The sequence below is a fragment of the Schistocerca cancellata genome, chromosome 9 (genome assembly GCF_023864275.1).
Source record: "Schistocerca cancellata isolate TAMUIC-IGC-003103 chromosome 9, iqSchCanc2.1, whole genome shotgun sequence".
Classification (NCBI taxonomy): domain Eukaryota; kingdom Metazoa; phylum Arthropoda; class Insecta; order Orthoptera; family Acrididae; genus Schistocerca; species Schistocerca cancellata.
Genome location: NC_064634.1, coordinates 212584304 through 212656392, shown reverse-complemented (window position 1 = coordinate 212656392; position 72089 = coordinate 212584304). Strand labels below are relative to the sequence as shown.

Here is a 72089-nt window from a genome sequence, read left to right as displayed (position 1 = left end):
CATGCACCATATTTATACTGCTTTTCCTACAACATTTGGACAGCCACAGTTTTTCTAATGCTTCATTAATCGAAAAGCTGTGATACATTATGTCAGTTCCCTCTGTTTTCCGGTTATAGGAAACGCAGAGCGTAACAGCACAGCCTGTCATAGTGAAACGTAATTTTCACACTCACTTGCCCATTCTGCACTATTTCACAGGACAAACCGTAAACTATAAAGCTGGGGAACGCATTATTGATCTTGCTCTCTACTGTTCGCCAAATATTTTTAGTTGAGAGTCAAACCTCTGTGCAGTAACAGCAGAGGCCGTAACACTCCCGAATTCGTCAAAGTTTCCACAGTTGACTGTGTACTTCCGACGGAAGAACTCAGCCAAAGTAGAGATGGGTCAACTCGAGCTACCAAAACGAGTTAATTTGAGGTGAGGGGGTTTGAGTCTACCCGATTTTGATTGTTGCTAACTCGAGTTGTGATCACGCGGCGCCCGCCGGCCGCTCCTAGCGATGACGCTTTTGTGCGAGGTTGGAGTTTACCGCCGTCGCGCTGTATTTATACAGCCTGATATCACTCACTGTGCTGTTTAAAAATGCAGTATAGTATTGTGATTTGTTTGGTCGAAATTCGTGAAGCGTTTGCAAGTGTTATTTTCAAGGGGGTTAAGATCGTCCGATAGTCGTCCAATCTCATAGGAAATTCAAAGTAGCTCATGGGTGTGTTCAACTTTCATCCTCTAGTGTGGCATTCTTTAACCTAGCTTCAAAATACATACATAAAAAACCTTTATCCTCTATCTCACCACATTATGAGCGTTATTTCGAAGAATCCCTCTTAAACGACACCTACGGTATAAGATATATACCATTTCCAAATTTCAAGTACTTATCCTTAGCGGTATGGGCTGGTTGATGATGAGTTAGTGAACCAGTTTGGCCCTAGTCCAAGCCCTAAAGCTGGAAAGTCAAATACCAATTTTCGTAGCTTTACCCTTCAAAATATTTTATTAGCTTTTTAATAATGATCTGTTTTCAAAAAATCTTTCGCCAACTATTTTACCCCCATAGAGGCTATCTTAAAAATAAAAAATTACACAAATGCAGAAAAAACATAATTTTTTATTTCTGCCGAAATGCCAAATACCGATTTTTGGAGGGCCTAGCTTCAAAATTGCCTTAATAACGAAAAGTTTTTCAAAAACCTTCCAATCTATATCTCACGATGTTAGGGATGGAATTTCGAAAAGTGACTTGTTATACAACCCCCACAGTGGAAGATCAACATCTTCTGCAAATTTCAAGTTTATGACCTTAGTGGTTTTGGCTGGGCGATGATGAGTCAATGAATAAGTGAATCAGTCGGAACAACACCTTTTATATTCATTGTAGAAAGGTACATCACTATTAAGGCTTAAATTTTTGGATTTAGGCGCAGCAGCCATCTGTAGTTATGGCGGGGTATTTGGCTACGGAATCACCGACTATGAACTGCCGTGAAGAAAAAAAATGGTGATATGTTACATGATCTTGTAAAAAATGATGATCTTGTAAAAAATAAATTGCAGTAGATGCAACATACTGCTTTGACATCAGTTATTTGGATGTCAGTCAATAAAAAAGTGTTTTCAGTTTGATCGCCGAATTCATATAAGAAACAAAATTGCAAATAGAAAGGTATGCAAACTGCACAAACGCAGATGAAAGCTAGAAGATTTCTTTTTTTACCAACTCCGTTAGGTTACCGTATATTAAGAGAAGTTACAACCCGAGCAGACGAGAACGAGACAGACGACGTCGAACGTGGATTTTGCTGCCAACTTGGTTTATGAATCGGGCTCACTTGGGTTGGATTAGAATTCATCGCTTACGAATTGCGGTAAGCCAAAATTTTTTATTTCTTCTCCTTGAACTTTAATTCTCTTCCCCAAAGTCATCTCGGTTACCTGTATTGCTTGTTCAGTGTTCAAAATGAATAATGTTGTTGGTAGGTTACAGCCCCGTCTCTCTCCCTTCTCAACCACTGTTTCTCTTTCAGATCCTTTGAATTTTATAACTTCGTTCTCGTTTCCACACGAGCTTTAAACAACCTGTCGCCCTGCTCCCTCCAGAATTTCAAATAATCCATTTCAGTCAGAGAGTCAAAAGTTTGTTGAAAATCTAAAAATGTTACAGATTTGCCTTTCTGTAACCTATCTTTTAACCTAAGCCTTGTTGAGACCCCTAGTTTCAAATATCACAACAATTTTCCCACTTCTGGAAACGATGAAAAGACAACGGAATAGTCGGAGGCCATGTCAGGGATCGTGGCCTTGGAATTTCCGAGAATTCTCATGAGTTGCCACGGAGCGTCTCCTTACATACCGATAAGCAGTCCGAAGATCATGCTGGCCACGCGGGTATCTCTGCCTTCTGGACGGCTGCAGAATTTTCAAGTGAATCCACTGACCTCGGGAGCACCGCTCAAGGCTGCCGTAATAAACTGATTTACTACAAGACAGTCTGTAGTGATTTGGTTAAACGGTTTCTGTCTTTCCGTAGTTCATACCTAATTTGCTTCACATGCAAAGACGTATTTTACTGTTTCCTGTTAATCTTCGCTTGCTGTGTAAGAGCGATACTGATGAACATATGATATCACATGACTGACACAAGTGGTCATTATTTGTCTCTTCAGTTTGTTACTGAAAGTTTTTACAAGGACTATTGAGGTATGTGCAATACTTCACTAGGTTTTCCAAGTTAATTACAGCCGGGCGACAGACTCTGAATGAGATCATCAATGAATAGCTTGACTGACTGCCTTCAATTTCTGTTATCTACACTGTTGGTACTTCGTTAAATATAAAATGCTTAATTTTTTTTCTGTCGAGAGTATATCTCGTAACCATTACGTTTTACCTAGTGCCAACATTGATATCAAAATAAATGATTGAGAATGCTTGTCAGGCAGGTCTCACACATGTTCCCCAGAAATACTACAAAATGGGCTAATAATCATGAATCTAGGCCTTGTCTGTATAGTTAATAACTACTGAAACAGTAGCAAAAAGTTTTTCTTTTCCATGTAGTTTCGTTAGTTTTCTATCGCTACGTACGATGATTGAAAAATATACTGTTTCCTCTCAGAGGAAGTTTTTTTTTAGTCCATTTTCTCTTGAATCAGATTTCTATGTTCTACTTCTGCTTCAACGCACAGTTTTCCATTCTAAGTGTGTGGTTAACTAACATGCAATGTGTACTTAAAAATATGTCGTGATTTTTAAAGATATTTGCACAAACGTCTCTCTTTCAATGGATTTGATTCAGTAGTGCATATGTAACATAACCTAAACAAGCTACACTATTGATCTAGCAGCCGCTTCTAGTACTACAGTATCTATAGGAAATATACTTTCTCGATATCTTTCGTTTGAGTGCTATCAAAAGAGTTTTGTCGAGGGTCACCACACAATTTAAGGGAATACTATTTTTTTAAAAAATCCATTTTTTATTCTACATGTTTGAAAGTTTTACAGTTTGTAGATACACCCTTTAGGAACAATATTTTCATTTCTCCACATAATTTCCATCCCTCTGAACTGCCCTCCGCCATCTTGGAACCAACGCCTATATACACGCACGGTAAAATTCTAGACCAACCTGTTGGAGCCACTGTTTGGCAGGAGCACAAAGGAGTCATCATCTTCAAACCTTGTTCCACGAAGAGAGTCTTTCAGTTTCCCAAAGAGATGATAGTCACATGGAGCCAGGTCAGGACTGTAAGGCGGGTATTTCAGTGTTGTCCATCTGAGTTTTGTGATCGCGTCCATGATTTTTTGACTGACATGTGGCCGTGCATTGTCGTGCAGCAGTAAAACATCCTGCTTTTGCCGATGTGGTCGAAGACGACCCAGTCGAGCTTGAAATTTCTTCAGTGTCGTCACATATGCATCAGAATTTATGGTGGTTCCACTTGGCATGATGTCCACAAGCAAGGGTCCTTCGGAATCGGAAAACACAGTAGCCATATCTTTTCCAGTAGAAGGTATGGTTTTGAAATATTTTTTCTTGGGTGAATTTGCATGATGCCACTCCACTGATTGCCTCTTCGTCTCTGGTGAAAAATGATGGAGCTATGTTGCATCAACTGTCACAATTCTTCCAAGAAATTCATCTCCAACATTCTCGTACTGCTCCAAAAGTTCGCTGCATACCGTTATTCTTGTTTCTTTGTGAGCCACTGTCAACATCCTGGGAACCCACCTGGCATACACCGTTTCTAACATTAACACTTTCAGTATTCTGCAAATACTTCCTTCCCCTGTCCCAATGTAACGTGACAATTCGTTCACTGTGATGCGTCTGCCAGCAGTCACTCAATCGTTAACTCTCCGCACGTTGTCTGGAGTGTGTGCAGTACGAGGCCTGCCGCTGCGAGGACAATCCTCAATACTGCCGTGCCCGCTTTCATCACGTAACCTGCTTGCCCACCGACTAACTGTACTGCGATCGACAGCAGCATCTGCATACACCTTTTTCAATCTCTTGTGGATGTTTCCCACTGTCTCGTTTTCACAACACAGGAATTCTATGACAGCACGTTGCTTCTGACGAACGTCAAGTGTAGCAGCCGTCTTGAAGACATACTGTGACGCGTCACTCATGGGAATAGGTTGAACTAAGTTTGAAAACAAGCGGCAAGGATGTATCTACACACTGTAAAACTTTCAGAAATGCACAATGAAAACTGTATTTTTACAAAAATAGTGGGTGCATTTCTTTTGGGGTGGACCTCGTAGGAAGAGCTGTTGTATGGAATGAAGGTGGCGTAGTCCCGAACCTCATAACCCACTGTGCTAATTCTGGCTTCCCAGCTGTAGGCAGTGATGGTACGGTGGTTCCTGGGCCGTATCATCGACAATTTTCTCCGGACGATTTTTGGAAAGTAGGTCTCAATGAATGGTGTAATATTAATACGCGAACTGGTATGTGTCTCAGTCATATTTTTGATGCTTTAAAATGAATTTTATTTCTTTTATTTTATATCCCTCGCGTGGGGCTTGGCGGATGTGAAAGCACCAATCCTCATGTTCAGACCAAAAATCCTTCGCTGGACTCTTACGGCACCGAATCGACAGCCACCTGCCAGAGAAGACTACCGAAACAACTCGTTCGACCCTGCGTGAACAAAATGGCTCTGAGCACTATGGGACCTAACATCTGTGGTCATCAGTCCCCTAGAACTTAGAACTAGTTAAACCTAACTAACCTAAGGACATCACACACATCCATGCCCGAGGCAGGATTCGAACCTGCGACCGTAGCGGTCGCGCGGTTCCGGACTGAGTGCCTAGAACCGCTAGACCACCGCGGCCGGTCCTGCGTGAACAATCAAGACAAGAGCATAAATTCATTAAGAACTGTAAAATTCTGAAATCTGTTCAGTTCAACCTTAGCCACTGTTAGATAAAAATTACTAAGGAAATGCAGTAAGGCTTAACACGTGGCAATCTTGTCATTGTGTAAAAATGTCTGCGTAATAAATATTTTAGAAAGATTTGAAAAGTTATTAAAAAGATTTTATCAACTGCTTGAAAACTAATTCCCTTAATAATTGTGATTACGTTCTAAATGTTCAAATGTTTGTGAATTCCTAAGGGACCAAAATGCTGAGGTGATCGGACCCTAGACTTGCACACTCCTTAAACTAACTTATATTAAGAACAACACACACACCCATGCCCGAAGGAAGAGTCGAACATCCGGCGAGAGGGGCTGCGCAATCCTTGACATGGCGCCTCAAACTACACGACCACTCCGCGCGTCTGTGATTACGTGATGATTTGAGATGTATTGAACTTGGCTACTCGGAAATGAAGTTTGAAATATAACGCGAGAGAACTGAGTCATCAGCAAAGCATCTCTGAAATTAGGAAAAGTACGCTACGAAATTACGTGTGGCCCTTTTCCTCAAATTTTGATCAAAACGTTTATGGAGATTGTTTTCCACAATAGAAGTTGATTTTCTATGAATTTTGAAATAAAAGATGTTTCATTAGTCGTGGAAAAACTATTGAAGTAATAATTGTGATTTAAAAGAACAGAAATATTGTGTATAGAGCTGAGGTCAACAAGGCTATTAATTTAGCTGGTTCGTTCACATTACGGTGAATGTAATGTGAATGTAATTCATGCTGAATATGGTGGTGCGTTCGGAAAGACGTCAATAATACGCTAACTTGAAAGTATTTCATATAATTGACTGTACACGATAAAGAATACTTACAATTCGTAGATCGAATTTATTGACTTCTTTAACAAAAAAGAACAAAACTTAAGCCTTCCACGGCGGAACACGAAATTAATACCCTCTAAGTTAAAGGGAAATATCTTCAAAACGATATAGTGACAGGTACTTGATGTATGAGTTAATTATCAAAAAAGAAAAAACTCGTAAGCGTTGGTGTATCACATCCCAGAGTGGTGTATCAAAACCGTCGGGCCACCGTAAGATGTCATGCAACGTAGAAATCAACTTTTTCGTGCAGCGCACATTTATGCCCTCCGTTTTTTTGACCTGCACACCCATTCTTTTGCCAATCTTCCCGTCTAAGTAATTTCGTGTTGTAAGCGACCACTAGCATTACGAAGCCCACAGAAAGTAAGGACACAATTTCTTCGTCGGTGGCGATAATCAGTATCTGCGCAGTACAGTCTCTCGTTTTGACTCTGGCTCACAATACTGGATATACGCAACGGCGACTCGTGCAAAATTTTACCAATGGGGTGACATAGCCTTTCGACTTACAACATAAGTAATCGTATCTAAACTGAATACATAAATTTTACGTATGTAAATAGAACTATTCAAGTATATTTTAATTTTATGATTAATAGTTTAATACTACAAAGAATAAATTAAAATGAAAACTGGATGACAGCAGTGGGAACTGAAACTAGGTCAACGAGTTCTCAGCCAATGTGCCAAGCCATTTTTTCTTCTTCACGATGTGTGTCATACTTACACATTGTCCATGCCATGCTAATCTTCTCCGTATCGTTCAAATTTTAGTACATATACCACCAAAGTGAGCGCGACCGCAGCACTACTACATCAACTCTTCCTCAAAAAACCCTCATACTCTACGCATGCACTTAAAAAGAAAAATACCGACCGTAACGCAGCATTCGATAATGGTTTCTACTTATCGTGGAGATATTGCTACAAAACATATTTTAGTCTGTTTCATTTTCATACCAGCACGCTAAAAGAGAAGTGTGTGTGGGTTGTGGGATTGAAGGGACCAGACTGCTAGGGCCATCGGTCCAGAAATGTGTAATTTTAGTGCAATTTACGGCTCACATTAGAAGAGAAGATATAGTTTTAATGCGATATTTATATTGTGCTGTAGCACATTAGCGCATGATAACCGTCTGCCATTGGATACATGTTTCGTCGACTGTGGATATTGTGGCCACAGATGTACGCAAATACGCGGATATAATTGATTCTGTATTGTGCTGAAAAGCAGTGACAAGTTCCAGTTTGAAATACGTATCGTTATTGCAGAGATAATTACACAATCATTCAATTGTGGTTACGGGAACAAGCAAAGTAACACAATATTACAAACCTATGTATTTGTCATGGAATGTAGTCGAATTAAGCCGGGTGATGCTGAGGGAATTAGATTAGGAAATGAGACACTTAAAGTAGTAAAGGAGTTTTGCTATTTTGGGAGCAAAATAACTGATGATGGTCGAAGTAGAGAGGATATTAAATGTAGACTGGCAATGGCAAGGAAAGCGTTTCTGATGAAGAGAAATTTGTTAACATCGAGTATAGATTTAAGTGTCAGGAAGTCGTTTCTGAAAGTATTTGTATGGAGTGTAGCCATGTATGGAAGTGAAACATGGACGATAAATAGTTTGGACAAGAAGAGAATAGAAGCTTTTGAAATGTGGTGCTACAGAAGAATGCTGAAGATTAGATGGGTAGATCACATAACTAATAAGGAGGTACTGAATAGAATTGGGGAGAAGCGGAGTTTGTGGCACAACTTGACAAATAGAAGGGACCGGTTGGTAGGACATGTTTTGAGGCATCAAGGGATCATAAATTTAGCATTGGAGGGATGCTGGAGGGTAAAAATCGTAGAAGGAGACCAAGAGATGAATACACGAAGCAGATTCTGAAGAATGTAGGTTGCAGTAAGTACTGGGAGATGAAGAAGCTTGCACAGGATAGAGTAGCATGGAGAGCTGCATCAAACCAGTCTCAGGACTTAAGACTACAACAACAGCATGTATTTGTCCGTTATTATAAATAAATATTTAATGATATGTCGATAATTGTATCTTATTCTTATATTCACATTTAAGTAGCCTTACCAATGGGGTGACATTTAAGTGCAGCTTAAGGCTGAGATAAGATGTTCTTATCCTTGTTGTCGAGGGCAGGTGTTTCTTACTTGAAGAGATAAGTGTCTAACCCTGATCAAAATACTAAATCTTTCATCACTCTCTTACCGAAAAAAACGTATTTTTACAGTAATTCTTTCGTCGTAGGAATAATTTAAGTTTTTACAAAGCAATGGAAGTACGATGTTACACCACAGGAAAAAGTTTAGCTCATTGTTGTATTTCTTCAAGTAATTTAAACCACAGCCATGCAGCTATCAGCCCGTTATATCAAGGATAAATTAACTCAGTTCAGAATCCACTGCCAAAATTCTCATTATTCTACACCTACATTATTACATTGCTATTCACAGTAAAGTGCCTGGCAGAGGGTTCAATGAACCACTTTGAAGCTGTCCCTCTACCGTTCCACTCTCGAACGGCGAGCGGGAAAAACGAGCACTTAAATTTTTCTGTGCGAACCCTGATTTATCTTGTTTTATCGTGATGATATATTCTTCCTATGTAGGTGGGTGCCAACAGAATGTTTTCGCAATCGGAGGAGAAAAGTGGTGATTGAAATTTCATGAGAAGATCCCGTCGCAACGAAAAACACGTTTGTTTGAATGATTGCCACTCCAGTTCTCGTATTATGTCTGTGACACTGTCTACCCTATTTCGCGATAGTACAAAACGAGCCGCCCTACTTTGATTTTTTTCGATGTCATCCGTAAATCCCATTTGATGCGTATCTCACACCGCACAGCAATATTCCAGAACAGGGAGGACAAGCGTGGTGTAAGCCTCCTCTTTATTAGACCTGTTGCATGTTCTAAGTGTTCTGCCAATGAAACGCAATCTTTGGTTTGCTCTACCCACAACATTATTTATGTGATCGTTCCAATTTAGGTTATTTGTAAGTGTATTCCCTTAGTATTTAGTTGAATTTACAGCCTTCAGATTTGTGTGACTTATCGCCTAATCGACATTTAGCGGAATTCTTTTAGTACAAGTGAATATCTTTACACTTTTCTTTATTCAGGGTCAATTGCCACTTTTCGCACCATACAGATATCTTATATCTTATCTAAACCATTTTGCAACTTGTTTTGGTCATCTAATGACTTTACAAGAAGGTAAATGACGGTATCATTTGCACACAATCTAATAGGGCTATTAAGTTCGTCTCCTGTGTCGTTAATATAGATCAGGAACAATAGAGGGCTTATAACACTTCCCTGGAGAACGCCGGATACTACTTCTGTTTTACTCTATGACTTCCCGTCTATTACTACTAACTGTGACCTTTTTAACAGGAAATCACGATTCCCTTCGCACAACTGAGGCGATATCCGTAGGCACGCAGCTTGGTTAGAAGACGATTGTGAGTAACGGTGTCGAAAGCTTTCTGGAAATCTAAAACCATGGAATCAATTTGAGGTCCCCTGTCTATAGCACTCACTACTTCGTGAGTATAGAGAGCTAGTTGTGTTTCACAAGAACGATGTTTTCTGAATCCGTATTTACTATGTGTCAATAAATCGTTTTCTTCGAGATAATTCATAATGTTCGAACACAGTTTATGTTCCAAAAGCCTACTGCAAATCTACGTTAGTGATATGGGCCTGTAATTCAGCGGATTACTCCTATTTCCCTTTTTGGGTATTACTTTGACTTGGGCAATTTTCCAGTCTTTAGGTACGGAACTTTCTGTGAGCGAGCGTTTGTATGTAATTGCTAAATATGGGGCTATTGTATCAGCATACTCTGAAAGGAACGTGACTGGTATACAATCTGGACCGGAGGCCTTGCCTTTATTAAATGATGTAAACTGCTTTGATAAACCGAGGATTTCTACTTCCATCTTTCACATCTTGGCAGTTGTTCTTGATTGGAATTCATGAATATTTACTTCGTCTTGTTTGTTGAAAGAGTTTCGGAAAACCGTGTTTAATAACTTTGCTTTAGTGGCAGTGTCATCAGTGACTTCACCGCTGTTATTACGCAGTGAAAGTATCGATTGCGTCTTGCCACTGGTATGCTTTATGTATGACCAAAATCTCTTTTGAGTTTTCTTCCAGATTGCGAGACAGAGTTTCTTTGTGTAAATTATTAAAAGCATCTTGCATTGATCTACGCCCCATATTTCGAACTTCTGCAAAAGGTTTTGGCCGAGCTCTAGCAGGCAGCAGTCTTAACATGACAAAGTCTGTATGTATCTAACACAAAGTCATATATTCACAAAATAACACTCTTCGGCGTTTCCGAGTTAGTTAGCATTGAAATTAGGCGACCAGGCCGTTGCGTGCACATTCAGGCGGTCCGCCGTATGATATTAGGATCAGTTGCTCTCATAGCATAGGTGATAGTCCACCACACTGCTCAGTCTTTGGTTCGGGTTCGATCCTTATTACAGTCGCATTTTCCATTTTTTGTATCACTCAGTTCTTCGGTTTTAGGAAACCAAACGAAGAACGCGTTTGGCGAAACTATTTCCCAGTACATCCTACACTGGATCAACATTACAAGCTTTTCAGACTCTTTCTGACCACTCCGTGTATGACATACTGTTACATCAAAAGAGGAATTGGTTACAAACAAAAACATCGTACTAAAATTGTTGCATGTCAAAGCAGGAAGTCCACCACAATTACACAAAACGAGCAGTCTATGGACGAAAAGCCTATATTAATATCTTTCATTTACATGTATTAGTAAAAAATTCTGGTAATGTTGTGAGTGTGTCATTTGACAGAAGCAGTAAGGAGGGGGGGGGGGGAGAAGAAGTAAGTTCTGGACTTTACTAAATTTTTGCAGTTCCGATTCAGAGTCTACAATACTTATTCAAAAGACATAATTTCAGCTGTATAGTAAATTAGTCTGTGTAATATTGGACCGCAAATGTAACATAAAAATTTATCTTATTTCTTTAATACGAAGTGTGTAGAAATTACGAGGGCTAACATAACTGAAGTAGTGGTCACGTGATTAAATTGAAGAGGAGGAGGAGAAGACGGAGGAGCAGAGGAATTGGGTAGGTTCTAAGGTCTTTTGTCGTGTCCTTGTTTGTGGTAAGAACAGTGCAGTCTTAGAGCCGCTAGTATTAGCTTGAGATCACGTGGTAGATAGTTTGAGCTTAATCATTTTCGGTCAAACCAATTCGCTTCTGTGGAGATGCGTTGTATTCGTTGTGAGTAAGCACGAGCAACTGTACTTATGTTCATATGACACTCTGTTATCCAATAAAGACTGTATCAACTAGATAAATGTGGGGAATTAATCGACAATAGCAAGCTCTTGTAAAATACCATCGTAGATGAACTTAGAGGAACTAACTGTTTCCTTGTATTCCAATGCTAAAATCATGTTTAATTACTGTGAATATTAGCTTTTGTACGCCCACCAATTGAAGGAACGTGTTTGTTGACTCTAATAAAACTATAGTTGAGTCAAAACCTGTGGCAGGATACATCATTGTCCTCACGGACTATTCCCAGTCTCTTATTTGAAGGTTCATATTTCTGCTTTAAATTGTTAATTACTGGATTATTACTATCGAATCTTTATAGGGCACAATGCAGCGGCGCACAACCAGTTCCTAGACTACTAGTCGAGCTACTAAATGCATTTAATGGCTATGAACCTGCCCACTGGTAGTCGAACCGAAGACCTCGCTATTGGTTGGTCTAATGAGAGAGAAGTCCCGGTGTCACATTATGTTGCACGATGAGTCGGTGTTCAGCAGCTGTAAATCAGGTGAATGTGAATGTTTATTTAACTGATTGAACAATGTTGTGTCCGTCATTATAATTCACGAGAATTTACGCGTACACGACAAAATGACGGCAGGAATGTCAAGGGCCACGTTTATTTATATTTGTGCTATGACGCTTGCTAAAATTAATTTCGTTTTGTGCAGAATCATAGATTAATTTTGGAGATTGTGAAACGCTCTTATTTCATACATTGCTAATGTAAATCTAGATATAAAAAACCGATATGATTCGGACATTTCTGTTATTGAGTGATTTTGCAGTAATCTTTCGCTGATTATCCCAGTAAGTAAACAGTGATAAGTCAATGCTAACCCAAGGTAAATGCACTCGGTTTGGAAGTAAACAAACCATTTACAGATTATTAAGAGTAAAATCTTGAGAACAGTTTACCAGTGCAAAAAATTTGTCATTACTGTAGATATATTTACCTTACTGTAGATATATATACCTTACTGTAGATATATATGCCTTACTGTAGATATATATACCTTTACGAACCAAAAATTATAGTGCATGTACCTGACATACGCATGAGATTCTTTTTTTGAAACTTGCAGTGTTTCAAAACAATCAACTAGTCCCTTGCACTGATAAAATCCAATGTCTTCATTTTGTCTCTATGCTCGTGCCATAGTGATAATCTAGTTACAACATTCGGATGTCACACATAGCAAACCTTCAAATGGTGAAACCCTTTCAGGGACTTTTCGCTACGCACATTAGAACCACATAGGAAATACTTATTTTGGCGATTTAACCCCATGCACACCTTCAGCCTGTAATGGAATGCGCGTTTCCTCCCTTTGATCTATTCTCTACCAAGTACAGAGCAGTACATTGTACAATCTAACACAGTCAACTGCATTATAGAAGGAAGGTATTATACAGGTATTATATAGGCGTTTTAATGACGCAGGATGAACTCAGTATAATATGATGTGAATTGCTGGTACAGTTCTACTTAGTTTCTCGACAAAGAAGCACAATAATATGGAAAAATTATATGGGGATACCACATTACTACAGTGCTACATTACAACACGTTGACATTTTGTGAACATCATCCCGCAAAGCGAGCAGCCGCTAACGCATTAAGCACCGGTGAAAGCCTCATTATACTAATAGCTCTCTCACTTTTTGCAAACTTGTGAAAAATTTTTCAGCCAGAGATGAAAGGTTCTTGGAAAAACTAGGACGCTAGGTCGGTGTCGGAGGGGGGGGGGAGGGGGGAGGGTTGGAGAAGCTGGGAGACAGAGAGGAGCGTTGTTAGGTACTATGGAAAAGTCTTCGATCGAGAATTCAAATCTCACCTTGAAACGATTACTGTGCTGATATATACATCTGTTTCAGATTGGATCTACGTTCTGTAATCGAACTCAGTTGCTGTTAATAATTTAACATATGTGAGTCACCACCTCAGCAACTGTTCAGTAAAAACTGATTTTTACCGCCAACTGCCAGGAATTTTGTAGAGAGCTGTGCTATTTATCAGTCCAGTTTTACATAGATGCTTTTCGAGCCTAATGACACAGCGCAGTCTGCTGTGAACACTACCGTCGTCTAATAACAAAAAGCCAAACTAAGATGAACCGACTGCTCATCGCACACGTTCATAAACAACCAGCCAGCTGCACCATGTATTCTAGTGTGTTTGAAGGTATTCCAGTGTGTTTAAATGCTCGTATTCTAGTGTGTTTCAATGCTTTTCTCAAAGCTTGCACGTTTCATAGTTGCATGTCGTCTTCTCTTCTGTATGAAACCCAGGGGCAAACCGTGATATCCTCCTTGACTGCTGTATTTAGATAATATTGGTAGAGAGATTAGGGAGACGGAGAAAGAAGGAAAGATACTAGAGAAGTAGGAGATGGGAGAGAGCAAGTTAGAGTAACAATGACGAAGTATACAAAAAAATATTTGACGTAAAAATTATTCTTACATACACATACTCTGTGTGATGAATTCTTTCAGTGTCATTCTTATGTCTCCAGATGACTGGAGCTGAAAATTTCTCGTGTAACACGAGTACGTAGATATCTGAACAAATCTTTACAGTTTCAGCTGTGACTCATCTTATTTTGCACATTCTGGTGTCAAATTGTACTCTCTTCAAGTAGTGGTCTATAAAATTTCCTTTTGTTTCTCACTGACTGAAATATTTTGCACATACTGTTAAACAAATTGTTCGAAGGTGCACAGAGTTGCAGAAACCCACTTCCCGCCCTCAGTTTGCGAGGAAAGATTTCACTCGGACTTTTGAAGACCTATTTCTCATGTTGCGAATGTATTTCATGGTTATTTAACGTAAAATCAAATATCGTGTTTGTCAGTTGTGTACAGTAAATGGAATTCAGCGATTAAGGTACATAAGTTTGAAAAAGGAATACACAGGAAATTTTATATAAAATTATTTATTTAGAAATCTCGTCGGTAATACAACAAAAATACAATTATTTACCATACTATTTAGATAAGAAAGGTAAATGAATTATCTCAAAGCTGTAGTGAGCGAACATAAGAGGAAAATTTTCAGTTACCGAAATTTCAGTTGTATGTTAATTCTACAGGTGATCGCGGCTGTATCTATAACTAGGTTACTCCAACAATACCGTGTATTTCATTTATCTTACATAATTCGTCTTCTAACGTAAAGCTTTAGTATCGATAAATACCGTACTCGTAAAGACACGTTAATGTTCTAAACAGCAAACAGCCACTAATCTATACTGTATCCGCATACATTTAATCAGTCTTGAACTGAATCTGTGCTCTACCGAGGAAATCGGCATATTGCCTGGAAAAACGAGATGTTGAAACATCCATCGGCTCAAGAAAGCCTGTCGAATAAAAATCGAGTAATGGATTTTTAAGTCCACTTACAATATTTTAATATGGCACATAGAATTACTCCCTTAGCAAAAATGTCCTACTTCACGAGCGTGTTAGTCACATACCGTAGGCGAAATAAAACTAAAGAAAGTTTATTAGCATCAACACTTAATATTAATACATATCGAACGATTTTAACATCCATCTATTTAGTGCTGCACATTATTTTGAATCTCACTGCAATGCGAACGCTTCAGAAACCTCTTGGGACGTTCGAAGAATTCACGGGAGTTGTAGCAAGTTGAAAGATATTGTTCTATAATAATAAACTACCTTTTAGGTGAAGTAATTTTGCCTGAATGTTACGAAGACAGATGCTAGCTTTGACTGGAAAGCGGGTATCTTTATTCTGACAAATTAATCTAAAAGATCAATGTACTACCCCGGTGCTACCAGTTTTTACTGTATGATTTGGTCCTCAGAAGACACATCTCCATTTAGTTATCAGCAAGCACTACCCTCTGGCTTTCACAGCTATAGTCTACGCTTTGATGTAAAGTCCTTACATTTTGCTCGTGGCTTTACACTACATTCTAATATCTTCTTCAGATAATCCTCACACTACGTGAAATTTCGGTATAGTTTAGTGCATTTAGATCAGTCGAATGTAACAGAATCAGTATTCTCAGACGAACGTTGTGCAACTCGTTACATTTTACGTATTTGGAGACACTCCGTTTAAAGCGGAATCCTTCGACTCGTCACAAACACGTGAACTGTACGCAACACTTAGTGCCGCAAGGAAACTGGGTGGCAGACCGCAGTATCATCTATTTCAGTTTAAAGTCCCAGGTCTGACATTCAGTTTCGGTTCGCCACTACGACTGCTGTGGTTTGATTGGTCAGTTAAATGAATCCCCGATCACCGCACAGGGATGATCGCCTGTAGGAGACCGCGGCCTCGCACGATATTTCGGAGGGGTGGGACTGGATTGGGGTTGGACCTAGAATCGGCGCGCGGGGGCACGGAAGACTCCTGGCTGTGGCTGCCCTCCCTGCTCGTCGGGCTGAGGCGGGAGGGTGGCGAGGTACTCGAGGGCGCGCTGGATCGCCGGAGGGATGGGAGGCGGCGTGGGCAGGTGCTCGCCCTGCGGTACGAAGCCGTTCTCGTCGGCCGTGTACACCAGCCGGATCTGCACGCCCTCCGGCGACGTGTACGACGCGGACCCCTGCGCCACCTGCGCTTCAGCCTCAGGGTTGCCGGCGTTCTTCAGGAAGCCCTGCTCCTCCTGGACGATGCCATTGCCCGTCTCGAAACTGTGAGGAGAAACATGAAACATTAATATTATCGTACCAGAGGTCCTGCTTCTTGGCAGGCGCGGCCTGATTAAAAGGAAACGAACGAACACCCTGTTACCGAACAATAAAATCACTCGGAAGGGCTGAAACTGTGAGGAGAAAGTGTGAGGAAGGACATGAGACATTAGTATTGTTGTACCACGGATCCTCATTCATTAGCAGGTGCGGTCTGATTAAAAGGAGAAGAATTGACATCCTGTTTCCAAAAAGTAAAATCTCTCTGGAAGGCTGAAACAATGAGAAGCAACTCTGAGGAGAAACATGAAACAGTAGTGTTATTGCACACGGATCTCCTTCTTTGGCAGGTGCGGTCTGTTTAAAAGGAGATGGACCGACATTGTGTTTCCAAACAAGAAATTCCCTCTGGAGGGCTAACCAAAGTACTTACACCGACTCAGGAGGAAATAAATTAAAAAAAAGTCCCTGCCTAGGGAGAACGCCAAAGCAAACGGTCTGGAAATGCCCTCTGTAGACAAAGTTTCTAATGCTACGTGGAAACAGCTGAACATGAAGTACCAGGTATTAGCGATCTTCTTAAACAGTCTGGCAGATCCTTGCATTTTCCGTAAAAGTTGCTTATCTATTAAATCTTCATCAATAAACCTATCGGTACTAACAGCATAGCTACCCAAACACATTTAATCCCTCGTGCTTATCTTCTTTGAGCTAGACAGGTTTCAAGCTCTTTCCAGAATTCTGTACTATATTATATAAACTATTCCCCTATTTAATTAACAAGTGGTTGAATTTGGTTAACTTAATTACATCCTTTAGAATACCACGTGTAAAATTAAAGAACTAAACGTAGCTGACCTTACGAGCGACTACTAAAAGCTCTCTTCCAATCTTTCCTTTAAACGAACGGGACAAAAATATTGTTCATACTTCTAAAAATTCGTCATTTCGTCTTGTCCTATTTTACGCCAAATTACGAGTAACACATATAGAGTGCTGAAGAGTAGACAGGTAGTTCGAGTAACCAGGAAAGAAGTACTGAATGAAACTGTGAGGAAAAGAGCTTTATTCCACATTTTGACTGAAAGTTTTCGATGTAGCACATTGAGAGCTATCACAAAACAATTTGGAAACGGAGATGGATGTGATGGGTAAAAATTGCAGAGAGGGAGACAGAAACTCGAATACATTTAGCAGGCTCAAACGTGTCAAGGGTGCAGTAATGCTGAGTTGAAAACATTTGCGCAACATAGGCTATCGAGGAGAGTTGCAGTAAACCATTCACGTAGCTGACTATTTCATCAATATAAGAAAACCCCTCTCCACCCAGGAGCATCTCGCTAATGTAGTGTAAAATCTAGCATAGATAATGACCTAAATCCGGCGAGGAAGAGAGTTCACATGTCTCTTCAGGAATACCTCATCGAGTTGAAGCTATTCGTTGGCGATTATATCCCGCAGAACTGCCAAATTGTGGAGGTATTGATTGTTAAGTTTAACCAGCTGTCTGGAGTTCTTTCAGACGTTTTCTATGGTATTATATTAGGATGATGTAGCGGACAAGTCGAGGTGCGACATCATATCTGAGTGTAGGTCAAACCAGAAACGTATGAGCTCGGCACTACGAACATGGGTGGGGTCACCTTGGAAGTGACCATAGCATACTCGTCGCGAATCTGAAGAAGAAAAAGCAACACCTATTATCTGGAAGGAACAAAAATCCTAGTTCATGCCGCCTTTAGCTCAAATGGGTCTATCTCATGGTACGATAAACCCCTAAAACATCACAGAATCACCTCCGCGCTGCGTTATACCCTCCATACACTGAAGGTAACCTCGCTGGGCTGTCGGTAAACATTACATTTCGCATAGTTTGAGAAATGGCAGGTTAGTGGCTCATCCGATCACACTACATACCTCTCGTCAGCTGATGTCCCATTCTGTGCTCTTTGGCCCACTGAATATGAAAATTTATGGTAAGTTCCTATGGGACCAAACTGATGAGGTCATCGGTCCTTGGGCTTGCACACTACTTAATCTACCTACGCGAAGAACCCATGCCCGAGGGAGGACTCAAAACTCCGACGGGGGTAGCGGCGCGAACCGTGACTAGGCGGCCTAGATCGCACGGCTACCCGGCGCGGCTCACAGAATGTGTGTAACATTAAATGCGGCTAAGAGTAATGGTTTTTCACAAGGCAGAATTCACACGGTTCGCCGTATTACGAGGCTGCGAATGGAAAACCATTACTTGTAGATACGTTGGACTGCCCGTTTTAACGCACCAAAAACAGGTAAACCTCATTCACGGTGTGGTCACATCCCAACACGATAGCCCCGTCCAGCATTTCTCTCTTACACACTTGTGCCCCTTACTGCTACTTCACCATTGGATCACACAGTGGTCTGATTCCAGTTGTCCACCCCCATAGCTGAGTGGTCAGCGTGTTGGTCTGTCACGCCATGGGGCCCGGGTTCGATTCCCAGCTGTTTGCTGTGTTGTCATCATCATCACTGGAAGGCAACGGGAAACTACCACTGGAATCACTTCCCTAGACGCTCATGCGGTGGACCTCTCTGACGAGGCTTCCCCCTGACAAGACATGCCTACGGCAGAACACATAGTTTTAGCTGATTCCAGTTCTACACCATGTATACCATTCACAACTACGATTATGCTCTAATAAGGGAGTGAATAATACTTTTCTTGTCAGCGTACACTATAGTTTTCCTTTCTGTATCGAATTTGCCGTCTTGTAGTACCGTGTTGTACATTTGAGGCTGCGTAAAAGACGACATTGGTACGTTACGCAATGTCCTCAGAAAGGAGGACTTGTACGGTAATACAGGACGGACCCGTCCACGGTGAGTCAAGCCTTACGTGCGTTACGTTCCCCGGCGTCGTCAGTGGGTCAGCGGCTGGCTGTTGAGTGGCTGTCGGAGGCAGAGGTCAGGCGAGGGAAAGCAGTCGGTCACCCGCGCTCTCCGGTCTGACATTTCGTCCTAACGCGCCGCTAATGTGCGGCCACGGCGTTGCGTGACCACAGGAGCCGCGTCGCCAACAGCTCGTCAGACGCCTCGCGACCGCAAAGTGGCGGTAGCTCACGTCGTTGGTGGTCGTGTCTCGTGAATTTAATGGCTTCGACGAACCACACGGGACAACTATGGCTTTAAGGTGGTAGCGAGCCCGGTGGCGCAGTGGTTAGCACACTGCACTCGCATGTGGGAGGACGATGGCTCAAACCCGCGTTCGGCCACCCTGACTTAGATTTTCCGTGGTTTCCCTAAATCGCTTCAGTTAAATGCCAGGATGGTTCCTTTGAAAGAGCACAACCGATTACCCTGCCCATTCTTTCCTAATCCGATGGAACCGATGGCCTAGCTGTTTGCTCCCTTCTCCCAAAGTAAACAACCAACCGACCAACCAACCAAACAACCCTGGCTGATCCAGGCTTGTGCTCTGCCACTAATGACCGCGATGTCAAGGGACCTTACACATAAATCTTCTTTCGTCTAATCTTTGATACTTGCACTTACTCCTGTTAACTGATTATTTTGCCGTGTGCCTCATAAACAGTCTAATCTTCTTTTACAAGTCATAGAACAGGATGAGGGTCAGAATGTAAACGCTCCTCTAAAATGGAATCATTATTGATCCAGCTGTAGCTCACTTGGATCAATATCGCACAGTGATTGCTAGATCCAGTGCAGCAGTCAGCTGAAATAATTCGCAAGTCACATAAAAGCATAATTGAGGGTACATGGACGCAACCCTGTTAGTACGTTAAACCTCGAATTTCTCATTACTGATGACACCTGCGGCATATACCGCTAATACATTTGCCTTCCAGATCTTCTGTAAGAGCAACGTTATGTTTACTACTCTGAGCGTTATGCAGAGCAAGCGATATCATGTTGAAACAGAAAATCCAACAGAATGCCTATTACACAGAGTATTTATTTCGCTGCCTGATGACTAACCACAAAATCCTGAAGTATTCAGTTATCTTAAGTGGAAAAACCACGTCGCACCACGTCGTGCAAAGAGACAGATTTTCATAGGCCGTTTTAAGCGTACTTACAATCTTTTAAATCGGGTAATGGAATCGGATGTGCTACAAGCCACATTTACTTTACATTGCCAGCGAATTTCCAGCATAGATGCACACTGATACCAGGATTATTTGGTTAATACAATGGCCGATTCTTTCACATCATCTTCATACAGTTGAGCCAGCACTACATTTTGATTACGTTGCAATGCTTAACGCTAATCTCTCTTCCTGCCTTTTCTCACAGCATCAACTACTGAATAAATTACGCGGCAGTTTGTGCAGTCACAAATTATGCCGCGCCTTAAAATACTTACATTTCACTACGTACATCAAATGCATGTATTCAGTGCACAACAAAATTACCATTGTTTCCAAACGAGGTAAATTACAGTACTCTTAGTATGGATATTGCTAAAAATCAGAGTAAAAGATGTAATTAGAGCCGTGGAGCTTACTGTGCTGTATCAGATGTTTCAGTGACAGTAGAGTTCAGATGTAACCACGGACGGTGCCCATAGTGGAAAACAAGAGAATTGAAGATTTTGAGTACATTTATCATAGAATACGTGAGCAAGGGATTACGTGAGAAACACTAATAGTACAGAATGACATGATACGAGGTAAGGCATCAAATAATAATGTTACTGGTACCAGAGATATGTGCAGAGGGCCAGTGTTGTATAGAAACCCGGAAACTGGAATGTGTACTACAAATAATTGCGGACGTAGTGTGCAATGGCCATTACGAGATGAAGATATTCGTGAACAGCTCAGCAAACCTTGACAGGACGCATCAAAAGAACAGGAAACTAATGATCTTTAGTGACAAAAACATAATCATACGGCTGAATAATAAAAAATTGTTTCAGTTAAACGAAGACAGTGATTGTTTTGCCTGAATTTTTTTTTTTTTTTTTTTTTTTTTTTTTGGTAACCGGTCACTTGCTACAAGGTATGGGCAGTAACACTCTGCGTGACCCTTAGTGTAATGCCGTAACCAACACTCAGAACGTCCTTAGCCATTTCTGATTAACTGCTGAACTTCAGCTCACAGTAGTTCACTCAGTGTCTGCCGTAGCTTCGGTACTGGCACGCCTGTCTTGTACCTCAACAACAGAGCTGCGTCGTTATTCTTACGAGACTTATCTCTACCTGCTCCTCTGCTTTCCCTCGCATGATTTAATGTGTCTCACGTGCCTAATCGCCCTCTGGGAAGTGATTACGCAGAGGTGCTGCTAGCCTTGATGCTGTGAGCCTAGATTACGTAACGGGCTGTCCCAAGTTGATGGGAAGATGCATGGTCTGTTTTGACCGCCAAAGGCTGTACGAAGCTAACACGAGCGTACCGATTTACATACGTATTAGGCGGTTATGTAATCGGAAAAACACTATAGACTCAAATCTGTTATGAGTTTCGCTGGCAACATAGACAAACTCTCACAGTATGGAGAATTATAGTCAAAGTAGATCCATACTGAGGAAAAGCTAGGAGAGGAGATGCAGGAATCCTGCATCGCCGATCTAAGCAAGGTCCTAGTGGAGGTGGTTTTCTGTTGCCATCCTATAGCCTGTTACGAAGTGGCAAGTGTGTGTCTGTGTCGAGCAGAAATCTGTAACGGCTGCCTGCATGACACTAACATGGGAGTAGGTATTTCTGTAATGAATGAAGGGAAGTGAGAGGGTAAAACCCGATGCCGATACATAACCTGCTCCTCTCGAAAAGCATCAAGCGAGCCGTCGAGTTTTACCCTTTGAGCCTTGTATTTTTTCTGGAGGAGGGAAAAATTTCCTTTCTTAGGATATTTTTAATTGCTTTAGATGCAAGATTTATACAAGAATGCGTACTCGTGCTTCAAGTTTCCATAGCACACTTGGCTACATTTTATGGACTAAAATAACTAATTATGAAATACTCTACTGTAATATATAAAATGATCATTCAGTAATTGCCATGCAAGGTAACAAAATTCCATTACGTAGTGAAACATAGCGAACCAACCAATGCAGTGTATTCTGGTGGTCACGATGATGATGATGATAATGTTTGGACTGTGGGGAGCTCAACTGCGAGGTTATCAGCACCCGTACTAATTGCCAACCTTTGCTCAGTCCAGTCTCGCTTCTTTCATGAATGGTGATGAAATGATGAGGACAACACAGACGCCCAGTGATCTCGATGCAGGTGAAACTCCCTGACCCCGCCGGGTATCGAACCCGGGACTCCGTGCTCGGGAAGCTAGCTGCGGACGGTGATCACGAGCTACTGTACAGCGCTCCATTTACTTGCTCATATTTTCGTAGCGATGCCCCAACAGTTGGCAGCATTTGCGCACGGTGAAAGACTCAAACGTTGACAAATGTGTAACTCAGGTTTCCATTGAGGGAAAACACTACCGTTGCAGTTTAGGCTCAATAAAACTTAGTGTACACGGACGGTTTACCATCAAGTGCCACATGCCATCACTCCTTGAGAGACTGCAGAGGGGTTTGGAACATAATCCGCAATATTTGTGTTAAGACTGGCGATCAGGAAAGTTACTCCACCACGTCTCTTCCCCTTGCTTGCCAAAAACTGGCAGTGAAAACTTTCGCGCCGACAGCATCCGAACCGCATTACGTTCCAGTCAACCGTCATCACATAGCCATGCGTTAGCGGCCTCGGCTAAGGAGTCGGGTTCTCCGGAATTAAAATATTAGAAAATCCTTGTTCTTGTTTATGATTCGTGTAAAAATTATTTCTATAATCCAAGAACTACATTTCTAGCTTCCCAGACTCGGTGTTTTAAAATGATTGACAGTTGTGAAAGATTCATCTCAACTAAAATTTGCTTAACTAAATCGTCAATAGGAGTCGATAACAAAATATTGTTAGAAGACATGCTAGTGTAAAATGGTTCAAAAGGCTCTAAGTGCTATGGGACTTAATATCTGAGGTCATCAGTCCCCTAGACAGAACTACTTAAACCTAACTAACCTAAGGACTTCACACACATCCATGCCCGAGTCAGGATCCGAACCTGCGACCGTAGCGGCAGCGCGGTTCCGGACTGAAGCGCTTAGAACCGCTCATCCACAGTGGCCTGCCATATAGTGTAAATCGAAGAACAGAAACAGACTAGGCAAGTGTGAAATGTGATGCTTACAAGTTCCTCCAGTAAACCTGCAAATATTTTTTCTGATCAGCCATTTTTCCGCTCACTCACTTCATACAGTGTCAATGTATTACGGACCATTATGACAAATCAAGTTCCGTTTAGCGCCATCCAGTGGATTTCCAGATATTGTTGATCTATGGTTACAGTGTATGGCAGTTGGTTCTGCCTTCCATTGCGACTCACCTGTATTTGTAGGAGCCATCGAAGTTGACCTCCTGCTCCTGGCTCAGTATGGGGATGGGCTCGTTTGGTGCGCCTGGTGCCTGGCGGAACTGAGGTGCCGCTGCCGTCAGGCAGACCAGAGACACGGCGACGATCTGGAACAAAAGGGCAGACACGGATCCTGAAATCTGCCATTCTTCCTGGCATTATACGTGAAACTTCGATTTCATCTACATACATACTCCGCAATCCACCATACGGTGCTTGGCGGAAGGTACCTCGTACCACAACTACCATCTTCTCTCGCTGTTCCACTCCCAAACAGAAGCAGGGAAAAATGACTGCCTATATGCCTCTGTACGAGCCCTAATCTCTCTTATCTTTGTGGTCTTTCCGCGAAATGTAAGTTGGCGGCAGTAAAATTATACTGCTGTCAGCCTCGAATGCTGGTTCTCTAAATTTCCTCAGTAGCGATTCACGAAAAGAACGCCTCCTTTCCTCAAGAGACTCCCACCCGAGTTCCTGAAGCATTTCCGTAACACTCGCGTGATGATGAAACCTACCAGTAACAAATCTAGCAGCCCGCCTCTGAATTGCTTCTATGTCCTCCCTCAATCCGACCTGATAGGGATCCCAAACGCTCGAGCAGTACTCAAGAATAGGCCGTATTAGTGTTTTATAAGCGGTCTCCTTTACAGATGAATCACACCTACCCAAAATTTTACCAATGAATCGAAGACGACTATCCGCCTTCCCCACAACCGCCATTACATGCTTGTCCCACTTCATATCGCTCTGCAGTGTTACGCCCAAATATTTAATCGGCGTGACTGTGTCAAGCGCTACACTACTAATGGAGTATTCAAACATTACGGGATTCTTTTTCCTATTCATCTGCATTAAGTTACATTTATCTACATTTAGAGTTAGCTGCCATTCTTTACACCAATCACAAATCCTGTCCAAGTCATCTTGTATCCTCCTACAGTCACTCAACGACGACACCTACCCGTACACCACAGCGTCATCAGCAAACAGCCGCACATTGGTATCCACCCTATCCAAAATATAATTTATGTAGATAGGAAACAACAGCGGACCCACCACACTTCCCTGGGGCACTCCAGATGATACCCTCACCTCCGAGGACAACGTACTGAGTTCATTCACTGCGTGTTAAAGCCAATGTTGCTGAGGCTACTCGAACAAACAGACGCATCGTGTTAACATTTCGAAGTTGTAATTGTCACGATACATGTTAAGTATGAGGAATGAATTAGATCTCCTGACGATCTGCCTAGCTATTTTACTATCAAGAACGTGTGACGTTTCGAAACTTTTAGTCGAGTATTGAAACTACAGTCTATGCCTCTCGTACGTGTACAGTCCCTTTTTCTCGGAACTACTTTCGATTGGCAATCCTATCGATATTTTTCTCTGATACGTACGAAATACGAAAGTTTATTCTTCAAATTTTCACCTAAAGATGACTAAACCCGTCTTAGAATTAACGTGAACGGACGGAAATTTTGTGGAAATGTCTTGATTACATGGGGAAAGTCTGCGAAACTGACTGCTCTTTCTTTGTTTTACTTGAGAACTCACAATTGTTGATACAGGAAACAGTGTTCCACGAAATATCCTTCAATGGTTTCTTGACTGCAAAGTTTTCTACTCCTCACTTCCAATTCATTTCACGTAAGTCCAGGACTATGTTTCCTTAAAGAAAATGAGGAAGGATTATTGAACTCATTAAAAGGAATGAACAGATTGCTGAAATCATAATGTAGACTGAAATTTAAGTAGCAAAGTAAATAAGGTGAAAATATTAAGAAACAAATTGATGTATGCCGGACGAGGCATAGAGGCCATAAGAATCAGGATATAAAAGACACAGAGAAAATTTCTTGCTAGGAAGGTACTTAAGGCCGGAAAGGAATTTGGGAGACTGCATGTCTGTTGCACACTATTGTACGGAAGTGAACCACGACCACTGGTGTTAATCATCAAAGAAACAAAGTGTTTGACGTAAGGCGGAACATATAGATGATGGAAACTAAGTGAACTGATCAGACTGAGATAATGGTGTTTCCACAGAAATGGAGAGGAAACAAATGTGTGGAGGAGTCCGAAGACTGATGATAGGGATACAGTGCACCAAGGTCAGATGGGACTCCCATCTCGGTAAAAGCCATAAGAAATTCGCGACCCGTGCCAATGTCGTGCGTCGGCGGTGGATCTTCCGACGTGATCTCCAAGCGAAAGCCTCTCAACCTTGCCGGAGAATGCTCTGTCAAGGGCAGTCTGCTCTCGCTCGTATTACGCCACACCTTTTGAAAGGGCCACTGACCCTTACTGTCCAACACCTAAGATTTCATATTATTACCACGTATCTGTGTATCTACTAGTTTGCAGCATATAATGAGAAGGACTTCCATCCACCTCAAGAGTTTTCCACTAACTACTGTCTGGCGTAAGACTCGTAGGCAATCTCGTTTTTTTTCTCTTTTCGTTTTCTACGTTCTACAGGGATGGGGCCTTCCCCATACATTCCGCCATCGGTGGCCTCGCTGTAATGCGTTAAATACGACCTGGAATAACATTTGCTCTGAAATTTTCCCTGTCTCTACAGGAATAAATTCTGAGAAAATCGCACTAACGAAATTTTCTAAGGTTTTCAGCGGAAAAGAACATGACCCGAATATGAGTAGTAGAAATCTCGGTGAAACCTTGCTTCAAAAGATGCTTCCACTCGATGTTAACCACAGATAACCGCATTACTTCTCCATCTTCCTCTCTTATTACGAAAAAAGCCTTTGGGGCTTGTGTTGAGTTACAAATGTCTCGGAATATCGAGGTCTAATTTCAAAATTGTTGGTGGTCTTCAACAGAAGTTAGCTGCATGCAAGAGAACAATACATTCGTGCTGACGGTTGCAATTACTAACACTAGTATGGCTACATAGGTTCAATAACATAGCTGGTTCTTTGTGCAGTTTTTCATATCAAGGAGTTTCAGTTATCTTAATTCCTCATGCCGCAGTAGTGAAACACGTATTGGAGCGTATGTACATAATACACGCTTTGGTGGATTCCGACAGTTATTGACGCAACGTACTTAAGACATTGATAGTCAAAGTGCTTTACGTCTCCCAGTGTTGTTTAAATACCTTTATTACTTAGCAAATACAATGTACAACATGAAATCTTAAATGGAGTAAGATTCGAGATTTTAGAAATAGACATAGAACAATTGTACTGGGATCCCAAACTTGGTAGACAAAACTCTTTCAGAACTCAGAATCGTACCCTCTACTCCAGAGCTCCCAATAACATTTAATCCTGCTACAGACTCACGATTGTTTCCTCCAAGAAACTATCACCGTCTCCTTTCTCGTAACTAATATTTAAAACAAGATCAGAGAACACCTTGAAACCTGTTTTACTGTAAACACACTATTGGCACAGGCAAAAAAGACGGATTTACCTACAATGAAAGAGGTTTCTCTCTAGAATAATACGTTCCTTCCACCAGTGGCTCCAGTGACCATTATCTGTTCTCACAAATGAAATTAAAACAAAAAGGCTCCTTGAATAGAAACAGAAAAACGAAATCCATCTTGTAGATAAGGTAGAACCCCGTTCCTTCTTACTGCAAAACTATTTCTTTTGTGGTGGGTGGAGAGGTGAGGGGGAGGATGAGCAGTAGTCTGTCTGGCTCGATGCTGTGTGCCACGAATTTCTCCCCAGTGGCAAATCAGTGATATTTGAGCAGCAAAAATGGTTCAAATGGCTCTATGGGGCTTGACTGCTTAAGTCATCAGCCCCCTAGAACTTAGAACTACTTAAACCTAACTGGCCTAAGGACATCACACACATCCATGACCGACGCAGGATTCGAACCTGCGACCGTAGCGGTCGCGCGGTTCTAGACTGTAGCGCCTAAAACTGCTCGGCCACAACGGCCGGCTTTGAGCAGCACTTCTAGCCTACGTCCTCAGTTACTTGTTGGATATATTGCAATCCCAGTCTTCACCTGCAGTTTTTACCCCATACAGGTCCCTCTAGAACCAAGTACATAATTCCATGATGGTGCAACGCATGTCATATTGTCCTGTCCCTTCTTCTCAGTGTCCTCCATATTTGCTCTTCCTTGCTAGTTATGAAGAGAAGCTCTTCAATTATTACCTTACCAATCCCCAAATTTTCAACATAGTTGCATCGCACGACATCTCAAATTCTTCCATTTTCTTTTCCGCTTCTGGGAGTATATTTCTAACGTTGACGAAAACTTAAAGAAATAGACAAAATGTGTAGCATACTTTTTCCACTGCCAAAAATTTAATAAAGATTTTATCTGATTTCTCATTGTTACCGTCCCTACGAATACATACCCCGCACCCCCCCCCCCCACCACCACTAAGCTACAGCATCCATATATATATATATATATATATATATATATATATATATATGCAGAATTACCATTACATACATTTTATTTAAATTTTCGGGTAATTTAATAGTATTTCAAATGCCTTAAGACCGTAAGCATTAACATTTTATTGTAAGCTCTATGCAGTGCCATTCTGTTGTTATCTGCAAAAATGGCACATCATACAGTCTGCTGCTACGCTTGAGGCTAGATACAGACTGATTGAAATGCACATTCAGATACGAAAGTACGTGCTCTGGAATTCCCGTAATTCTCAGCTTCTTAAAATATTTTTCTGGGAAATACACCACGCAGGATTTGAAGAATAATATTAATGTAAAGTCGCAAGCTAGGTGCCTAGTATAAATTTAACGCACTACCATAATGTCAAATGGCCAATTAGATATATCAGCTACATATATAATATCATTTGGCTGATGGTTCCCTCATAACGTGTTCTAGAGCATTAACCATTAATTCTCGACTGAACGAACGATGATAAACTGCCTCCAACTCCAGAAAGTTGAGTACTACCACAAAATATTAAAGGAAATTTTTGGAAGAGTAATTGAAACTAGTGTCAATGAATTGGACACTTGGTCCCGTCGCAACAGAGATTATACTTGTATCACCCTAGACAACTTTTGAAACATGCACCGAGGCAAGTAGCTGAGCAAGTGTCCAGTGCCTACCTGAGAGAACAGCATGCTGACTGTCGCTGGTGGAGGAGGAGTCGTTGGTGGTGGTCTGCTGCCCGGGTCTGCGCAGAGGATGGCGTGCTCCGTCGCAGACCGCTATTTATACCGGCGGCGCGGCCACCCCACCCGTCGCGTCTCAGGTGAGTGCGTGCAGCGTGTGTGTGAGGAGCGGAGAGAAGACGAGGCACCCAAAGGTCATCCCGCGGCCGCCACCGGGGGCGGGCCGCCGCCGCCACCAGCCCCGCTTCCTGACACCTCACAATTAGTCCACTGCTCGCCTCTCTTATTACAGAACACACTGCTCTTATCAGCCTTTCATCGCGTGCCCTGCTAAGCACCGGTGATCCAGAAGTAAAGCCGAAGAAAAGTTCTTTTCGAAAATCCTATCGTCCCGCTGTTAGCTGCTATTAAAATCTCTGTTCGAGCTGTGTTTTCACATTTACCAACGATCATCAGGCAGAGTTCATCAGTTACGGATCTGTGTAGATAATTTTGTTGCGGTATCTGAGTGATTTAATGCGGCTTACTCTCCTGCATTAACGAATTCGTCTCAGAGCTGCACTTACACGCAATTCCCTCTATTATTTGTTGGCTATACAAGGTGTTTCACAAATTCATGTTACAGACTTCTAGAGGTTATGGAAGGGGCAAGTTTTATATGGGGATCCATGTCCTGAAACACTTCGTTTCCGTGCTACAAGGAAAACAAGAGCTATTTAGTCGCTCGTGCCGGCCGCTATGACCGAGCGGTTGTAGGCACTTAGTCTGGAACCGCGCGACCGCTACGGTCACAGGTTCGAATCCTGCCTCAGGATATGTGTGATGTCCTTAGTTTAGTTAGGTTTAAGTTGTTCTAAGTTCTAGGGACTGATGGCCTCAGATGTAGTCCCAAAGTGCTCAGGGCCAGTCGCTCTTTAGATGTTTCTTGTGGAGTTTGCATGTTATGGTGGGCTACCCACAGTCATGATTGGTACGATGACGCGATGACACGTGATATCCTCCGTCTCCGTCTGCCTTGTTTTCATGCTTCCTGGTGATGCGTCAGTTGACATTGCGGTGACTAGCACTGCGGTAACAGGACGTCGAAGTACACCAAATATTGTTAATTTAACTTGAAGCTCGCCATAGTGTAAGAGAAGCTCAGCGTCAGAGTGCTTTCTAAATTTTGTGCTTATCTCATCCCATGTTTGCCACAATAGAGCAACGCCTGCGGGAAAGTGGGAAATTCACAACCGATAGAGCAAACTGGGGTGCTCCAAGAAGGCGGCCCACTGCCATGTGGGAAGGGGTAGTGCTTTATCAGGCTGAAGAAAATCCATCGACTTGCTTGTATTTCGCTCGTCTGGTGGGTTCCGCATGAACAGAAATTTCACCAATATTACCCTCAGGAGGTATACGCCACGCTCGCGGCGGATTTTGTGCCACGTGTCAATTTCTGTTCTTAGTTTTTACACGGCTACGTGGATTTTCCTCAGTTTGCAAGACGAATTTTGTTCACCGATGAAGCGCGCTTGAACAGGGAAGGTGTTTTGAACGGTCGAAATACCCAAATTGGGGTCAAGAAAATCCCAAAGCAACGCCTTCGGCATAAGTGTATGGGCGTGTTTTTGCGACGGTCGTGTGATTGGGCCGCACAGCCTTCCTCTCCATCTAATGGGTGACGACATGTACTTTAAATTCCTGCAACGAGTTCTTGGAAGATGTGCCATTGGACATTCGGCCCAAGTTGTGGTTCCAGTATGATGGCGCGGCAGTATATTTGGCAGTTCGCGTCCAAAACCATCTCAACGTAGTCTACAGGAATAGGTGATCGGTCGAGGTGGACAGCATGCTTGGCTACCAAGATTCCCGGATCTAAACCCTTTGCATTTTTTCTTATGGGGCCACATAAAGAGTCTGGTTTACGAGACCTCTGTCCAATCAGAGGAAGATCTTGTTCTATAGATCATAGCTGCGGCAGAAGTGATAAAGCATACACCACACATGTTGGACAGACATTATGCGAGATTACTCTGCAGATACACTTTGTGTCTTATTTTCCGGTTTTTACATAGTCAGTGACGCACTGCTATACAATCCTGAAATCCTGTACTCCAAGCGTACAGTTACAGAAATTTCTTCCTCAAATGAACGCCAATGTTTTATACTGAAATACTAGTTTTGCGAGCAATGCCCTCTTTGCCTGTACTGTTCTATTCCTGATATCCTCCTTGCTCCATCCGTAAAGCGTAATTTTGCGTCCTAGATAGATTCCCTACCCTTAGACTTCTCGTAGTGATCAACTTTAATCTGATTCCATACAAGCTGCAACTCACGAATTCGTCAAAATAACTCAATACATGGAATTTAAAAGTTGTTCCAACGATTCAGTCCGCCAATAATATAATAATACGCAACATACACCCTTTGGACATTTCTAAATCGTTGAAACGACATCATACTTAGGTGTATGAATCACGACCTTGTTCCAACAATTTACTAGTATCCAGAGATTGTGTGTTATGTATTACTATATTAGTCTCATTAGTGAACGATGTTTAAACTATATGATTCGATTTCGCTGACTTTACCTACAAAATTATACGATTGTACGACACATCGTTCAGGAGATACGACCTTATATACTGTGAGCTGCAGGAAAAAGAAGCTGCAAGGCGAAATTCACTAGATGTACTTGTGGATTATGTGTACAAATATGTGGGAAACATGTTAAATATGTTTGGAATATACGTGACATGTGCATGCAGAGCCAAAGGTAAAAAATTCCCCCTAAATCTCTGGATTGATATCAACTTAACTTGTTACGCATACCACATACTATTCGGGTAACGGTGATAATGGTGACGGTGATTATGTGAAGAGAGAAAGGGTAGGAGAACATGGACGGACAGAGAGGCGTAAGGTGGAAATGGAGATAGACAGGGGGACGAGGAGATGAACAGAGATAAGGGGTGCGGGAAATGGAGGGGAAGAGGAGGTGATGGGAAAGGAGAGGGGAGAGGAGGAGATGGACAGAGAATGGAGACAGACAGAAAGAGCGAGATGGACAAAGGAAAGGAAGAGATGAAGAGAGAGAGGGAAGAGAAAGAGATTGAGAGACGAGAAGGAGGTGGACAAACAAAAGAGGAAAAGAGGGGGAGCAGGAGGTATAGCGAGGGGCAGAAGGAGATGGACAAAAAGAGATGGGAAGAGATGTACTAAGAGGGAGTGAGGAGGAGAAAGCGGAAGAGAAGGTTGTTGGAGGAACAGATGGACAGACGAAGCTTGATAGATGGAGGAGGTAAGAGATGGATAGACAGAGAAGAGGAGATGGATAGGGAGAAGGGGAAGGAGGAGGTGAACTAATAAATTATGGAAATAAATACGTATCTGGGTAAAGTCACATACTGAGCTACTCTCTCTCTATAAGGAAAAATCACTTGGGCGTCAAATTGCTGAAGCCTGTGGGGCCCAGATCAAATCATATTAACAGGAAATATAAGAGTACGAAGAAGGGCAACGAGAAAGGTACTAGGTTTGCATGACTTACTACAGTGCGCCACAGATGTGTTGAAAAGTATGAACTGGCTAAGTCTTGAAGATTGTATCAATTAACCGACAAAAACATACTTAAAATATATAAAGTGCCAGTACTAAGCCCCTTACATATCGGTCCGGTAGTGACGATGAAAATAATTGTAGCCTAATTACAGCACGCACAGAGAGGTGAAAACTGTCATTCTCCGAATGTGCCAAATGTGAATGGAATGGGGATAAATCTTAACCTGTGGTAACTTGCTACGTCCCGTCTGGTTTCGAACGTATGTAGAATGCACCTTAAATTATTTCGCAAGTAGAGCAGTGGACAAAATTGCCCCGGGGCTAACAGAGACCACCTTTAACTGCAGCAATAAAACAAATATACTGTAGTTTGTGGCATGTAATTCTTGTTCTAGTGAAGTCGAACACGTTAAACTCTTAGGAGTGAAGATATGTGGCAAACTCTTTTTGAGGTAACAGGTTCAGAAATTAGGCTCTGAGTGCTGCCATCTTCAAAACGATTAATCTGAATTGCCTCTTACACTGAAAAATGGTTCAAATGACTCTAAGCACTATGGGACTTAACATCTGAGGTGCCAGCCGGTGTGGCCGAGCGGTTCTAGGAGATTCACTCTGGCACCGAGCGACCGCTACGGTCGCAGGTTCGAATCCTACCGCGGGCATGGATGAGTGTGATGTCCTTAGGTTAGTTAGGTTTAAGTAATTCTATGTTCTAAGGGACTGATGACCTCAGATGTTAAGTCCCATAGTGCTCAGAGCCATTTGAACATCTGGAGTCATTAGTGCCCTACACTTAGAACTACTTAAACCTAACTAACCTAAGGACATCACAGACATCCATGGCCGAGGCAGGATTCGAACCTGCGACCTTAGCAGCAGCGCGGTTCCGGACTGAAGCGCCTAGAACCGCTCGGCCACAACAGCCGGTTATTTCATTGAAAAGTGAAAGCTTGTTTACATTACGTACGCTTAATTAAATTATATTCTACGTTATCATATTCTGCGGCAACTGTGCGCATTCACTAAGAATATTCTTAGCCCAGAAGAACTCTCAGAAGGATCTTTGATGTCATCTGAGGAACGCTGAGCAGATAATTTTTCAAGCGCCTCGTAATTCTGACTCTGCCTTATATCTTAATATGTGCTTTTATGGAACATTTCGTTTAATAGTAGAGACTCATTCAAAAGAAACATGCCCATTCACAGAAAGACAGTAGACGAAAAATCTATTGGCGCAGGAAAATACTTCAATGACCACTATACAGACAGATATGAAAAGTGCTGAAGGTTTCATTTTCGGTACTGTTTGTATTATTAAACCTTGACCCGAGACTTTCAAAACGGTGAGGTAAGACAATGAATTGAAGAATCGTCAGCGAGAAGAATTGGTAATAAGCAAGTATGGAACAGGTTAACTTTTACTTCGCGTTGTTAGTTGTATTTGTTCACTTCCCTTTCGTTTCCCTGGTATAGTTGTATCTTTTTTCACCATTTGTGGGTTTTACGTCAACGGGTTTTGAGCATCTACCTTCCATAAATGCTACTAGAACATTGTGACGTATTGATTGTCACGAGAGAGACGCATCGCCAGCACTTAGCCTTCTGCAGTTGTACGAGTCAGTGTAAACGAAGTCACATGCTGTCAATCTTTGATACGCTGGGCACAGGTTTAAGATGATATTACATAGAAATTTATTCCATCAAAATCCCACTTACGAAAGTTCTTCAGCGACTGAAATTCACTCCCATAGTTGCGAGAACTGTGGGAGTAGATGCAAGAATTTGAGATATTGTGCAACACAACGTAAGTGAGAAAGGAACACAAGAATTCTTTACCAAATTTTGCGAGATGTTGATGGAAAGAATGAGGAGCTATACTTTGCTAGTTAAGCTGACTGTGGAAGCAGCAATAACGAGGATGGGCAGAATGATAACAGGGGACAAAGGAAGAACCCCTGTGGAAATAAGAAGATTGCCGCAGCACGTAGAGCGATGAAGTACAATGTCACACCAGTCGAGAGTCTGGTAATTAGAAAGACAGAAAGCTATACTTGCAATGAACTGCCTTTCAGGGAACACCTTATTTAACAGAGAGTGGAGATTTTCCATCTCGGAAGTCTATAAGTGATTGAAAGTACAAGAATGTAATTGAGAAGTCATACAACTACCAGTGAGATCTGATATTTGGATAGCTTCAGCGGCATACTGATACTTACTGAGTCAGAGATGAGAAGAGTGATCGTCCCGGTCGAGCGTTACCCGGAAAGGGAGGGATAGCGCACGGAATGCCGTTACAGTATAAAGGCCTGATTTGCCGCGAAGACCTGCAGGGAGTTATGTATTGCATTCGAAGTTAACCTTTCAGACTTCGACTCTAGAGCCAAATGTGGGGTGAAAGCCTCAGGTCAAGTGGCAAACTAAGACCAAGACTAAGTCTCTTCGCCGGCTGGAGTGGCCGTGCGGTTCTAGGCGCTACAGCCTGGAACCACGAGACCGCTACGGTCGCAGGTTCGAATCCTGCCTCGGGCATGGATGTGTGTGATGTTCTTAGGTTAGTTAGGTTTAAGTAGTTCTAAGTTCTAGGGGACTGATGACCTCAGAAGTTAAGTCCCATAGCGCTCAGAGCCATTTGAACCATTTGATGGCTACGATTAAGTAATATTTCAGTCAACAGGTCTTCTAAATCTCTTCATTTTCACTGCAAATAGCAACGTTACAAGCGAAATTTATCATTTACATTATTTCCACCTGAATTTTAATCACACACTTGAATCTTCCTTTAGTTTCCACCATTGCTTCTTCGGCGTATAGATTAAACATCAGCGGCGAAAGGCTGCATCCTTGTCTTAGTCTCTTTTTAAACCAAGCATTTCATTTTCGTTCTTATTGTTCCCTCTTAGTTCTTGTACATAATGTGTATCACCTGACACTCCCTGTAGCTTACTCCAGCTTTCTCCCAGAATTTTTAACGTCTTTCGCTATTTCACAATGAATAATGATTTTTCTACATCGACAGATCCTGTGAGTGCTTCTTGATTTTTCTTCAGTCTTGCTTTCATAATCAGGGGCAACGTCAGAACTGGCTCCCTGGTGCCTTTATATTTGCTGAAGTGAAACTGTCACCTAACACACACTCAGTTTTTGTTTTCATGCTGTGTGTTGTTGTTATCAGGTGCTTGGATGCATGAGATATTAATCTGATTGTGGGATAGTTTTCACACCCAAGTGCCTTCGCTGCTTTGGAATTGTGTGGATTTTATTTTTCTGAAAGTCTGACGGTATTTCCCCACTCTCATAGGTTCTACACACCAACCTGAATAGTCATTTCGTTGACATTTCCTCCAGTAACTTTAGAAAGTCCTTTGGAGTGTTATCTACCTCATATACGTTACTTAATCTCAGGTCGACCAGAGCTCATTTAAATTCTGAATCTAATAGTGTATCCCCTATGCCTTTCTCTTCAACTCCAGTTTCTTCTTCCGTCAAGTCTTGAGAAAAGTCCTCCTCCTCGTATGGGCTTGAATGTACCCTCTCCACATATATATTCTTCCCTCCACCTTTAACACTCCATTCCCAGTCTTTTCTTAATATTGTCACCCTTACTTTTAGTTTAACTGAAATTTTGATTTTTATGTATGCTGGAACAGTCTTTCCGACGATCATTTCTTTTTCAATTTCTTCACATTTTTCTTGCATCTATTTCGCCTTCGCTGCCCTCCACTTCCTATTTTCTTATATTCCAGACTTATTTGTAGTTTATATTGCTGTATTCTGGTCTTTCTCTGACAATTTTTGTACTTCGTTGTTTCGTCGATCAGTAGCTGACATATTTCTTCTTTTTACCTGAGTTTTTCCGCAGTTATTTTTTTTGTACCTACGTCTGACTGTCCGGTATCTGTGATTTTCCTTTTTAGAGATGTCCACTCCTCTTCAGCTGCAATGCTTATTATTATATTCCTTACTGCGGTGCCCACATCCTTAGCGAACTTGAAACGCTACTCGTCACTCTTCGGTAGTTTCGTAATCCGCTTCCTTCCACACTGAGTCTACAGGACGATTCTTTTAAACTTGAGTCTATTTTTCATCATGACTAAACTACGATCTTCTTATGGGTATGCCTTAGAATCCAGCATCTGATTTCAGAATTTCTGTCTGACCATGATGTAATACAACTGAAATCTTCGTGTGTCTCTGGGTCTATTTCAAGTATACTTCCTCCTCCTGTGATTCTTGAACAGAGTAGTCGTTGTTACCATCTGAAATTTATTACAGAGCTCAATTAGCGATTCTCCTACCTCATTTCTGCGTCCTAGTCCATCTTCTCCCGTAACACTATATTCTATTCCTTTCGCTACAACCGACTTGCAATCCCCCATGAATATTAGATTTTCGTCTGCCTGGCGTCACTGGCATGTATACCTGAACTATCGTTGTCGTTATTACTTTTTCTGTCAGATCTGATGAGAAGTGGTTCATGGTGTGGGTTCCTGTAGTCATGTCCTACTTCATGAACCACGGGAAACGTATGAGTGGCCAAGTAAGTGGTCCCGACAGTCGAGATACCAGTTACTTTGGAATAAGGCTGGGCATCTCGGACATATTCTGAGTCGTCGTCACCTTGTGCTCATACGGCAAAGACTACCAAATCCACCGGTTAGTCCCTCAACCGTTAGGGGTAAAACCCAATGGGACTCGGGGCAAGTAAGGCTAGCAACCTGCTTCCCTCGTACTTTAAATATGATGCTGACAACAATCAGAGCAAAATGCCTCGGACCTTTGGAGGTGACAAACCTGACAAACCAGGGACTCCTAAGGTACGACTTGGCAAACAAATGGTAATGAGATGGGGAGCTATTAATATCAATGGGGGCTACTCTGGGAAGAAGGTAGAGCTGGCAGAGGCTGCAAGTAAGATGGGGCTGGACGTTTTAGCTGTTAGTGACATTCGGGTAAGGGGTGAGAAAGGAGAGGAAGTGGGAGAATACAAGGTCTACCTGTCAGGAGTCAAATCAGGAATAGCACAATGGGGTGTAGGGCTTTACATCAGGAAAGAAATGGAACCCAGCGTAGTTGCAATAAGGTATGTAAACGAACGACTGATGTGGATAGATTTGACAGTGGCTAGCAAGAAAATTAGGATTGTGTCAGTATATTCGCATTGTGAAGGGACAGATCAAGATAAGATGGATAGTTTTTATGAGGCACTCAGTGATGTAATTGTTAGAGTAAAGGACAAGGACAGTGTTCTGGTCATGGGTGATTTTAACGCCAGGATTGGAAATCGAACAGAAGGGTATGAAAAGGTTATGGGTAAATTTGGAGAGGATATGGAGGCCAACAGGAACGGGAAACAACTCTTGGATTTCTGTGCCAGTATGGGCTTAGTAGTCACAAACTCCTTTTTTAAACATAAGAACATTCACCGGTATACTTGGGAAGGCATGGGAACCAGATCTGTCATTGACTATATAAGAACAGATCAGGAATTCAGGAAGGCTGTGAGGGACACACGTGTATTCAGGGGATTCTTTGATGACACTGATCATTATTTAATCTGCAGTGAAATTGGAATTGTGAGGCCGAAAGTGCAGGAGGTCAGGTCCATATGTAGGAGGATAAGAGTGGAGAAACTTCAGGATAAGGAAATCAGGCACAAGTACATAACAGCGATCTCAGAAAGGTACCAGTTAGTTGAATGTAGTCAATTACAGTCATTGGAAAAGGAATGGACAAGGTACAGGGACACACTACTAGAATTGGCCAAAGGATGTCTTGGAACAGTAGTGTGTAAAAGTAGGATGAAGCCAACTGCTTGGTGGAATGATACAGTCAAGGCAGCCTGTAAAAGGAAAAAGAAGGCGTATCAAAAATGGCTACATACCAGAACCCAGGTAGACAGAGAAAATTATGTTGAAGAAAGAAACAAAGCCAAACAGATAATTGCAGCATCCAAGAAGAAATCGTGGGAAGACTTTGGAAACAGGTTGGAGACTATGGGTCAAGCTGCTGGAAAACCATTCTGGAGTGTAATTAGCAGTCTTCGAAAGGGAGGTAAGAAGGAAAAAAGTTAGAACAGGTGGACGGTTTCAAGTACTTAGGATGCATATTCTCACAGGATGGCAACATAGTGAAAGAACTGGAAGCGAGGTGTAGCAAAGCTAATGCAGTGAGGGCTCAGCTACGATCTACTTTCTTCTGCAAGAAGGAAGTCAGCACCAAGACTAAGTTATCTGTGCACCGTTCAATCTTTCGACCAACTTTGTTGTATGGGAGCGAAAGCTGGGTGGATTCAGGTTACTTTATCAACAAGGTTGAGGTTACGGATATGAAAGTAGCTAGGATGATTGCAGGTACTAGTAGACGGGAACAATGGCAGGAGGGTGTCCACAATGAGGAAATCAAAGAGAAAATGGGAATGAACTCTATAGATGTAGCAGTCAGGGCGAACAGGCTTAGATGGTGGGGTCATGTTACACGCATGGGAGAAGCAAGGTTACCCAAGAGACTCATGGATTCTGCAGTAGAGGGTAGGAGGAGTCGGGGCAGACCGAGGAGAAGGTACCTGGATTCGGTTAAGAATGATTTTGAAGTAATAGGTTTAACATCAGAAGAGGCACCAATGTTAGCACTGAATAGGGCATCCTGGAGGAACTGTATAAGGGGGGCTATGCTCCAGACTGAACGCTGAAAGGCATAATCAGTCTTAAATGATGATGATGATTATGATGATGATCTGATGAGAACAGCCATATCACTGTTCTGATGACAGTAGTTCACTGTCTGCCCTACTTTCCTATTCATAGTGAATCCTACTCACGTTGTACGATTTTCTGCTGCTGTTGATATTACTCCGTTTTCGTGTGACTAAAATTCCTCACTTTCTTTCCATTTGACTTCTTTGGCTCCCAATACATAAGTACTGTACCTATTTTCTTTTGAGCGGTTCAAAGTATGAATTAAGAGTAACCGGAACAAACAATAAGAAGTAGTGGAAATGATAATAGCGACAAACTTTATATTAAAACTGGTCACGAAGTAGATGGACATAAGAAATTCTACTTTATTGGAAGCAAAATTATTCCATTTCCCAAGTTATCCTCAGACGGCACCAGTCGAGCCGTGCACGTCGATACTGTGGCGCGAATGGAAGACGGGCTAGAGGTGTTTGGCACTACTAATAACCGGTTCGCAGCAGTTCGTGTTGACACGGAAAAAATGTCTAGGAACATTTAAGTAGACAGACATGATTTTATATACATTTAAAATAAAATAATATTTAGTAGACAGTATATTTAAATAATGTTAAATGTTTATATTTTAAGATATTCATTGGACGCATTTTGCCCACGTCGCAAAAACTTTTTTTTACACTCTTCTCAACGAGTCTATGCAGATTGCTTGCGACAGAGTGGCTTCTCCATAAGCATCTGCTAGAGAATGATGACCGTCCGCAGAAGATTTCTTGGAATTAAAGCATACGAGTACCACTTGCCGCAAGCGCTTTACGGTCAAGGAGGGACAAGCAAGGAGGAAATAACAAGCTGACAGTCACAAGCGAAGAGATATCTACTGGTATCATAGGCCTTAATTTGAGGAAAATCTTTCTGGGAATGTGCGTTTGGAACACAGCATTGTGTGGTAGTGAAATATGAACCGTGCGGAAAATGGAACGGAAGAGAGAATGCATTTGAGATGTGGCGCAACAGCAGAATATTGAAACTCAGGTAGAGTGATAAGGAATGAGAAGTTTCTCTGCAGAATCGGTGAAGAAAGTAACATATGGGAAATGTCGATAATAAGAAGGTACATTATGATAGGACACATGTCAAGGTATTAGGGAATAACCCGTATTGTACTAGAGGGAAGTGTAGAGGGTAAAAGCCCTAGGGGAAAACATAGATTGGAGTAGTACAGTAAAGGGAAAGTTCTGGGTTTGGTAAATTCCTTGAGAACTTTGCCTGTGTTAAGTCTACTGCCATTAGTGGAGTACAGAGAAGGTGGTGTTTCGGTATGTGGGTGTTTTTCGTGGCTTAAGACAACGACAAATCTGGAAGGTTATGAGCACGTTTTCAAGCATTTTCTAATGTTTAGAGCAGAGTTCGGAGACTATGTACGTATCAGGATGAAAACTGATCCTGTCATAAAGCAGCATTTCTGAGGACAGGCTGTCCAGTGTCCCAACATGGACAGAATGGAGTACATTTGGGATGAGATAGACCGTGGACTACACTCCAGACACCAGCGTCCAACATAACTATCTTCTCTGGTTTCGGTTCTTGAGGAAGAATGAGCTGCCATTCCTCCAGAGACTTTCAGACACATCACTGAAAGTGTCCCCAACAGAGATCAAACCAACATAAAAGCGAAGAGCGGACGAATTTGTATTAATTCATTGTGTCGCATACTTTTAATTAGTGTAAAATAGAGTTCAGTTCCTTGGCATCAGATGGGGGCTCAAATATTTTGAAACCACAGTGCATTAAACAGTAAAGTCCCGTTTTTCGCCTTTACTTTAGTGCCAATGAATCGTCCATCATGTCGAAAATAGTTGTCAATCTGACACTGTTTAAGATATAATCTTGTAAGAAATAAAGATGTTGATTAAGCTAATTATGGGGATTTAAGGTGACATCCCTGTAATGCAGTGATACCTCAGCCACACGTTTCACCATATCTTCCGTGTGAGTTTATTTATTTGCTCTGAGTATATGATGACAGAAAAATATATGAATTTCAAACTTGCAAAAGAACTTGATTCTTTTGTAGTATTATGGTAAGTTGCTAGCCCAAAGAAGGATACCTAGAGTCTGTGGAAACCTGCGGGCCACTCCCATTTTCAACTAGAGTAGTAGGGTAGAGGCAAGTAATTATAAGCCTGTATCGCTGACGTCAATTTTTTACAGTTATGTACCGTGTTTTATGCTGACGTACATAACGTTTTCGGAAAACTCCCTCCATAAAAACCTAAATAAATGTAACAAAGTGCCACTAACTAGATGAACATATCCACTACTGTTCAATTATACTGTTGGAAACTAATTACTGGAACCCGTTAGCATCGTGCAATACCTAGGCGTGACCACCTGGAGCGATTTAAAGTGAACTCTTCACATAAAAGGAACTGCCTGAAAAAAGGATTCCAGGCGAAGACACATTGGAGGAATCGTAATACACTGCTGGAAATGGAAAAAAGAACACATTGACACCGGTGTGTCAGACCCACCATACTTGCTCCGGACACTGCGAGAGGGCTGTACAAGCAATGATCACACGCACGGCACAGCGGACACACCAGGAACCGCGGTGTTGGCCGTCGAATGGCGCTAGCTGCGCAGCATTTGTGCACCGCCGCCGTCAGTGTCAGCCAGTTTGCCGTGGCATACGGAGCTCCATCGCAGTCTTTAACACTGGTAGCATGCCGCGACAGCGTGGACGTGAACCGTATGTCCAGTTGACGGACTTTGAGCGAGGGCGTATAGTGGGCATGCGGGAGGCCGGGTGGACGTACCGCCGAATTGCTCAACACGTGGGGCGTGAGGTCTCCACAGTACATCGATGTTGTCGCCAGTGGTCGGCGGAAGGTGCACGTGCCCGTCGACCTGGGACCGGACCGCAGCGACGCACGGATGCACGCCAAGACCGTAGGATCCTACGCAGTGCCGTAGGGGACCGCACCGCCACTTCCCGGCAAATTAGGGACACTGTTGCTCCTGGGGTATCGGCGAGGACCATTCGCAACCGTCTCCATGAAGCTGGGCTACGGTCCCGCGCACCGTTAGGCCGTCTTCCGCTCACGCCCCAACATCGTGCAGCCCGCCTCCAGTGGTGTCGCGACAGGCGTGAATGGAGGGACGAATGGAGACGTGTCGTCTTCAGCGATGAGAGTCGCTTCTGCCTTGGTGCCAATGATGGTCGTATGCGTGTTTGGCGCCGTGCAGGTGAGCGCCACAATCAGGACTGCATACGACCGAGGCACACAGGGCCAACACCCGGCTTCATGGTGTGGGGAGCGATCTCCTACACTGGCCGTACACCACTGGTGATCGTCGAGGGGACACTGAATAGTGCACGGTACATCCAAACCGTCATCGAACCCATCGTTCTACCATTCCTAGACCGGCAAGGGAACTTGCTGTTCCAACAGGACAATGCACGTCCGCATGTATCCCGTGCCACCCAACGTGCTCTAGAAGGTGTAAGTCAACTACCCTGGCCAGCAAGATCTCCGGATCTGTCCCCCATTGATCATGTTTGGGACTGGATGAAGCGTCGTCTCACGCGGTCTACACGTCCAGCACGAACGCTGGTCCAACTGAGGCGCCAGGTGGAAATGGCATGGCAAGTCATTCCACAGGACTACATCCAGCATCTCTACGATCGTCTCCATGGGAGAATAGCAGCCTGCATTGCTGCGAAAGGTGGATATACACTGTACTAGTGCCGACATTGTGCATGCTCTGTTGCCTGTGTCTATGTGCCTGTGGTTCTGTCAGTGTGATCATGTGATGTATCTGACCCCAGGAATGTGTCAATAAAGTTTCCCCTTCCTGGGACAATGAATTCACGGTGTTCTTATTTCAATTTCCAGGAGTGTATATTGTCCATCTGTTGTGGACCTTTACCCTGTTTGATTAATAGAAGATCCAACGAAGAGCTCCGCTTTTCGTCACGGAGCTTTAGGTGGACGCTGAATTAGAGCCAGTAAAACCCTACAACAAATTCCTAAGGAGTACAGTTTGGAAGGAAACAGGTACCACATTATTTCCTCCTACGTAGCCATCACTAAATTACCACAACTATAATATCCGAGGATTTAGAAATAATACGATTTCCGACAGTTGATCCTCCCATGCGGCATTCGCGAATGGAATGGAGGAAGTTGAAAAGTTTTGGTGCAACTGATACCCTCCGGCTTTGCGAAGTACAGGTATAGATGCGGGATGAGGATATAACATGTAGCTGTGTTTCGGTAGGAAACTGATACCGCCAATCACATTTTCTGGAAGTGTGGGCACAGAACGTACAAAATGCAGGTTGATTCTCTTCTCCAAATCACATTATTCGGTGAATATAAAGTACTTAATCATTCTTTAGGAAAATTGTTCTTTCACTTCACGAATATGAGTGTCGTTGGTTTAACACATAATGTGTCTACTGTATATTCCTCTCCACAACAGCGTCTGAGAACCGTTAACGATAAAGAAAACATCGTCCTCATGTAAAGCAGTATCTATTACGTGTGAAAAGTGATCCTCGAGTTTGAGAAACACCGAAAACTTTCGTCTATTGCTATTGAAAACATGTGCAATTGGTGATGAAGCTGGAGAATTAAAGTGAAACGTGAAGAAGGGAGAAATGTTCAAAAGACACCAGGAACACTGGAAATGTAATAGCTACAGGCAGATTTTAAGAAAGAAATGAACACCGAAACTATAAAATGACGTGTCTGAAAGAAGATATATCAGAATAATTACATATTATTAGACGAAATAACTAGTTGTGATAAAGAAGAAAGCTACTGTTAGCTCTCCAATGGAGAGAAAGTAGATTAGTCATATAATAGGACGCATTGCCTACGTTGTTCGGGACGCTAAGTGCAGTACATGGTGTAATAGATACGAAGACGTCCAAGGCAAACAGAGTCAGAGAACAAAACCAGACTACTCGAATTCCTAAGAAGAAAAGCAAATGAATGTGAATCACAACTACTTTAACGCTTTGTCAGTTAAAACAGTCTTCAAATTGTTGGTGTGCTACTCGCAAGGTTTGTTCACCGGCAAAAGACGTGGAATCGCGTATGCACGTAGCCCCGGTACCGGTATTTCTTTTGATCATACAGTACTTGTCGTAATTTGCTTTCTCATAATGCAACCACAATCCGCCTTTGGTACAAATGAAAACATTATTTCTGTGACATGGTAATGATCTTTGCGGCAACAATTGTATCCTGATACACCATGTAAATTTTTATTATGCAATTCCAAGCGTTTCACATAAGGTTAAAGTATTGCTTTTACCTGTAGTACATTATTTTTCACAACAATACTGTCATCTCTTCCGAGAACCAAGTACGGGTCCAACTCAATAAAAAAGTAGCGTTAATGGCCACGATTTTCGAGAAAGATCTGATTTCTCAGAGATTGTGTTTAATAGCTGCATCTTCGTAAGCACTCTTTACAGTGCCTAGCTTAAGTCGACGAAAATGTTTTGTTGTGTTTAAGATGCGCCCACTGAGGGTATGTGACTGTGAATTTTTAATGCATCTTTCGCGTGCCTTGTTAATCTTTATTGTGTTGCCCGGTTACTCGCCAGATGCAGTGCGTCTGCAACATGAGAGCTCACCGCAGGGCCAACGCACCCATTCCTGTTTCGTGTGAGAAACAGCAGACATTGTACTAACGATGCGACGCCCGCGACCAGCGTTCCCTTGCACTCTCAATTAAGAAAATGTATTTCAGCAGTTATGTCCGTATCTCAGCGAACCGGTCGACATTTATGCCCGCTAAATGTGCGAACCGCTCGAGTAAGAGAGAAACAACCAGCAGCTGCTACTATCGGGTATGCAAAAAACACGAGGTTGCTGAACTGTCTGCTTCGTTAGGCATCGCGGACTGCGTATGCTTCACCGAACGAGACTTTTTTGCTCCGTAACTGATACAAGTGGATGCTTGTTTTTTCACAACGAGGTTATCTATTTCCCTCGCCACCTGATTTCCATACACGCTTGACCACTGAGCTGCGTTAAAACTTTGTGTTAGAGACCAGCGTGTCTTTTCTTACTTATGCTTCTAGTACCTTGAACCGTAGTTCAAGGCGAAATTGTCAACGATATCTAATGATGGGTCAAGCGAAAGATGTACTGCTGTAGCGATTCGTAGTTTTTGCTACTTTAAGTGACAGTGGTCATTTTTGGCATGCTAGTACACAAGGCGTTGTTAGATAATAATTTTTGCATTTCACATATTCGTTTACTCGTGTAAGCCCACTTCTGTTCTTCTTCTGTGTTCAAGCGACAACATTTTGTGTCAGATAATTTAATCTCTAAGCTTCTCATTACAACGCATTGGCCATTCGTCACTATCTTACTCTGATCGCATTAAAATTTTGTGCTTCTTGATATGTTGTGTAGTTTTGAAAGTTTACAACTAATGCTCAAACGCAACTTGTGCTGTTTGGTCAAGTGTAAAATACGTTGTTTTTTGATTTACACAAATTTTTGTGGCAGTATTCAGTTTGTAGGGTCAGCGGTTATGGCTATTACATAAAAGATCCGGGGCCTCGGATTCGATCAATGCTACTTAGAATAAAAATCATCAGATGCAGTGGCCGAAAGCTTCTAATATAAAAAGGCACCCTTTTCGTTCTATTATCGGTCTTTGAAGACCGAAGAATCAGCGATGGTCAAAGCCACGAGGATTCAGAAACCGGTTTTGGAAATTATTGCATTAAAGACGTGAATACAGCGTGCAAGAGAACTGTGCCCTCCAATTGAAAAAGTGTGGTTACGATCCCCATTGGTAACTGATTTCGGATTAGTCACTCGTTGTATTTCCGGCAAGGAACTACCAGGAAGAAGTGACCATGAGAAAAACAATGAAACAAACGAAAGAGTAAGAGTCTACGAGCGACAGTGGGGAATGTTAGAAGTTTGAATGTGTTATAGAAACTAAAAAGTCTGGAACGTGAAAGCTGAAACCGCACTGCGCAAAACAATTAAAACATCACTTTTTCGAAACCCCGTAATCGTCTCCCATTGCGACGCTAAAATTTGAAATTTGTGTGAAAAGTGCCTACTACCTTCCTCAGTAATGGTGAAAGAGTTTGGAGCCTTATGACGTCACCCTCGGGTTCTGCGACGCTTCAAACAACAAGATGTCGACACATGTGAACACTTGTTTCACATGCAGCTTTAAACGGCATATCTGTGAGCAGTTATCGCTCCTGGAAATCTGATGATGGATCAATTCCGAAAAGCGTCACATGAGCAGTAAAGTCATTTGTTGCCTGATGTTTGGTTTTTATTAATAGGTCCCAGTCAACCGGAATGCATGACTACTGTTTGTTTTAATTTCAACTTTGACTTCGCATATAAGATTATAAAAGTAATCTTTCTCGTGTGATGTCATTACAAATTAACAGTTTTCAGATTTATTCCTTTACTTGTAATGTGAAAGCTTCCTTCTTCCCAAATTTCATTATTGTAGATAAGCGGGAATTAGCCTATATGTTTTGATGAGTGAGTTTGCGAGTGTTAAAAAATGTGACATAAATGGTCGTATCTCTAGACTGCATTGGCTTCAGTTTTTTACACCGACAACGGACCATAGAACTCCGTACGTGCTACAAATTTCAAACTGATACCTCTACCCGTTCACTGGAAAAAGGGTTTTTAACAGTCGGTCAGACAGATGGACAAAAAGTGATCCTACAGATGTTCTGCTTTTACGAACTGAGCCACGAAACCCCAAAAATGGCTGCGCCGTGAAAAGTGAGATAATGATGTGACATTGGCTCCGAATTTCACCACAATTCTGCTCTACGCCATCGTGGAAGTTTCACATAATGTGAAGATCGTCAGAATCCTTCATACCCACATTTCACCCCTTCTTTTGACGCCGCTGTGGTCAGAACCTGACGCCTGGCGTTTAAATCATGCGGTTTTCTTTATTGGTGGCCGAGCAAAGCATTTCAGAGACATCAAAACACAGAATCAACAATGAAAGGGCTCAGGAGATGGCATAAAGGGCGTCAATGAAATCCTTGAATTGGGACATAGATTCCCATAATTTAGCGGTCGAAAACGACAGATCGAAGTGCGATGAGCAACTGTACGACGTTCTTGACATTATTCGAGTCTGCCGACACTCCACGAACAACTGATGCCTTCTCTATGGGCATTATATTGTTGCTTAATCATTACAGAAGTAGGTTGTGGGCACTTTTGAACAAAATTTCAAACTTACGTGTCGCAATGGGAGACAATTAAGAGGTTTCGGAAAATTAATCCTTTAGTTGTGTTGCGCGTTGTAGATAAACGAAGAGTTAGTAAAATTAAATGTAACAGACCTAAAGGCGTCCGGTCAGATGAAAATGTAGAATCAAAAGCAGTAGAAAACAGTATACCAGAAGTAGGAATCATCATGCTTAAGGATACTGGGCAAAAAGTGTACTGCTTACGGCAGTTCAGTGATAGGATTAATATCGAAACCACACCCACAAAATCCACTAAATTAAAGGCCCGTAAATCGACGTCACAAACAGAAGACGATGAGATAGGTAACTGCTTGGTAATTCAGTATGTAAAGAGAGTTGAAAATCTAATGGAAGGTTGCAACTCTAGAATAAGGGAATAAAAATTTTTCAGTTACAGGGTCGCAAATAAAGTGTCCAGAAACCATAAGAGGCGGATGTATGGGTGGAAAACATCAAAAGACACAGGTAAATGACAGTTCCATCTTATCACTGTGAAAAAGATCCTAGAAAATCATATATTGAACTGTAAAGAATATCATGAAACCGATATAGATTCAGAGCACAGGGGAGCAATAAGACGCCGTGTGGTGCAAAGAACTGTACGGAAATGAAGGATGCACATAAGGAAAAACAGAAAAGAAGAGAGACGAAGCGTTCGAAATGTAGAGTTAAGCAAGAATTTTGAAAGTTAAGTGAATTGATAAGATAGTAAATTAGGTGACTGTTCTCAGAACAAGTCAGGTGAGATATATGCGGGATATACTAACAAGTAGTTGAGACAGGGTGGTAGGCTGTAGTAACAGAATACTTGGTGTTCGGTGATACGATACTCCAACTTGAAAACCAACTTAAGCCAATACAAAACGAACAAATATCCTTATAATCTCTTAATAATAATTACACAGCGAAATGCAACAAAATATCCTACATCTAGTCAAAATTATTTTGAACAACTATTTGAAAATCCCTCATTGCAGTGCTTGTAAATACAACCAATAATTAAGACTCCTTACATTTGACTAAGAAATATTTTCTTTTATGTTGAGTGTCATTCAACTACCAATTTCTTTGGGAAAACATACTTTGTTTGTGCTCTGTCTCTGATAAATAGCCTCTGATGAATCGGTTGAATCCAGGCCGGTGATACGAACATCAGATTCCTGTATAGAGTCCTCACGAGTCCCGTGTGGCTAGATGTTAGGGAGTCATGGAAATGATTGAAGTGAACTGGCCACAAACGAGCTGAGATCACGGTTAAGCATTTCTTACTAATAAAATCTCACTTACTCTGATACGGTACTCCATTTATTAACGGGAGTTAACTGGAAGTAATTGGTTTGTCCAGTGAAATCCTATTTCCTACAATATTGGAATTAATTTGTTTGCTAAATAAACAGGGCTAGAATTTTTGATGGCGCAAGAAACTGCATGTCACTCTTCCTCAGTTGCAAAGTGATTCGTCTCAAACTTGGAGAGTGCTCTGGAAAAATAAAATGTCATCATTTCAGCACATACTGAATTTGATACTCCTACTGGATCTATCCCACAGCTGCTACTGTCAGTATGATGTTCTGTTACGGAATTCTCATCACACAGTGCCAGGACTGGAGAAGATGTTAACACCTCCTTAAGAAAAAGGAAAGACCTTTCTCGCCACTCGTTCTAGTAAATTTTGGCGTTGCCTGGCAGCAATTATTGAAAAGGATATGCCTAGGCACTTAAGTTGCTTATGAATTGATGCACTAAGAGCACATTCCGAGGAAACCTCTCACAAAGTGAATATGTTAAGGAGTCGTGAAATTGGTGACTTCTCCTGTTTTCTCTAGAATGGGACGGATTCCATGCCCATTATGTAGGTGGCTCAAAATATTTATTTCTTTTGGCAACGAAGGGGTATTTTTTTGTAATTAAGGTGGAGATTTGCAACCTGGACATCACCAGTACGGTTGTCAGATGGTTTAGATGTTCTTCAAATGTCTTAGAAACACGACAGTGTAATTCAGATACCAAAGATACTTCATCCAATTTACGTGCTGAATCAGGCTGTCCGTCATATCCTTGAAGATAAGTGGAGCGTTGTATTGTCCAAACGACATAACTTTGAACTCGTAGACACCACCAGGTGTTCTAAGGCAATCTTTCCCCGGTTGGTCTCGCTAATCTCGATTTGTCACTAGCCTGTATGTGTGCAAATAGTTGAGAAATACTTTGCCTCTTTTTAAACAGTCTAGAGGGTTAGCAAAACATGGCAACGGACATCTCCTTTCACGGTTTTGACCAGCATCTCGTCCACTTCCTCCAAATTATTTCATTCGGCGACTGTATGAGCTCTGGTTAGTCGGTGTATGATCCAAAGTGTTGATACGGTATTTCACCATGAAACACTTGCTCTGTCTTTTCTCCGTTCTGGATTTGAAAGGATCAGTTGTCTGAAGTGGTAGTGGAGCACGAGTCTTCATATATGGCGCCAAGCTCTGCATCCAGAACTGGTTTGGCTGTACCTGATTTGCGGCTGCTTGTTACAGTTAGTGACCCAAAGTTCTCTTTGACCACTAGGAATGGTTGTGATTGTGCTTGCTGTATTGATTTCTTTCGTGATCGTGAGTAGCTTTTTGCAGTCGGCAAGAGCTTCACATTTGAAAGGAGCATCTTGGTTGATGATTGAATCTTATCTTGTCGACGGCGTTGGAACAACAGCTTCAAAAGAAAACAACAACTCACAGCAAACTTTGTTATGTGTGGTTGCTGGAAAGGATTCATAGATTGGGACCTCTGATATTCCACTGTGTACTACTGTTTGCGATGCCTGAAAGAAGTACCAACCGAAATTAAGCTACGTTCAGCTAAAACGACTAATTTGCAGGACTGCGTTCTGTCATTGGTAGTAGTGATGCATTTATACCTCATTTGCGGCCTTCAAAATAATCGATTTCGTATCACGGAACACAGACCTCTTTAGCTGTTGTTGATAAGCATTCGACATAATAAAAAAAGGCCCCCCTAAGTCGGTGAGTAACAGGACAGGTTTCCCGTTATCTGTTGTCCATGGAGGATAACCACCTGTAGCGTACTCACCTCCGCAGTTGGTCTCCTCCCTTGGTTTTCCGGTCTTCAGCAGCTAGGCGACCGGGTGGTAACTCTGTACATCAACGGGGAACGCATTTGACGTGTTTTCTAACGACATGACCTAGCGTACGGTGATGAGCTTTGTCGACTATGTCTGGCGGGAATAGGAATAACATAATGGTTCACGTCTTTCAGTGTACATTCTTCTTCTTTCTCTGCAGTAGCTTACAAAGTGTGAAGGGCGACTTCAGTGAAAACAGACTGGTAGTTTGTTCTCTATCCTCGAAATGTCTGTTCTTCTGCGGGGCTGTATACTTGGCGAATGAATTGATTGTAGTTGCGTTTGTCGCATTCTGGTTTCCGTTTGACGTCTGCGGCACAAGTCTGAATTGACCGATTCCGTTCTTCAAGGCCGGTTGGCCTAATGATGAAGACTGATGCTAAAGGTCGGTACACTTCTTCTTCAAAATTCTCTGTTACCGCATGACGTACGGAAACTACAGTCATGTCTGTTGTATCTTACGCACTCGGTGCTGTATTTCAGGCTTCTATAAACTACTGCATCTCTTTCATTACTACTTGAAGTCTTCACCAAAAAATATCGCGTCATAACTACAAAATACGAAAGCAGGGCCATCACGAAGCTGACATTAGTGAACAGATAGCATTGAGCTCTTGGACGATGAATACTGCTGTTTATACAAAAATCAAATGTTCCACAAAATGAAAATGGTACAAATGTAAGACATTTCAAGAATCTTCCAGAAATGATACAATTTAGTGAGAGTTATTATTAGTTGATACTGAAATATGTTGTTCAGCAGCAGGAATTCGAGACTGTGAAATCATCCCCAATTTTTATTTAGTTACTAAGTACCTGGTGTTGCCCAAATTTATTCTAATCATCTATCAGTCCTTCTCCTCCTTCCCCATCTCTCTGATCATATCCACCAACCTCTATCTCTGTTCACCTCCTCCAGCCCTCAGCTCGCTGTATAACTCCTCCTGCCCCTCTGTCCACCTCCTTCCCCCCCTCTCACTGTCGATCTGCTCTTCCTCCCCTCTGCCCATCTGCCCCTCTGTCTCCTCCTCCCTCTGTAATTCCAGCTACTTCTCCTCCCCCTCTCTCTGTCTATCTCCTCCTCATCTGAGCAACCTTCTCTTCCTTGCCTCTCCTCCTTGTCTTTCTGTGGTCATTTTCTCCCCTCCCCTGTCCTTGTCCATTTCCTCCTCTTCCCTTTCTCTGTACTTTTCGTGCTCCCCTTTGTCTGCTCATCTCCTCCTATTCCCTTTCTCTGATAATCTATTTCTCCCCTTTTATCGCCTCCCATTCTTCTCTGTTTACAAATCCTCCTCTTCCATCATGCTTTCCATTTCCTCTTCTTCCCTCACTTTATCCATTTAATCCCACCCCCCTGCCTCTGTCTCCTCCTCCTCCTCCTGTCTGTGCCTATCTCCACATTCCTTCTTGCTGTTTGACTATCTCGCGTCCTATCTTCTTTCTCCACATTACAATATTCACTTCAACAGTATTTTTTTCATATTGTAACTCATGAGTTTTGCTATTTCATCAGAAAAGTAATTGATGCCGTCACAAATATAGCAGATATAAAATGTATACTCGCAATGGCAAGAAAAGTGTTTATTAAGAAGAGAAATTTGTTAACATCGGATACTCACTTACGTTCTAGAAAGCCTTTTCTGAAGCTATTTGTCGCTAATGTAGCCATGCACAGAAGTGAAACGTTGATGATAAATATTTCAGACATAAAGAGAGAAGAATTTTTTTAAAACTGGTACCAAGTGAAATGCTGAAAATTAGATGGGTATATGACATATCTTCTGAGGAAGTACTGAATGGAATCGGGGAGAAAAGAAATTCATGGCACAAGTTGACTGAAAGAAGGGATTGGCTGAACACACACTGAGACCCTAAGGGATTACTGATTTATTGTTGGTGGAGGTGTGTGTATGTGTGTGGGGGAAGGGGAGGATACCATAGACGAGACCAAGGTAAGAATACAGTAAACATACTCAGAAGATTGTAGGTTGAAGCAGATATTCGGAGATGAAGAGGCTTGCACAGTAGAGATTCATCAAACCAATCTTCGGACTGAAGAGCACAACAACAACAACAACGCAACTAACATGCCTAGCAAATTTGATTGAAATCGTTGCAGGACTTTAAGATGAGCTCTTTACCCGTGACTATGCACACGTCAGATATATTTCACACATATTCAACAAATGCCAGGCGTATGTATAAACATATTTCATCTTTGTCTAGCGGATTTTGCCAAGTTTCGTATTCACACAGCTTATTATTTATGACGTCCTGCTGAACTATGTACTATAATGTAATGTAATTTTGCAGGTATATCTAGTGGTGCCTAATGTCTGTGAAATGCGTTGTGAATAGAGTTAGTAGTAAATAAGTAATAAAATAAAACGTCTTGCAGTTTCTCACGATCTCAGTGATGTCATATCTCCTGAACAAAGAGTCGTACAAATATGTAATTCTTTTGGTACTTTCAGTAGTATATGTGAATATTGCCTGCAAAATGTATCGCAATTACGTTTTGCAGTAAACGCGGCAGTTTTACGGTTTGAACAGCGAAAATGTAGTAAACGATGAACTTTTTTCCTTTCATCATTTTTAGGGGTCATCAGCAGGAGAAAGTTTCGTAAATGTTCGAAACCATGTGTAAAGTTTGTTGCAAGTCTCTAATGCTCTTATTTTCAGGTACTGGATAAGTGTGGGTATTCTTCCGTCGTAGGCTACACGGCTATATCACCCGCATCCCTTTGTTGGGTACGTGGTTCCTACCCCACAATTATTCTTTCCAGGCAATAAATGATATGTGTGGCTTAGGAGGAGACGTGGAATAGACATACATACATAAAGACACACACACACACACATTCATACATCTTTATAATTTATACGGATTTGTGAGTGGTCACCCACATTTTTTTGATATTCTTCGTTTGGTAGGGCTGACTTATAGTACCTTCGTACAAAGCTTTTGATTTATGTTCCGTATTCAAGTTAAGAGTTGGAACAGGTCTGCACGGAGCGCGTCTCCCTGGTACAAACTGCGCGCAAACACGCATCGCTAGAGCGGGGCACGCAGTCTGTGTGTCTTCTGGGGCAACGTGCCTTGGACACTTTAGCGACTGTAACCTCCTTCACTCAATAAGAACACAGACCGCCAAAAATCAGTTGAACCATTACGCCCTGAACCAGGAAATTCACTCTGCGAAATTCATGTGATATAGCAGATTCTGGAGCTGCTCTTTCTTTGTGGGGACGAAGTGACTGTTCCAGTGTCTCAGCTTGCTGCTTGGTGTAAATGGGTCAGATTTCTGCCTGCTTTTAGTTTTATTTGTACGTGCCATTCACGTTCCAGTTACGTTTCTTACATTTCAAGTGTATTTTCAAACAGTGTTTATTCAGAACGATTTGTTGGTCAAGTAGTTGTTCCATTTGCAGCTGGACTACGATATTCTTTTGTGACCCGTTCGAATCCACGTGCACGCATAAGCAATTCATCTGTGAATAACAATGGCTTGCAACATATCTCTCTTTCTTTACCTCTCTCCCTCCCCCGCTCCCTCCCTTCCGTCTCCCCCCCCCCCCACCCTCTCACTCTCTGAAAAAGTAAAGGAAACGTCTTCAGTCTTATCACCTCATCTTGTGCGACACCGGTAGTGACTACTTACGTTGTCCAAGTGGGACTACTATTTCTGTACAGCTGTTTCAAATATTATGACATTCTTGTACAACATTTTGCTTACATTCGAGAATATCCTTAGTCCACACGGACAACATCACGGTCTTGTGCACTCCCGTTCATAGTGGGTTAACTTGTGGGATTTGGTCGCATTGCCATATACATTTTGCTTCGTTACAGAAGCACCTATTAAACTTCGTAGTGCATCCGCCGGCTGCCATTCTTACTAATTTTCGGCAGACATGTAAGGACGAAGTGACGCAATTCCTGAGATGCAGCTCGGAGCAGTAGTTTGATGAATTTCAGTTCCAGCCCCACAGCTCATTATTTATTAGTTTTTCAAGTAGCAAATTTAACGGATAAGGAGCTCATTTGCCCTCCATGAGCTGCATCTATAAAGGAAAGGTTCATTGCAATATTAGTGGTTTAGCAGTGCGAGTATTTAATGTATAATCTATGCTAGTCTGAAATGTTTCATGAAAAAAACTCTCTTGCACTGGCGAAGCTTCTACCACGCCAGCAGAGCTTTTTCCGAGGATCCAGGGATTCTTTTTTGAAAATTTGGTATATAAATCAGGTTGAAACTTGTCAGTATTATATCTGAATATTCAGTTAAATTGTTCCAAGACATGGTAGGCTTATACAGTGTGGTGCAGGAAGGAGCACTTGAGATGTGTTTGAGGCAGTTATTGTGAAACTTGGAACGTGCGATACATACAGCACCGTCATTCAGTAACCTTTGAGCGTAGTATCAAACATAAACATTCTGGAACTCTACATATGTTACGAGAAACGAAGAGAGTGTGGATGTTTCTTTTCCGTTAAAATCACAAGGCTGGAGAATGTAGAATAACATATGAGTTATATCGATTTCATATTTTCAGTAGACTACTTCGAGCGTGAAAAACTATCTGGCAGAACGACCGAGAAGTGGGCATGTGCTCCTCAGTGCGTCGAGACGTAATGTTTCTCTATCAGGGGACTTAACAAGGAAGAAGCTACAGTCAGTTTCTCTTGGAAGTGTGTTCTATGAAAATCTCCGCAATCACTAATACTGCCACCCATGCTGCCAGCAGGACGCGGAAGCACTAAATATGAATAATTGTTAACTACGATTAGCGTTCAGACAATAATATCGTGAACTGTGGTGGACAGCACACTAGACAATGTGAATAAGCATCAGGTACGATGAGTATTTCAATTCACTGAACTTACACAGCTGCAAGGTAAAGACTCGGTCTATGGTTCTGCCATATAGTGGCACCGGAGTTCGTTGTTATTATTATTGTTGTTGTGGTCTTAAGTCGGAAGAACGGTTTCTCGCACCTCTACATGCTACTCTATCCCGTCCAAATCTTTTCAGCTACGAATAACTACTGCAACCTATATTCTTTTGAATCTGCGTACGGTATTTATCTCTTTGGCTCCCGATACGATTTTTGACGTCCACACTTCCCTTCATCACTAAATTGGTGATCCTCGATGTTTCACAATGTGTACTACCAACAGATCCCCTCTTCTGGTCAGGTTGCAGCACAAATACCTTTTATCTTCAGCACTATCCCGTAGGATCTGTAGGACCACAGTTAAAAAGATTCTTTTCTCTTTTTGTTCAGAGTGCTAATCGTCCATGTTTCACTTCCACACAAATACTTTCAGAAAAGCCTTCATCAAATTCAGTCTATGTTCGATGTTAACAAATGTCTCATCAGCAACGCATTTCTTTCTCACTGCCAGTCTGCATCTTATATCCTCTCTAATTTGGCAATCATCAGTTATTTCCCTTCGCAAATAACAAAACTCATCTACTACTGTCTGTATCTCGTTTTATAATCCTATACCCTTAGCATCGTCTGATTTAGCTCGCCTTCATTCGGTTATCTTTGCTTTGCTTTTGTTGATGTCATTTATATCTCTCTTTGAGGACGCTATCCATTGCGATAAGCTGCTCTTCCAAGTTCTTTGCCGCCTCTAACTGCTGTTTTTACTTCTTCTTCCTTAAGTTTTGTTCTTACTCCAAATTTTTGATTGGTTTTCTTAACTGCCTGCTCAAGGTACACATTAAATAACATCTGAAACAGGATAGAACCCTACCTTACTCCCATCTCATCATGCCCCTCGCCGTATAACGACCGTCTGGTTTCTATACAAGTTTTTAATAGCATGCTCTCTGTATTTTACCCCTGCTCCCTTTGGAATGTCAGAGTATTGCAGTCAGCATTGTCCATAACTTTCTCGAAGTCTACGAATGCTATTAACGTAGGTTTGTCTTTCCTTAACTTATCTTCTAAAATAACTAGAACGATCGGTATTGCCTCACATGTTCTTACATATCTCCGGAATCCCAACTGATCTGCGAAGTTGTTTTCCACCAATTTTTCCATTCCTTTGTAAAGAATTCGTGTTAGTATTTTGTAACCTTAACTTATTAAACTGACAGTTGGATAACATTCACAACTGTCAGCATTTGGTTTCTTTGGAATATAAACTATTATATCCTCCTTGAAGTCCGAGGCTGGCTGCTCCAAGTCTATCAGTAGTTCTGACAAAATGTTGTTTACTCCCAGAGCCGTGTTTCGAGTTAGGCTTTCACTGCTCTATTATTCTAGCAGTATCATCGGAGCTTAACGGTTGAAAAATGACTAGCTCTTCAAAATGTTAATGACATTCAGCGTCTTGGCGAAATATGCTTTCGAGAAATGCTGTTATACGCAACTGTGTAAGAACTTTTCGATGCCGTATAACCAAAGAACCAGAAAAATCTCTAGCCACCAGGTTCACCCAATTTCACAGCTTTAAACTACTGTCTTGTGCAATGTTACATCGGTTAAACCGAGGACATTAGACATTACAGTAATGAATTACAGATAATGTTCGTGATATCCGATGAGATATTGCAGTCAGCAATGTATAACGTCGTAACTCTCGGCTGCTGAGTAATTTATAATTCAATCCAACATAGCCGCCATCTGTTTCATTTTATCTTCGCATAGGTTTGCGCAATGATCTTCGGATTTCAGGCTTACGTTGTAATATTATGTACCGTTACAAATGCTATTAATTCACGTAATACAGTTTATTTTCTGTGGTGTACATTACCCACTGTACCACTATGCACAGTCATAATTGCAATTCTAAGAGCAGACTGAATGAGAACTGAAGTATGTGTTGCCTCTAGAGATAAAACTTCATATTACGATGTACTCTAGCGACTTGCACACCGGCAACGGCTATGCAAATGAAACATTTACCAATCATTTTCTTCATGTAGAGTACCACAGCTGTGGATTTGTAAAGGACAGTGTTATTACGTTTCTCATGCTTGGGCAATTTTGGCCTTAAGGTGGAACAATGATGCTGTCCTTCCATATATGATCGCTGGTGGACGAGCGCCAACAGAAGGCAATGTTACGTCTACCCGATATAGTTCAATAGCTGGTCTATTTTGTTCGAGCATCTCCATAACTAAACCCATCTGAACCAGCTTACAGGTCGTCAAGCCATGGTCCTCTTATATGTAATTGATACCACACCCCTACTCCTGTACAATTCCATCCATTCCTGAATTAAAGATCACTTAATGCCTCAGAGCATGTCATGCCAACCAAATGGCATAAACGCCTTTTATCCAGAATTAGAGTTAGTACTTCTACCCATCTTCAGCACTTTTCTGTAACGCCACAATTCAAGGATCTCAAAACCGTTTTTATCTGAACTGTTTACGCTCCACGTTTCACTTCCGTGCAAAGGAACACACCAGATATCTTCAGGAATGACAATAACACTAAATTTAATTAAATGTTAACAACTTCGAAACTTCCAAGCAGATTAAAACTGTGTGCCCGACCGAGACTCGAACTCGGGACCTTTGCCTTTCGCGGGCAAGTGCTCTAACATCTGAGCTACTGAAGCACGACTCACGCCCGGTACTCACAGCTTTACTTCTGCCAGTATCTCGTCTCCCACCTTCCAAACTTTACAGAAGCTCTTGTAAGAGGTATGCGCTATATGCGCTGCCTGCAATAGGCAAGGCATAGGAGAGTCTCTGACCAGAGAGCAGTATGTAGTTAGTTGTTGCTTGTCGCTAGTCGACAGTAGTCGACAGTAGTCTGCGTGAGTCTTCAGTAGTCGGCGGTAGTCGGCGCGTGTCGGCAGTCTGCTCTGGTCGGGACTCTGGAGGATGAATATTATTGTAGAAGGTAAAGAAGCAGCCTAGCGCATATCTAGTAATGTATGTTAACTGTCATCCAATTTCTTTCAAAAAATGCCCCAATAATAATTTTTATAATATAAAGTAATTTTTTTTAAAAAAAAGCATTCATTTCAATTTAAAGATTTTATCCAATGAATAATTAATTCCTTTCACGAGTCACAAAGCATAGGCCAGTACTGCACGGAGCTGTGCCGAAATTTTTTTAGGTAAGAGCAGATATATTCGCAGTTTTTATTGAGGTAAGAATTTTTGCTTTTTTATTCAGAGTACAGGGCCGTGGCGCAGCGTTGCTGTCGTCATACAATTTACCAGGGTACTGAATTTTTTTAAATTATTTTTGGTGTTTAGGAATTTTTCTGTTTCGAACTTAACATTAAATGAGAAAAGAATTTTGTGGGAACATTAAATGTGAATGCATTTCTGCACAGAGATTATAAATGGGAGCCAATTTTGTTCAGAGGTTACAATATTTAAAATTCATTTAATTCTTATTTCCGAGGGGAGGTTACACCTGGTTCATGGCTCATTTTCATTTTTATTATGATTTTTGTGTGGAGGTTACACTTGGCGACATCCGGCCAGGATCGTATTTCTTTGTGAATCTTCTGATAAGTAGTCATATATCTGCTCTTATTTACTTAAATGTAGTTTGCATCTGGCGCAACGCATTTACTAATTTTTCACTCTTTCTTTCACAGATCATCGGCAATACATTGCTCTTTGTTGTAATTGTGTTTGTTGCATTTTTGCATCGTCCTTGTTTCATTTGTGCTTCATTTTGGTAAGTGAAAATGCCGCGAAAAACTGTTAACAGTACACCGCGATGTACAATGAGTGAAATAGCCGACTCGAATAATTTGACCGATAATAGTTGCGACACTCAATGTCCTAATGATAATCCTCCATTTACTGTCAATCAGTGCGTATTGACCACTAATAATGATTTTGATCCTAATGATGAACAAATAAATGCAATTGTGTCGTCTGTCAATTTAACGACAATTGATGACGCGACACGTTCTGTTACAATGAACGCTGCCCAGTTTAACACACCCGATTTGCAAAATTTACGTAACGAACAGATAAACTTTTCTAACGAAAATGCACAGTGTAATCAGAATACGTCAGATTTATTTGATTCCGAGGTAGAGACTAATAGTGCACATCCGATTGGCAAACCTTTTCAAGAATCACAGAATATCCAACTGAATACACAAAACGTGACAAATGCAGATACACCAACACACAGCTCAGAGAATAGAGTTGCTAATTTTGGCTTGGATCAAATTATGGCATTGTTGCTACAAATTAATGAACATAATAAAAAACAAGACAACAATTCCAAACAACAGAATGAAAGACAAGACAACAATCACAAACAACTTAGTGAAAATCTCAATCAACTTAATGAAAAACAAGACAACCTTAATGAAAATTTCAAACAACTTAATGAAAAACAAGACAACCTTAGTGAAAATTTCAAACAACTTAATGAACAGAACAAACAACTTAGTGAACAAATTACAGCCATTGCCGCGCAATGTCATGATAATAAAGAACAATTACGTGAGGAAATTCAGGCTTGTGCTAGGAAAAGTAGTTAAGAAATTAGATCAGTTGCTCAAGAATTAAGGAATACGCAAACAGCTACAACAGAATAACTTAGAGACGAAATTAGTGCAGTCGCTAAACAATGCTTTGAAAACGCAACACAGTTACGCGACGAGTTTAAATTAATGTCAGCGGATCTTTCGCGCACACTGGATGCAAAGGTAGACGCGAAATTCGAACAACAGAACAGCCAAATTGACGAACGTTTTAATCACCACCTACTAAGCAGTGAAACGCGGTACCGTAAATTCATACAGGAACAGAATAAAGTAAAACGACAAGTCATGGATACAACTACTGCACAGAGACAGGAAGATAAGCGTAAATTGTTTACGAAGGCAAAAACATACGTAGACAACAATATTGCTACAGTATCAGACGAAATTAATACTATCAAACAATTGAACACCGAATTACGTGACGAAATTTCCGATCTTAAATCAAAAACAGATACACACATAGTAGACTTTCAGACAGTGACCGATAGACTCGAACAATTAGAACTAATACAGGATCCCGATGCCATCAAAGTAGACATTAAAAAATTGAACGAAACCACACGTAAAATAAAAAAACAAATTAATGCTTGTGACACTAAAAACGATGATCAGGTAAAAATACTGACTGAAAAATATGATGAATTGGCCAGTCGTATTGACGTTAATGAAAGTAATAATGACAGCAAATCAGACGATACTTCACCGATTTCGTTTCATCAAACACCTGAATTCGAAAATTTACAGCACACGATCAGTGAGATAGATTCGTCCAATAATACATTACGTAGAAAATTGTCAACTTTACAGCAAGAAGTGACAGAGATGAAAAATGTTTCAGTCAATAACACGTCACAGCATATGGCACATTCCGAACATTTGTCACACTCTCACAGCCAGTATAATTTAGGTAATTTACAGAGAGTACGTGACTTAGATTCCGAACAATCACAGACAAATAGATTCTCATACAATCCTGAACCTGTTCAGACGTACAGAGACGATAATTTTGATTACAAACATTTTCTATCAGTGAGAATATTTAAAGTATTTAAAAATGACAGCGCACAGGTACACGCTTTGGACTAGATACGACAATTTGCTTTTGTATTTTCGTCAGATTGGCGCGTAATGCAACTAGAATTGGACTGGATACAACAATTTACTTCTGAATTTTCACCGGCATTGCCTGTAACGCAGAAGCTGAAATTTATTTGCAGCGCGTAATTGACCTCAGGGGATTCATTACGCTTTACTGAATATGTGCCGTAGCGCGCACAGGGCCGCGAGCCGTAGTAGTGATATTTCGTCTTTAGTTTTCTGCACTGCTGCCTTCTCTTCTACTATCCTTTATATCTATCAGAACAGCTCTTCAACTATCGATCTATCTAGAATTAAGAATAAGTAAAGAAAATCAGATATGACAAGTTTTACCGAAAGTGACAATTTTCATTAGACACTTCAGAACTACCAGCGTAATTTTAATGAAAGATAAAATTGTAATCATCAGAATGTACAACATTTTCAGCAATCGTTAAAATTTTCAGCAACCGCATTTTGGTAACAATAGACGCTTTTCACCGCAACAGCACCAAAACCAACCGGTTAGCATACCTAACCAACAATGCAGTCTACAAGGTCAACCAAGCTTTAATGTTTCGCCGCCTACACGTCTAGCGTCAGCTCCAACAAATAGTAACGCACAGCAACAAGGGAATCAGTACGTACAGAAAACACACCATTTCAATTCCTATCGCAATGCACCGTATAGAAATGACTATCATGACAGACGTAAAAGTAATGAGCACAATTTTCAGCGTACGTATAATAACAGTCGGTCTTATCAGCAGCAAAATCATCCGCAACAACATATTATCATGATTGAACCAGACAGTAGATATCATCCCGAACGTAATACGTCAGGAAGAAATAACAGAACAGTACAAATAGTGGAAATGCCACAGCATCCTCCCAAAAATAATAGCACGTCAGATTGAATTTGACTAGATACAGTACAGGTTGCATCTTACAGTAACGCAAGCAAAACTTTTGATACGCAGAATCTTGTTCACGAAAATGTTATTACTTTTGACGACATCTGAGACATACTTTTACATGAAAAAACAATAGTCTGAATTAGTCAATCTAAAACAAGCTTTGTTGAATGCACCACTTTTATCACATGCAGTTCTTACTAGAAAGTTTTCCATTGCCACCGACAGTTCTTACACCGCATTAGGCGTACACATTTTTAAGGAAATTGTAGAAGATGGCACTACAGTAATTAAAAACATAGCCTTTCCGAATCGCATTCTGTCACCTGCTGAACGCTATTATTCTGTTACAGTACTTGAAACACTATGTGTAGTTTGGGCATTTACGAGATTTCGGCATTTTCTTTATGGAAGACATACTACCGTTTATACAGATCATAGAGCGAGACAGTTTTTACTTCCCGCTAAATTTACACACGACAGATTAAGTAGATGGAAACTTTATTTACAAGAATTTAATTTTACAATTGTTCACATTCCCGGTACACAAAATATTGTAGCAGACGCACTGTCCCGTTCTCTCAGCAACAATCAGCAAGACATTGCAACCAACTTCTGTAAAGCAAATTTCAGCGTCATGTACATTCAACAAGTTGCATTTTAAAATTTCATTTCGTCGTCATTACAAGACATAGCACAAGAGCAGAGTAAAGACAACGTATGGAAAGAAATTAAACACCTTTGGCAAGATAGGAATAATGTTACCATTAGAAACCATTACACTGTACGCAATGACATTCTGTTTCGCCGCTCTCACCCTGACAGCAACAATTGGTTATTATGTATTCCTGAGGAGCTTGTTAACAAATTTATTTGGTATACTCATTTAAGTTACGCACATTACGGAGCCAGAAAATGTTTTCTTATACTGAGACAGAACTGTTATTTTACCAACATGGAGAAACGTATTCGACGAATTTTAGCGTCATGGAAAATCTGTCAGAAAGCTAAGTCAGATACGACTTCACATATTCCTCCATTACATCCCATTGTACCTGTTAAATTGAGACACATAGCCGCGGTAGACATTTTTGGTCCGATTCCCAGAACTAATAGAGGTTTTTGCTACATCTTTGTCGCTGTTGAACTCACTTAGAAATTTGTTACCTTCACTCCGTTACGCAAAGCTACTGCTAAAACTGTTTCGAAAGCATTTGTAAAACATTTTCTATTTCATGTAGGGCATGTATAGAAAGTAATTTCCGACAATGGACCACAGTTTCGATCTGCTATATGGACACGTATGTTACGAGCTAGAAACATTTCTCCGATCTATATATCCAGGTACCATGCTTCTTCAAACCCTTGTAAACGATTAATGAAAGAAATTGGTAAACTGTGTAGAATATACTGCCATAAAAAAACATATTGATTGGGACACACACATACTCTCATTCCAGGATGTAATTAATTCCATACCAAATGAATCTACTATGCTATCTCCGTCTGTTATACTGAAAAATGTTGAACCACCTAACAAAATTAAAGAATTACCAACCTTTCCTACAACTCGCCGACTACGACACCATGAAATAATTGACATTGCGCTGAACAACATCAAACGTGCCGCAGAGCGCCGGAGAAGACAGGAAAAACAGGTTTGTACACGCCGTGACTTTCACATTGGACAGAAGATATTAGCACGCAAACATTATTAATCTAATAGAGGAAAAAGTAGATGTAGTACATTTGAGCTTCTATATGCAGGTCCATATAGCATTCCTCACCCCAATGTAGTACACGTCGAAACTTTGAGAAACAGAACAAACAAAGGGAATCACCATATCTCCAACATCAAACCCTTTATAGAATGAACATACTTTAGGATTTATCACACCGTAATGCCATTTCCTGAATTTTTTATGACTACTTATGCAATTATATTCACATGAACACTTACTTATGATTATCGTATTTTTTCTTTGCAAGTGCCCGGAAAGGTAAGGTTAGCAGGTCGCTTTTCTTGTCGTTACACATCAGACCGTGCACATTTTTCCAGATAAACTTACATATTATATGACCAATTATGCGAATCTATCTAGTGACATATTAATTTTATCAAATTCTTTCTCCATTAAAGTCTTCAACTCTCGCCTCTATCAACTACACAACATACAAGCTGAACAAAGAGAGGCATTTCTTGTTGTTACACATTAGACCGTGCACATTTTCCATTTTTCATGTATGTATGATTGTTTTACTATTTTGTTTGTATGCACTATGAAATATTGAAGATATAACAAACACCAATTGACTTTGACATTTTGCCTTATGATATCTCAACATCGTGACTATTTTACATTTTTTTGCTGCTACATTGTGATACTCTGGGTACATTTTTGCACCTGAACACTGTCTATTTTGTTGTTGTTGACAAATTACGTTTCGTGTCATGCTATGCTGTATGCTTAATTATATCACTAGAAACCAGCTTTTATTTAATGGGTATATTATAGAATGGGTATATTATAGAATGCAAGACATTAAATGCAAGACATTAATCATTGTTCATAATTTTCAGAAAGAAGTAACGTGTAAAAGAAATAAATTATGGGAATTTCACTTTCGGAATGAACGAAAGAAGATGCAATACCTCGTCACGAAGAGTAAATGGATCAGAATTAACAAGCATTAACAAGAATATACTATACACATCGTATGATAGCAGTCTTAACTAATTTTTTCTATCAGAATACGAGGCGATTGATGCAGGCTGTCAGACAGAACTACACATCTTAGTTTTAGTAATGAAGTATGCTAGAAATAAGGAACTCTATACTTTGAATAGTTGTATAATGAAGTGACTTTTCTTGCGGATGAATAGTGATGCAGAATATGCTAATATGGATAATGAAGTTTTTCTTTACAGGTGATGATAATAATGGAATTATGGTTATATGCATAATGAAGTTTTTCTTTGCAGGTGATGACAGTAATGATAATGAAGTTTTTCTTTGTAGATGAAAATAATGTTGAAGTTTATATATTTACTGTTAGTTAAGAAATGCTATGTAGTTATTTAGGTATTTCTTGCAGTTCGTTTTGACAGTATGTCTTATGTCGCATTGTATGATGACTGAGGGTTTTGGAAAGAACAGCTTGAGAACATATATATTTAATACAAATTTCACTACCAGTTAATTCGAAGTTCACTACTTTTCAGCATAATATGCGTTTCTTCTTTCAGTTTAATAATCCATTTTGTATTTTTTGCAGGAGAAATTATTCATGAAATTAATGTGCTATAAGCAGTTGGTCATTAAACCTGTCATTCATGAATGTGATCACATGTACTCTATTTGTTCCATAACCTTGCTACAGGTGACTCATGACGAATGACGTTACACATCTTCATTTGCAGCAATAAGTCAAATGCAAATTTTATTATGCCCCAGCAATTAATTATCGATCCAAACGCAATGCATTGCTAGCACAAAAAAAAGTGTATTACCAGTCCCAAATAATACTACCAGTTTAAAAGAGATATGAGTAATACTGAATGATGTTTTATAATAACAGACTTTTAGTAATAGTTCCAGAGTGTTACATTTTTAAATATGTCATATGTCACTTGAATGATGAGTTCTGAGTAATAGTGAATGATATTTCATATTAATGAATGCTCTACACTATTTAACTCCTGTTTTGAATGATGACTTCTGATGGTTTGTAACTGGCCACTGAGTGCCAATAATTGTTTTAAATATGTCATATGTCACTTGAATGATGGAAAATGTTTTGTAATATTCAATACTTGCTGGCCAATGAATGCCACTGTTTCTTATATTTTAAATTTATATTATGTCACTCTCATGCTATATATATGAATACCAGTAGCTTGATGCTACACTCTTTAACTCCTGTTTTGACTGATGACTTCTGATTGTTTGTAACTGGCCACTGAGCGCCAATTTTTTTTAAATATGTCATATGTCACTTTAATAATGTAAAATGTTTTGTGATACTCAATACTCGCTGGCCAACGAATGCCACTGTTTCTTATATTTTAAATTTGTATTATGTCACTTTTATGCTATATACATGAATACTAGTAGTTTGATGCTACACTCTTTAACTCCTGTTTTGACTGATGACTTCTGATGGTTTGTAACTGGCCACTGAGCGCCAAAATTTTTTTTTAAATATGTCATATGTCACTTTAATAATGTAAAATGTTTTTGATACTCAATACTTGCTGGCCAACGAATGCCACTGTTTCTTATATTTTAAATTTGTATTATGTCACTTTTATGCTATATACATGAATACTAGTAGTTTGATGCTACACTCATTAACTCCTGTTTTGAATGATGACTTCTGATGGTTTGTAACTGGCCACTGAGCGCCAATAATTATTTTTAAATATGTCATATGTAACTTGAATGATGAAAAATGTTTTGTAATGTTCAATATTTGCTGGCCAACGAATGCCACTGTTTCTTATATTTTAAATTTATTAAAAATTCATTTAATTTAATATTTTTGTGGGGAGGTTACACTCTCCTGCGAACCTTGCAGAACTAGCACTCCTGAAAGAAAGGATATAGCGGATACATGACTTAGCCACAGCCTGGGGGATGTTTCCAGAATGAGATTTTCACTCTGCAGCGGAGTGTGCTCTGATGTGAAACTTCCTGGCAGATTAAAACTGTGTGCCTGACCGAGACTCGAACTCGGGACCTTTGCTTTTCGCGGGCAAGTGCTCTACCATCTGAGCTACCGAAGCACGACTCATGCCCGGTACTCACAGCTTTACTTCTGCCAGTATCTCGTCTCCTACCTTCCAAACTTTACAGAAGCTTTCCTGCGAACCTTGCAGAACTAGCACTCCTGAAAGGAAGGATATAGCGGAGATACTGGCAGAAGTAAAGCTGTGAGTGCCGGGCGTGAGTCGTGCTTCGGTAGCTCAGATGGTAGAGCACTTGCCCGCGAAAGGCAAAGGTCCCGAGTTTGAGTCTCGGTCGGGCACACAGTTTTAATCTGCCTGGAAGTTTCATATCAGCGCACACTCCGCTGCAGAGTGAAAATCTCATTCTGTTAACAACTTCCTTTGTTAAGAAATGATTTTCTTGTCTGACACCGTTTTACACGCAACACTTCTTCAGCTTGTTTGGGTTATTTTTCTGGACGAATTTTCACTCTGGAACGGAAACGTACTGGTGGAATAAAACTGCATCTCAGCTAGAACTTGAACCCAAAACCTTCGAGCCGGCCGCAGTGGCCGAGCGGCTCTATGCGCTTCAGTCTGGAACCGCGCGACCGCTACGGCCGGAGGTTCGAATCCTGGCTCGGGCATGGATGTGTGTGATGTCCTTAGGTTAGTTAGGTTTAAGTAGTTGTAAGTTCTAGGGGACTGATGACCTCAGATGTTAAGTCGCATAGTGCTCAGAGCCATTTTTTTTTTAACCTTCGATTTTTGCGGGCAAATGCTCCACCGACTGAACTATCCAAGTACCACTAACGATCCGTCTTCACTTCCGTCAGCACCTGACTCCTACTTTCCTAACTTTATAGATTATTACCTTCAAAATTTCCAAGATCGAGCCCTAGTCTAGCATCGAGTTGTAGTATCAATTGATTTACTTGTAGGCTTTCTACAAAATTTTTATCTTTTTATGAAAATGCTGAATATTCTTTTCTCAAACACTTTCTCTTCGTGTAACGTGAAATTTAGATATGTCAACTGCTTGGCAGTACTGGCTGTTGGCTGGCCTTACGTTACGCGTGTGAAAAGTGTCGTGAAACAAAACTTTGAACTTATGAAAATACTGAATTTGAAACAATGAAAGTGAATCAACTAAATTCCAAAAGAAATTAATTGTGTGCTCGCTAAATAATAACTAAAGCTCAATACTGAAATTCGTTATGGAATATACGTAACATGAAGTACGATGTCTGACTGGAAATATCCTCAAAAACAAAATATTGCTCTGCTCAGAAAAGAATAAGTGCTAGAAATTACCTACACTGTTCACAGTAAATTAATCTGCTTATTTAGCACGACACCTGAAAATCCTGGCTACGTACTGATTCCTCATAAGAATGCAAAGTGATATCTAATATGAAATAAAAGTAACTTACCTCATGATCGTCATGTTGTTTGTGTCTGGTGTAGTGACGTCCCTGAGAGCAAAAAGAAATCGGCAGATGCAGCAAGTAAAGGAAAATAAATTACTCACTACAAAATTTGTTTATGCTTGTCAGAAACAATCTGTGGCTGCGTGTGTCGTGGGATGCAATGCACACAAGACATAATATTTCAGTACTTTACTAAGATTGATAGAGGTGGCCTTTACTTTAAAGAAAATCGTCCTTTACTTTAAAGAAAACTGTGATTATTGGCAAAGATGACGGGGCAACATAAGAATACCCTAACAGTCTCGAGAGTCTCTCAATACACTGACTTACAGTGATTGCGTTATTTGTGACATAATGAAAAGAAAGAGATCAACTTTATACTAATCATGAATATTATTAGTTATCTGAGGGACAAAGATTTCCTTAAATTAATAGTTCTGACGCACAAACATTTCATTCTTGTGCATCCATTGTTTACCTTGAAAAAATCCTCCAAAAAAAATCTACTCCATCAATAGTATCAATAACACATATTTACAAACAAATGCTCATCTCTGTAATAGAGTATTCCAGCTAATTTCTCTAGATTCACGTACATCAAATCCCCCTCTCTAAAAACTAACTGCTTACAACTATGCCTCAAATAAGAATGCCCTGACGCTGCTCAACTGACTGGCCACCAATTGAACCAACGATAAGACAGAGTTAAGGATCATATTCCCTGCTCATGGAGCGTGCTCATTCATCTTTGTCCCAGTACAGTACAGGTAAATTATTTACAGTGGCAGAAAACGAACGAAAATTTTAAATACTTCCCTACCAAGCCGGTAAATCTAGTAATTTTTTCTGTCTAATATCGTAATCTGTTATTGCTCGGTTCTCTTGATTTAGTAAATCTACTCTCCATTACTAATGTTGTATATTTGTTGACGATTAACTCATAAACTCCTGCCAGGGGACTAGCCATTCTCTTCTGCTGGTCTTCCAACTCCTTTCCAGAGCTGAATAGAAAAGTTTGGCTTACGAAAGGAAGCTGCTTGTTACTTCACACCTGCACCATTGTGATAATGAATGAGCGAACGTTTGGCGCAGCCGAAAGCGAGGGAGATACGTGTTTTGCAACAGGGCTTCAATTTCTCCGTACGGCTTTCGCTACGGGCGACGCGCTGGCCGCAACTCATATTCACGTGCCGCCCACACACTTGATTGGCTAATCCTCCATTCAGCGCAATGCAAAGGTCACTCAGACACGGTCACCGGTTTTCACAGCAATTTTCAAAGGTCGGCTGTGAGGTCTCTCTTGGTTTCCTTTCGTAAGTTACAGTACCAATGATGCGACAACAATGCGCAATTCAGAACTGTGAAGAGAACCTCAGATTTGTTCTCTTAGATGATATTTAAATGTGAATGTGTTTCATACTAGAAGAACGTCATACGCACCCCATTGGCTTTACAGTCTGTCTCACGCGATTTTGCAGAAACCACTCATTAAAAAGAAATATACCTCTACGTTACGTAGAGCTTTACCTGTCAGGTTCGTGGCGAAGTGCCCATCATTTTGAAGAGAACCTGAGATTTGTTCTCTTAGATATTTAAATGTGAATGTGTTTCATACTAGAAGAACGTCATACGTACCCCATTGGCTTTACAGTCTGTCTCACGCGATTTTGCAGAAACCACTCATTAAAAAAAAATACCTGTACGTTACGTAGAGCTTTACCTGTCAGGTTCGTGGCGAAGTGCCCATCATTTTGCTAATGGTTATATTATTGTGAAATATGTATTTAAATAACACACTGCCCGAAATTCGAAGAGGTTTGCAATGAAATATATGGGTCTTTATGATTTTGCGTTTGGTCCATATTACACCATATGTTGTTGCAAATGAAACTTACCTTCGATACTGAATTTTTCTTTAGACCTGAGAGGTCTGTATCTGTCTCCAATCTCAAAAAAATGGAATTCATGTAGCACGTTCATTCCCTACTGCATGGGTGCGAGAATGAAATATTCGCAATATATGTCCTAAACTGTTCAGTGTGTTCAAACGAGATTTTGGCAAATGAGAGCACACATTGCAGAAGAGAGTATTTTGTCACATGTTTAACATACGGAACGTCCTTATTTACCTCGATGTAGCCGAAACTACAGTTTTTATTTAATTATATTATTTAATTTTTAAGAAGTCATTGATAGCTAGTGAGATGAAAATTTATTAGTACATAAATAAACATGAAATTTATTCTCTTATGTTACAGAAAACCGACACGATGAATTTTCTATAAGGTATTTACTTCTCCGTTCACCTATAGCTTGTTTAATAAGACACTGTATTTTAAGATTATGTCGCAATAGCTATTGCAAGGTGAAGTTTTGTAATTTATATTGCATTTCGGAAAGAAATTAATGTGTCCATTAGATAAACGCATGCGTTACTGACGTGAAAATGAATCGCCTATTCTGTTACAATTTCAGAGGAATCCTGTAATCCAGTGTATCTTTAATCTGATCTGCCACTTCCCTAGCGACTCTTATTCTACAGCTCAGTTATATTTGACAAATGATAAATTACAGCGTAAAATCTTTTCATTCCTATCCCCGTACAGAGTGAGGGAGTGACTCTTCTTAGAAAGTTATCTTTTAATCAGTTAGTGGTATTGACTCTGACGAAAAGTTGGCAAGATTCTGTATGTCCCCATTGTGTTCACAGCTCCAGAGTTACGAAAGAGTTACTGAATCAGTTCTATTCTGCAGCAAAAATGCAGCATTTTTCTTCTAGAAATAAAACATCTACGGACTGTATATCTGTGTATAACAAGGTTACAAACACATGATAGTCGTTACATTATGAACCACCTGAGGCTACTCATTCAAGTTAAAATAGATTATAAATAAACAATAAGATTATACGTACATCTATCTTTAACACATCAAAAGACAATTAAGGTGAAGAAGGTGACCACTTCACTCTGAATGGGGATAGGAACAAAAAGGTGCAGCACTCTTTCCTGCGAACTTTTTACGTATTTCTCAGATGAAAGACAGGAAGGGATGCAGTTCCTAAGTTTCCTTCCGAGTTGTTCACTATTAAATATATAATGAGTTATGGGATTCCGTCAGAATTGAAATAGAATTGGAGAGCTCTTTTGTCTGAATTATTAACCTTTTCTCATTTGAAGCATCATCACCAATTATTAATAAAGGCTACTTTTCTCTTGAAAGATTTAATTTAGCCCCTTTCGTCAAAACACAGTATCATTTGGACAAAGTCATATTGAGGTAGATACTGCGACCTATTTCTGAAGCACTGTCGTGTTAAACCAGAAACTGCCGATCACAGAGGTCGATAGCTTACGAGAAACCTCATTGTTTCGGTTTGCAGTAAAATAACAGAAGAAGGCAGAAGAATCAACAATGTTGAATAGCGTGAAGATGCAGAAGGCAATGGAAACTACTGCATTTAAAGACACATAATGTGTAGCCACAGGACACACGGCCTGTAAATGACAAAGTGTCTGAGATCTGTTCTTTGGCAAAAGATTCCGGACTCTCTATTCGCATCTCCAAGAGGGGACTGTCAATGGAGAGGTTACAATGAGAGACTGAATTATCAACGAAAGGATATCGTTCTACGAGTCAAGGCGTGGAATGTTAGAAGTTTGTACGTGGTAGATAAACTAGAAAACCTGAAAAGATGAGTGGAGTGAAATGCAAAGGAGACATTTCTGATCGGAGTACTGTAGGGTAGTATCATATAATGGGTGTAGGACTCGATGTGAATAGGAAGGTGTGCCAGAGAGTTTTTTACTGTGAACAATTCAGTGATTGGATTGTTGTCATCAGAATCGACAGCAAACCAACACCGACAACGATAGTTCAGGTAGAAATGTAGAAATAAAGGAAATATATGATGATGACGGTACTGAATGAGTAATTCAGTATGTAAATTGAGATGAAAATGTAATAGTCATGGGGGACTGGAATGTGGTTATTCGGGAAGGACTGGAGAGGGTTATGGGAGAATATGGA

General features: G+C 41.0%; 1 protein-coding gene and 1 non-coding gene across 2 annotated transcripts; both read right to left on the bottom strand.

Moving 5' to 3' along the window:
- Positions 1 to 6959: 6959 nt before the first annotated feature.
- Positions 6960 to 7067, bottom strand: LOC126102817 (U6 spliceosomal RNA). Its single transcript, XR_007523081.1, has one exon. It is a non-coding gene; the product is annotated as a U6 spliceosomal RNA (small nuclear RNA).
- A 7476-nt stretch (positions 7068 to 14543) lies between these two features.
- On the bottom strand, positions 14544 to 28908 carry LOC126100247 (endocuticle structural glycoprotein ABD-4-like). The gene is made up of 3 exons (XM_049910829.1): positions 28790 to 28908; positions 23685 to 23818; positions 14544 to 16294 (listed from the first exon to the last, which is right to left on the bottom strand). The coding sequence occupies exons 1-3, from the start codon at positions 28802 to 28804 to the stop codon at positions 15982 to 15984; spliced, it is 462 nt and encodes a 153-aa protein (XP_049766786.1). The 5' UTR covers positions 28805 to 28908; the 3' UTR covers positions 14544 to 15981.
- Between the last annotated feature and the right edge of the window lie 43181 nt (positions 28909 to 72089).

Excerpts from the sequence above, each read along its gene's own strand:
- LOC126100247 (XM_049910829.1), bottom strand. Across the intron at positions 16,295-23,684 it reads GATGGCTCCTACAAATACAG|TTTCGAGACGGGCAATGGCA; the intron begins GTGAGTCGCAAT and ends TTCTCCTCACAG.